At 32.3% G+C, this 72,089-nt stretch overlaps 3 protein-coding genes across 3 annotated transcripts; all 3 read right to left on the bottom strand.

The window, feature by feature from the left end:
* Positions 1-15,211: 15,211 nt before the first annotated feature.
* LOC124913103 (protein MNN4-like) lies at positions 15,212-16,010 on the bottom strand. The gene is made up of 2 exons (XM_047453723.1): positions 15,948-16,010; positions 15,212-15,808 (listed from the first exon to the last, which is right to left on the bottom strand). The coding sequence occupies exons 1-2, from the start codon at positions 16,008-16,010 to the stop codon at positions 15,212-15,214; spliced, it is 660 nt and encodes a 219-aa protein (XP_047309679.1).
* Positions 16,011-33,160: 17,150 nt separating this feature from the next.
* LOC124911122 (kirola-like) lies at positions 33,161-33,760 on the bottom strand. The gene is made up of 2 exons (XM_047451566.1): positions 33,547-33,760; positions 33,161-33,457 (listed from the first exon to the last, which is right to left on the bottom strand). The coding sequence occupies exons 1-2, from the start codon at positions 33,737-33,739 to the stop codon at positions 33,186-33,188; spliced, it is 465 nt and encodes a 154-aa protein (XP_047307522.1). The 5' UTR covers positions 33,740-33,760; the 3' UTR covers positions 33,161-33,185.
* Positions 33,761-46,526: 12,766 nt separating this feature from the next.
* On the bottom strand, positions 46,527-47,178 carry LOC124913101 (kirola-like). The gene is made up of 2 exons (XM_047453722.1): positions 46,986-47,178; positions 46,527-46,892 (listed from the first exon to the last, which is right to left on the bottom strand). Exons 1-2 carry the CDS (start codon positions 47,176-47,178, stop codon positions 46,627-46,629), a joined length of 459 nt encoding a protein of 152 aa, XP_047309678.1. The 3' UTR covers positions 46,527-46,626.
* Between the last annotated feature and the right edge of the window lie 24,911 nt (positions 47,179-72,089).

The raw sequence follows: 72,089 nt of genomic DNA, 5'->3' as shown, positions 1-72,089 counted from the left end.
TACCTCATAGAATGGGTGAAAGATGTATGGACGATTCTTTCGGAACATCGCGAAGATGCTCTCAAAGATCGCCATGATAGCTACGAAAAGGTAAGAAGAGAGGGTGTCCCCTTCCTTACCCCGTTTTCACCCTTGAAATAGCTTTCGTGGACTCCATTGACACTAACAACAAAGCATGATGATGAAACGCACTGCATAATCCAATCAATAAAAATCATAGGAAAAGAAAATACAACCAGAAAGTCTAGAATGGCTGCACATCTAACAGAGTCGAAAGCTTTCTTGATATCTATTTAGAAAGCCACTCTCAGGGATATTTTCTTATTCACGTACCCTTTTAAAAGGCTCTGCATGAGAAGAATATTATGAGAGATTGTCCTACCGGGGATGAATGCAGGTTGGTTAAAATTTATAAATTGTACTATGACATTTTTAAATCGTTTAGAAATGATTTTTGAAATTATTTTATAAATCACATTGCAACAGGAAATTGGTCTAAAATCTTGTACTTTATTGGGTACCGCAGTTTTGAGAATCAAGGTTAAGACCGCTGTATTCCATTGCTTTAACATCTTCCTGTTCTTGAAAAACTCCAGAGCCCCATCAATAACGTCTTTACCCACAACCGACCAATTGTCTTTGAAGAACTGTGCATTAAACGCATCAGGACCCGAGATTTTATTTCCATCAATACTAAACAGAGCTTCTTTAACCTCAACCCTCGTGACCACCCTTATCAACTCGCGACTATCTTCTGTAGAAATTTTCCTATCAATAATCTAATACAAGGTATTCAGGTGATTTTGATGCTGCTTTCTTGTACCAATAAGCTGCTTATAGAAATCGATAGTCAAATCTTGTACACCCTTTTGACCCTGAACATATTCACCATCATCATTCTTCAGCCTGTATACATTGTTTCTCATGTTTCTAGCCTTGCATTTTCTGTAGAAGAAAGTTGTGTTCTTGTCACCCAACGAGAGCCAGCTCTATCTTGAATTCAGTCTAATAAAATTCTCTTCAAGAAGACTCAGCTTCCTGAAATTTTCAAGCGCATCCCTTTCTGTTTTATTGAGTTGTTCATCATTATCATCCCTTAATAACCTTTTCTAAACTTCTTCCAATTCTTCTTTAGCAGCCAAAACTCTATTGGAGATATTGCTGAACTTCTTCTTGTCAAAGCTTTAGAAATGATTCTTCAAGAGTTTAAGCTTCTCAGAAACCCTGTACATGTTGGATCCCCTGACACCTGTAGACCATACACTTTCGAAAATACCCTTGAATTTGTCGTTTTCCATCCAGAAATTGAAAATTTTAAAGGGCCTTTTGAACCTTTCTTCCTTTTCCCAAAACAATTTAATCGGGCAGTGATAAGATATACCCGGATTCAGAACATGAAGTTGACTTCTCGGAAATTAGTTAATCCAGGTCTCATTTACCAGACATCTGTTAATTCTACTTCTTCTAATTCGCTCATTCCCTCTCGTAGAAGACCAAGTGAAGAAATTCCCAGAATTAATAGGCTCGATGCAACCCATATCTCTGATACATTCATTAAAGTCAATCATATCCCGAGTTATTTCAGATTCTAGGCTACGATCAGATTCGTTTCTGATTACGTTGTAATCACCAAGGACAGCCCAAGATTTATCTCTACCGATCAAGTTTCTAAGACAATTCCAGAGGAGTCTTCTGTCAGTGATTGAGTTGCTAGCATAAACAATAGCAAGATTAAAAAAGATTCATGTGATTCTGTCTTTAACCTCCACCAGGATTGCTTGATCATTCAAAAAGAGAGCCCTGACCTCAGCAACTTTGTTATCCCAGTTAACTCAGATTCTGCCCGTTTTGTCATTTGAGTTGTGAATAATTTCCCAACTGCTATCAGTACACAACTTGCTAACCTTCTCAACGTTCCGGCTTTTGAATTTTGTCTCAAGAATACCAATAATAGTGATCTTCTATTCTCAATGATCCTCCTGATTTCTTTGCATTTCAGAGGGTCATTGAGTCCCCTTATGTTCCATGTCACTATATTCATGAATGAATATAAGTGTTGGGTTCCTGACTTTCTAGACTGTCCTTGACCTCTTAATCAGAGAAATCGTAAGCATCACTTGTCTCGCTATCCTCAATGGCTACAGCTTGATTACATGGAATACTATTCACATTGAGTGGGGGTTGTCTCACATAGATCTCATCTTCTCTCGTTATAGAGTTTGTGGCTTTTGGATCCAGGATCTTTCTGCTCTGTCTTCGCTTTTCAACTTGTTCTTCTTTAGTAGGTCTTTTCTGACTTTGAACCTCTTCACTACTGGATCATGTCTGTTATTGATTTTAATTTGCCCTACTTCAAAACCAAGGCTCACTGCCTTATTCAAGAACAAATTGTCTTCTTCTGCACTTGAACTTTTAATTTCACAAAACCCAAGATTTTCCAGTTTATTCTCAAGAGCTTCTTTATTGCTTGTTGGTTTTTCAGTATTTTTTTGTTCAGGATTTTTTTATTCATTATCTTGAAAGGTGGCTCTGAGAAGTACCCAGAATTTTGACATGCCTAAGACAGAGCTTTTAGGATCACCAACACAGAGATGTTGATTAGTGTCTTTATATGGATGACTTGATTATGGAGAGTTTATTTTATAATTTTACTCTTAAATTTAAAGTAAGAGTAATTAGGTATTTTTATTAATGATTAGAATAATTTGATTCATGATCATAGGATAAGAAAACCAATATAAACCAAGGCCCAAGCCACTTTCAATCTGAGGTATTCTTCTATTGATCTGCGAAGCTTATGATGATCAAACTTCATGTAACCCAGACATTGCAGCAATTACTAGCAGCTAGAATTACAAGAGTTAAACCAGCAAGATTGTTAAACACTAGTTCAACAACATTTAGCTAGAAATTTTACTATTATCGAGAAGCGGGAAGCGAAAAGCAATGACGGTGTCACGATAATCTCTTTATTTTAAAAAATACTATTCTCGACCGATTTACCATTGATAATAGTGTTTTTTACTAGTGAAACCTCAACTCCATGTCACCAAGACACCACTCATGTAATAGTGATTTGATTTTCGAACTATTCACATCAAAACTTGTTAAGGATAATAAATATTATAAATTTTGGTTCAGGAAAACGGGAAAAGATACCCTGTTACGAAAATTCCATCTTCTCAATGTTCACTCTCACATGGAAGGGTAAAATATACATTTTATAAAAAATATTATAATTACATTTTTGCCCCCTTTCTTGTGAGAGAGAACATAGGGATCAAATGATTTTGGTAGCAGTCAATCCTGCTGCAGGAAAACATGATATTATGATGCTCTTGTCTAGAGGGAATCACATTCACGAGGAATTGTGACAATAAATCTGATTCCAAGTGTTGAAACTGTTGTTATTTCCCTTATTTTTAGCATTTCAGTTTAGTTTGTAGTGTAGTTGGTGGTTTATAGAAGAGTTTCTAGTAGATCATTTCCAAATATTTTGCTATATTTTAACTCCATTATCTAGTTATTTGGTAGTATTTAAATGATTCCAGTTTAATAATAATTACAATGTTTTTTCTTCCATCTCTTTTCTACTTTAAAAAATCATTATTAGTTTAAAATAATAAACAAAATCGTATCATAGTTATCTTGTTGAGGACCTCTGAGTGAGGGAAACCCACGACGACATCTATCTTTTTCCATAGATTCAGATATACCATTTACATCATTAGCACCACCTGTGTTCAATGGTAACCATTATCATGTTTGGGTTGCTCGAATGTGGCTCATCTGGAGGTAAATAATCTATGGAAAGCTGTTGAGGAGGAGTATGTAGTGTTGGAATTACAAGTTAATCCAACACTATCACATATAAAGAATCACGATGAGAAGAAGATAAGGAAGTAGAAGGGAAGGGCTACATTGTTTGTTGATGTTTCATATGAAATTTTCATCAGAATAATGACCATAAAGTCATCATTTAAGGTATGGAATTTTCTCAAAGAAGAGTATGAAGGAAATAAAAAGATTAAAAGGATGCAGGTCCTCAATTTAATTAAAAAATTTGAGACGATGAAGATGAAGAATTCAAAGACCGTTAAGGAGTACTCTAACATATTACTCACAATTGTCAACAAGGTAAGATTACTTGAGACTGAATTTCCTGATTCTAGATTGGTTCAAAAGATGTTTGTAACTGTTTTTGAAAAGTTTGAGGCTACCATTTTTTCATTAGAGAACATTACAGACCTGTCAAAAGTTAGTCTTGCAAAAAATTTGAGAAGATTGATGAGGAATGAAGGATTTATAAAAAAAGAGCATTTCTAGCATAAGTGCAATCAAGCCAAAGTGAAAAATGGAAGAAGAACTGAAAAAGTAAGAAGGAATGTGCAGGTTCAAATTCTCCAAGCATGAATAGAGGTTCTAAACTAGATTTTCCTCCTTGTAATTATTGTGAGAAGAAAAGTCATGCATCTTTTAGATGTTGGATAAGTCCATATGTATAATGTGAAAAGTGTCATGTGATGGGGAATTACAAAAGATTTATAAAAATAATCTACAGTAGAGGGATGTGACTCAAGTGAACCTTCAACAAAGAAATATGGCTCAAGTTGTAGATTAGGAAGAGCAACCCTTTATGGAAACTTGTTTGCAATAAATAACTCAAGTAATAACTAGCTTATGGATATGGATGCACCTACTAAATGATATTTGATCAATGCCTCTTCAAGGAACTGGACACATCATTCAACTCTTAAGTCAAAATTGGCAATAGGGAGTTCATTGCAGTCAAAGGAAAAGGGATTATGGCGGTAAATAGTTCCTCAAGTACTAAGTTGATTAAAGATGTTTTATTTATGTCCGACATCAATCAAAATTTATTAAGTGCTGGTTAGCTACTCGAAAGAGGTTTAAAGGTGATCTTTGAGGGCAAGGAGTGCCTAATCAAAGATGCAAATGGAGTGAATGTGTTCAAAGTCAGCATGAAAGGAAAAAGTTATGAGCTAGATTCACTAAAGGAGGTGCAATCAACATATTCATCTACAATATCTCAAGCTAAGATTTGGCATAAATGGTTGGGCAATTTCCATCATAATACAGTGTTGAATTTGGGAATTTGTAGAAGAAATAGTTTATAAAGGGATTACCTGAATTAGAAGCTAACTTTCTAGAATGTATGACTTGTCAATTAGGGAAGGAATCGATACTTATTTTCAAGCAAGCAACCTAAAGATCAACTGAGAGGCTAAAATGATCCACATAGACTTTGATGGGCCTCACATAACTCCTTCACTGAATGTGAGTAAGAATTACTTAGTTTTTCATTAATGACTATACAATGATGTGTTTGATCTATTTTCTCAAGTTCAAGTATGAAATTTCTGGTGTGTTTTTGAGATTCAAATAGTGGATAAAAGCGCAAAGTGGCTACAAGATTCAGGCCATGAGGTCTGATAATAGAAATGAGTACACCTTGGAACAATTCAATCAATTTTGTGAAAAAGCTATGATTCAACACCATCTGATAGCCCCATACACTCCTCAGCAGACTGGAATGAGTGAGAGGAAGAATCGCACAATCATGGAGATGGAAAGGTGTATGCTTCATAAAAAAAAATGCCAAAGGAGTAATTGGTAGAGGCTGCAAACACTATAGTCTTTCTACTCAATAGGCTACTAACTAAGGCGGTGGAAGGAAGGACATCCTTTGAGGCATTATAAGTACTAGTAAAAAAGGGTCTATACCGGTCAGTAAACCAATCGGTAGTACATTGGTTACCAATTGGTATAGGAAAATATCGATTTGATTTAATCCGATCATCACCGGTCACTAGAAGCTCTCTCGGTATTACAAATTCAAGGCATGTCAGTTGGACTTTAACCAATCGGTATATGGTAACACCGATTGTTATTTTAACCGATGAGTATAGGATAATAACGATCGGTGAAAATAGCAGAAGAAAGAAAACAAATGACCTATATCACCTCAGACAATGACCTTTTTTCCAAAGAAAACAAATCAATGAATCATCTTATCTAATGTGACTTTACGTGTAAAAAAATATACCATTGCTTTCAGACCAATACCAAATCCAACAATATTCTAAAAATTGCAATATTGGGATAAGAAAATGACATGTAAAAAAGCTATTAAAGATGGAATGGCTTTTTTTTTTTGAAAATCAAGTAGAAACTGGCTACCTTTGTGTTTTGGAAAATGAAAAAATAATAAAATTGAAGTAAATGCTATTATGAGAAATAATTGAATTTCATATGTAATGAAATTGCCTAGTGGTCATCTATATCTAGTATTTTGAGTACTGCCTAGAAACTAGTAATCTTTGAAATCGTGATTTTATAAGAAGTTAATGGAAGTTGACTCACATTTAATAACCATTAATCTACAACTGGATCCTCACACATATGCCTGACCTTCCAATCAACACTTAGTTGTTTCTAAGCTTGCAAGAAGTACATCCCATCAATCCACAACTGTGCTTCACTCTTTGTTATGACAGTGAAACCTGAAAAACAAGTCAAATAATTGTATATGCTATTTGTTTTGGGGAAAGTTGATTGTGATTACAATCTAAAATTATTTATAAAACCCACCTACTTTACTCTACCAGAACTTCTATCATGAATTATATGCTAGAAGTTAAATTGATAATCAGAAGTAAATATCAAATTCGAATAAAAAAGTGAACTACTTAAATCGCTCTTGCTATATGTGATGTTGCTGTAAATAGACGAATATGTTAGTGTAGAAATTTGAATAGATAGGGTAAACTAGAAGAAAGACTAATTAAATGAAAGTATAACTTCCGAGATAAGCATAAAGAAAGACACCTTTTAGGAAGATACAACTCCAACCATTTGGAAGTAATGTCTCATCGAAATGATAAATGTGACTTTTGGAATATGAGTAATAGTTCGATATTCAACAGTTAGAAAAAAAATTAAAAATCATGCTATTGTAATTTCAGGTTGCTACCATACTATTAGGCATTTGAAGAAGTGGATTGATTCATCATTTTTTGTGCAAATTGAGATGAAAAAGTATCAAGTGTTGTTGGTAATCTGCCTACAAAGTTTCCTTTCATTTTATCATTGTTTTAAATTGATGAAACACGCTTTAGTCATACATAGGAGTAGAACTGAAATGAAACTAGCAAGTCGCTGTTTAGGAATTTCAAGGTTCTCTAATAAAAACCTTACTCGATTCAAGGTTCCCAAGAATGTATGTACATGACAAATAAAGAAAAATAAATGTCAAATTTTACCGTAATGAGAGAATAATTTTTCCATAGGATGATAACTCCATATTAAAACTAATGTTTCATATGTATTTTGTTTATGGCTACAGAAATATTGAGATAAGTAATAAAGATGACCCCATGGTTTGTTTTTTTTGGACGGTAGTGGATCGGAAAAAGAGAAGAAAGAATAGATCAAGAAGCTATATATGCTAATTAAATGGGAAATACTTTTGGTATTAAAAAGTCATCCGTACTATGGCTTAAGAAATACCGATTAGTGAAAAAACCAATCGGTAATATGACTAAAAAAATCGGGAAAATTGTATCCCTTTTTTCTTAGGGTTTTTTAGGGACATACCGATTGGTTTTTCTCCCAATCAGTACTATTAACGGGACTTTACAGATTCTTTGTAACACCAATAGGTATTAACATAATAATATCGATGGTTTTTTCTACCAATCAGTATTATACTTTTAATACCGATTGGTGTTACGGTGGAGACGGTGGCTATTTCCCTTTTTTACTAGAGATGGTTATAAGGCTTCTGTGAAAAGTTTTATGGTATTTGGGTGTTTATTTTTTTCTTATGCACCACAAATTAAGAGTGATAAGCTAGACAAAAAGGCTAAAGCTATAATCTTTGTGGGGTACAACACATTTTCAAAGGCTTATCGATTTTTTTAGCCTCAAACCAAAAAGTTTATGATAAGTCGAGATGTGCACTTCATGGAGAATGACAAATGGAATTGGGCAGAAGTAGAACCAACATCCATATCCTCAGTTAAATAAAGAAGAGTTAGTGGATGATGAACTAGTGAGGGGCACAAGATTGCTCTCTAATATCTACTAGAATTGCAATGTTGCAGTCCTTGATGTTGCAGATTATTGGGAAGTTGAAAGAAATCCAAATAGGAGAGCTATAATGAAAGAGGAGATCACTATGACCGAGAAGAATCACACTTGGAAGCGTGTAAAGAGGCCAACGAACAGAAATGTGATAGGAGCGAAGTGGGTGATCAGAACCAAGCTAAATGCAAATGGTTCCATTAACAAGCACAAAGAAAGGCTTGTTGTTAAAGGGTATGCTTAGTTATTTGGTGTTGATTTTTTTGAGACATTTACTCTTGTAGATAGATTAGATATCATTAGATTGCTACTTGTTTTGGCTGCTCAAAAGGGCTGGAAAGTGTATCAGCTAGATGTTAAATCTGAATTTTTGACTGGATTCTTTGAAGAGGAGATTTATGTTGAGAAACCTGAAGGGTTTGTTTTAAAAGGACATGAAGATGAAGTCTAATTGCTCAAGAAAGCCTTGTATGGACCACAACAGTTTCTAAGAGCCTGGTACAGTAGAATTGATAATTATTTATGTAGTTGGGCTTCATCAAAAGCCTAAGTGAAGCAACTCTTTATGGCAAAAGTGATGAAATAAATTTTGTTATCATTTCTTTAAATGTTGATGACTTGTTAGAAACATGAAGCAATACTAAGCTTGTTGAAGAGTTTAAAAGGAATATAAACATTTATTTTGAGATGAAAAATTTAGGAGAGATGACCTATTTCTTAGGGATAGGAATCATGTAAAAAATTGATGAGATCTTCATTTACTAGAAAAGTATACGAGGGAAATATTAAGAAACTTTAAAATGGAGGATTGCAATATGGCTACTCCTATGTGTTAGAAGGAGAAACTGAGCAATAATGATGAAGATAATAATGTTCATGAGGCTCTGTATAGAAGGTTGATTGACTATCTCATGTACTTGATAACAACTAGACATGATATGTTAGCATGTTGTAAGTATTTTATTAAGATTTACTAAATGTGCAATTGAAAATCATCTTAGAGCATCTAAGAGAGTACTTAAATATGTTAGGGGAACACCCGACTTTATCATTAAGTTCAATATAGGTTTGATATTTTCTTTGCAAGGGTATTCATGTAGTCATTGGGCTGGATCTATTGATTATATGAGAAGTACTTCGGACTATTATTTTAGTTTTGGTTCATGAGTGTTCTCACGGTTCTGTAAGAAGAATGAGATAATTGCACAATCCACTACAGAAATAGAGTTCATTGCTGCTACTACTTCTGCAAATCAAACTTTATAGTTACAGCTACTAGTTTATGGCTGAGGAAAGTGTGAATTGATTTGAACTTGGGATAAGAAGATTTTACAGAGGTGATTGTTGACAACTAAGCTGGAACTTTTTTTAAACAATTCTATTTTTCATGGGAATACCAAATATTTCAACATCAAGTTATTATTTCATAAGAAAGTGCAAAAAGAGGGGTATGTTCAGCTGAAGTACTGTAAGACTGAACTTCAATTAGCACACATGTTCACCAAGGCCATACTGAGAAAAAGGTTCGAGTTCATAAGGGAGAAACTTGGAATCAATAACAACTCAAGCAAGGAGGAGTGTTGAAGTTTGCTTGAAACTATTGTTATTTCCCCTATTTTTTAGCATTTCAGTTTTAGTTTTAGTTTGTGGTGTAGTGGGTGATTTCTAGGAGAGTTTCTAGTAGATAATGTCCGGGTATTTCCCTATTTTCTTAGCTTTATTATCTAGTCATTTGGTAGTATTTATATGATTTAAACTTAATGAAAATTACTATGTTTTTCATTTCATCTTTTCTACTTTAAGAAAGCATTCTTAGTTTAAAATAACCAGCACTAAGTTTCCACAACGAAAATATTTACTAATACGTTACCTGGACTAAACTAATTTGTGCTTATTCGATTTGAGTTCATTAAATAACCCAACTTAATCAAACAAAAATTCACTCTCTCTCATTAATCAAAATATTAAATTTATTTATACTTAAAATTACTATTTTTTATTTTATCATTATATATTAATATCCTTTAAAACGTTTACCAAAAAAATTTTCACCTTTTCAAAATCATCATCAATCTTAATTTTTTAAATAACACAATTATTTAAAACCGAACCTGAAAAAAACCTAAACACTTCTTAAAAACACAAAATCCACCTAATTCTTTGCAAACAAGGATTGCACTAATGGAAATGATCTTATATATTAAGGATATACGAATCTATGTTACATATTTTTCTTTTTATTTATTCAACGGACACCACCATGAGCACGATGAGCAAGAGCGCTTTGGAAACTAGTACTCTCAATCTGTTTGTTGTTTTTATTGTTTATCTAAATGCATGGAAATGAGTTCATCTTGTCGATGATGTTGTTTGCAGATAATGATGCCCTGATTCGGTTCCGTTTCAAGGAAGATTCATTTGATTCTCACGACTGGGCTTCTCGCAAAGGGCCTTCCCTTTTCGTGACGAGTCACAAAGGGACATCCCTTCGTGAAGGGCCTTCCCATTTCACAAATGGCTGAACATATTTAATGAATAATTGCATGACTTTAATTGTATTATTTATCCATTCATGTTTTCTATTACAATTGAAGTTTTTATTTTTTATAATGCAGAGTTAAAATTTGTTGCTGATGGTATAATGTATTTTCATGCAACTTCAATATAAATTTTGGATTTACCCTCAAAATACTACATTTGTCTAATTAGTTGATATCCTCTATGATAGACTTAACGTGCAAAAATCTACATATAATGTAGTGCTTAAAGTCATGTATGATGTGCCGTGTATCACAAATCCTCCTCCTCTTGTTATTGATCAAGATGAGGATGTGAGCACATATTTATCACGGTTGATTTCGGTTTGCACTGTGTCACCACTGTGTGTCTCTGTAGTAGAGGAGTCACCACATACTTAAGAAAATATACCACTACTTATATACCAAACTCAAGATAGTATACTACCTCTATCACATACTTAAAAAAGTCTATCACTTACTCAGAAAAGTATACGAGGAGTTGCACCCTCGTAGGATATCTTCGAAAGTCAAAATGAAGCAGCAAAAGAAACTCTTTGGCTCATTATGGGATACTTACTCAGGACTTGCATGCTACTACTAGTTCCGCACCAGCAACTACACCTACGCCTCAGCGAACATCAATACCCACACCATATACTCCAAGAGCTTCATTTCAATCGACATAACGATCATCAATACCAACACCATATAGTGCAATAGAATCAATGGCTACACCATTTAGTGCTCTACACCATTTAGTGCAAGAGCATCAATGGCTACACCATCGACAGACCCATCACCAACAGACCCCTCATTTGCGATGACATTAAGTAGTGAAACCGTATTGGAAGATAGTGCGTTGTTTGATAATAAAAATATAAATTCAACTGAGGTTATATAAATATGAGATGACTAATCATTTTGAATTCAAAGTGGAGAAGTCATGAAAGGTAAAAATATAACCGTATTTGAAATGTTTGGATGTGACATGCAAGTGGTGATTGTGTGCTATGAAAGGTAAATTATCTAAGATGTTTGAGATTCAGAAATTTGACCAACAACACTCATGCTCAGTTTTGTTGAGGCCAGAGAAAATAATGCAAACACTAGCATCGGTTATTGGGCAGTACATGAAGAGTAAGTACATGGACCATCACCATGACCACTTGCCTAAGAAAATAATTGAAGACATGCATACAACTTATGGGATATATTTGAGTTATAATAAGGCTTAAAGGTCAAGGGAAAGGCTGTAATGGAGGTGTGAGGAACGGTAGAGGATTACTATAGAAAATTGTCATCATACCTTTACATGTTGGAGAAGAATAATCTGGGTACCATAACAGACATCCAGACAAACGAGCTCGGCCACTTCAGGTGTATGTTCATGTCCATAGGCCTCTCAATTAGGGGTTTCAAAGCCTATTACCATCTTGTATTGTGCGTTGATGCCAGTTTTCTTAAGCACAAGGTGGGAGGTCAACTATTGATGGCTATTGCATTGGATGCGATTGAGCAGCTATATCCTATTGCATTCGTTGTTGTTGATTTAGAGAATAATAACTCCTGGACTTATTTCATGCAAAAACTAAGAGAAGCAATTGGATTAGTTGATGATCTCGTATTCGTATCCGATAGACACCCAAGCATCGCCAATGTCTTGTGTGTTGTTTTTCCAGAAGCAGACCACGGTGCGTGCACATATCACATAAAGATGAATATTATGAAAAAATTCAAAACTGATAAATGTCATCTAGAGTTTGATTTGGCTTCTCATGCGTACACAGTCTCCAACTTTAATAAGTTTTTTGACAAGATCAGGGTTAAAGATCAAAGGATTACTGCCTATTTGGAAGAAATTGGGTTCTAAAGATGGAGTAGAGTACTTTTCTCCGGTAAGCGATACAATCAACTCACAAGTAATTATGCTAAGAGTTTTAATAGTCAGAGCAGGGAAGCCAGAAAGTATCCCATTTCAAAATGGCTGAGTATTTAAGATTCACAATACAATATTGATTTAATGATAGAAAAGAAAAAGCGCCCAACCATCAAGAACTTTTATCTCCAACTTATGAAAAGTTATTACGTGAGGAATTCGAGAAGGCCAGATTCTATACCGTATCCTCGCTTAACCTATTCGAGTTTATATGCATGACAATGATTCCTATTTTAAAGTCAATTTGAATTACATGAATTGAACTTGTAGGGTATTTGAAGTATCCAATCTTCCTTGTACGCATGCACTAGTTGTTGCCCGTTACCAGAATTTGGTTTCTTATGACTTCTGCTCAAGGTATTATTTAACTCACATATTCAATCTATTTAATGAATTGTTTAATCGTTTTATTTTCCTTTCTCATAGGTATTACACAACTAAATCTTGGTTGAATGCGTATGCGAAGACATGTTATCCTGTTGGTGATGAAAACAATTGGGATGTTCCCGAAATTATCAAACAACCGTGTGTCTAAATGCACCTATTAAGGTTAAGAAAGGGAGACCACAAACAAAGCGTAGGTCATCCCAATGTGAGGTCCCTAAGGTACCAAGACGATGCAGCTCATTTGTTGGACTAAAAAATAATAGGGCAACATGCAAAGAAGTGATGCATGCACCATCTACTACAAGAGCATCATCATCTCAGCAGCATGAGTCATCATCTCAGCAGTATAATCTTTTAGCTTGAACCATTTATTGTAACTCATCTAGTGTACTATATATTTAATATTGTGGTGGTTTGGAATAAGTTGTAGTGTTCCTTATGTTGGTGTTCTTAAGTTGTTAATTGAATAGACTAAAGAGATCAAACTAGTGCATTTCTTAAACGCCAATCTTCCAACTAAAGATAAAGTATATAAAGTTAGAGTTAAAGTTAAAGTAAAAGTTAAAGTTTAAATTTAAAGTTTAAAATTAAAGTTACACATATTTTTATGTTTCTTTTCTTTATAAATAGAGGTAAAATTTCTATTACACATACACGCAATAGTTTTACATTGAAGGTTATCTTCAAGTCTGAAAAGCAGGCAAGGAAGGATACTCAATTTAGTATCCTTCCTTACTGCAATTCAGACTTGAAGTTTCTTTACACGCAATGATTTTACATTAAAGATTATCTAAAAGTCTAAAGTGCAGGAATAGAAGGATACTCAATTTATAATCCTTTCATACTGCATTTCAGCCTTGAAGTTTCACTTGAAAGTATCTTCAAATTCTTTGGTATGTTTTAGATGTAAAGTTCATGTTCATTTCTTTGGCATGTTATCATGTCTGAATCTTGGTATGTTTTATATCTAGAGAAAACATAGGCTATCAATTTGAGAAGGGACTTCCCATCGCGAGACGTGAAGTCCCTTCGCGAGACGTGAAGTCCCTTTGCGAGACGTTAATTCCCTTTACAAGATGTGAATTCCCTTGAAGTACAAATTAACCTATGTAATGAATATAAAATAAGCTAGAATACAAAATAATATACAAAATTCACTTCAAGTTCTCTCCGATATTAACTTCAAATTTACTTCAAGTACAAAATATTAACATTACATCAACTTTATAAAATACAACAACTATGGTTCTATAATTTGATGGAATAACCTGATCGTCAACTTCTTTTTTCCAAAAATCTAATTCATATGAGGTCACATTCTATACACCTTGGTTAACAGTCAAGTATTCCATAGACAACAGTATGAAGACACCATAGTCCCCGCTCTGAGTTTCTTTGGGGACTTCCCCTCTCTTAGCTACATATTTTGCTTTGGGCTGTGAAAGCCTTTTGTATGTCATAGGCTTCACGCTGATCTTAGGATACCTTCTTTTTTCAGGAGGAGAGGCTACATTTACAAGTAAATATGGAATCATTTCACACAACAGTCTCAAGTATGAATCAAGATTCTTAAGAAGATAAGAATTGCAGTCATAAACGTCAATGCGCCACTATTGTAGAAGAGCAACGCACAATATCTAGTGCTTGTTAATAATGTTCATAGGCACATATATATCATCTATTGATGTTAATTCAGACATATATCTATGTTCAGCACCCTAGTAATATTCAACAAATTCTTCGTTTTTATACGTTTCAGGATCATTACGAAAAGTGTTGTACTCTCGCCTAAGACTATCTCCTAGTAAGCAATCCCCTATTGTTACTTTAGATTTCTTATAAGTCTTGGGATATGTTGTAATCCTTTTTCTCAACAAGTGACATCATGCGTCGATTCCTGCACAATGGGAAAACATGTAGTATTTATATCAAATAACATTGTTAGAATAAATTAATGATGAATTGCACGACTTACCATATCTTGAAGTCATGTTAACCTTGTTAGAATTCTATCAAACACATCATTCCCTACTTCACAAATATGTAGATGCTTTTTTTCATGTTTGGTATTTGGATCATTCATCCATTTTTTATTTCATCCAGCAGATGATCTTCAAATTTTTGAAGGGGATTGACTGTTATTGGATCATTTGTCTTTGCCAGTTTTCCCGAAGGGTTGGTGTACGATTTATCTATCTTCAACTTCCTCATCCTCTTAGTTCGCCCAAATGTTACTTTAGGAGGAGTATTGTATACTCTTGAACTACATCCTTCCTTTTCTTCTTATTCTCAATCTCTCATCGCACAATTTCACTAAGATCAATTCATCTTCCTTATTCTTCTCCACATTCTCCTCATATTCCATATTCTCCACATCCTCCTCATCCTCCTTATTCTTCTCCATATTCTCCTCATCTTCCTTCTTCTCCTCCACCTTCTCCTCATCCTCCATCTTCTCCACATCCTCCTCATCCTCCTTCTTCTTCTCCACACTCCCCTCATCTTTCTTCTTCTTCTCCACCTTCTCCTCATCCTCCATCTTTTCCACATCCTCCATCTTTTCCACATCCTCCTTATCCTCCTTCTTCATTTCCACCATCTTCTCATCCTCCATCTTCTCCACATCCTCCTCATCCTCCTTCATCATCTCCACATTCTCCTCATCCTCCTTCTTCATCTCCACATTCTCCTCATCCTCCTTCTTCATCTCCACATTCTCCTCATCTTCCTTCTTCTTCTCCACATATTCTTCATCCTCCTTCTTCCCCACATTCTCCTCATATTCCTTCTTCTTCTCCTCATACTCCACCTTCACCTCATCCTTCTTCTCCATAACCTCACCTTTATCCGTCTTCATCTTCTGCAAAATAGAAAAACATTCTGGTCATTTATATTACTTCATCGTGAGACATGAAATCCCTTCGCGATACATGAAGTCCTTTCGCGAAGGTACTTCATGTCTGGCGAAGGGACTCCCTTGTCAAATTTCATTATCTAACGTCATCCTTCACCTCCTTCTTCTCCTTCTTCCTCTTCTTCTTCTTCTTCTTCTTATCCTCCATATTATCTAATTTTGCTAATAATATGTCCATATTTTGGTTGAATTTGGCTAATAACTATTTAGACATACTAATAATCAACTTTATCATATAAGCACGATGAGTTTCTTGAGCTTATTAGATGGTGATTTTCAGCTCTTTGAGCTCCTCCTTTAGCTCTATTTTCAACTCTTTTAGCCCCTCCTTCAGCTCTTTTAGCTCCTCTTTCAGCTCATCACATTTACATCCAACAGAAGGTGCTGGAGGTGATGAAGGACTTGACGTCGCGGTGGGGGGACTAAGAGTGTTGGCATGTTTGGAATAATGTTCGAGGGGACTAGATTCTACATCATAAGCAAGCTTTCTCTTCAATTTGGCTTCTTTGAGAGTAGCTTCAGCCTTTCTCTTCCTAGTGGCAAGTTTTGGAGTAGGTTCTTTAGATTCTTCATCTGCATCTTCATCTTCACCTTTGGATCTCTTCCCATTTGTAAATCCCTTAAACAAATCATCAGTTGACTCATCTATTTATTCAAAGTCCACCCCACTATATAACCACTTATCCATGGAGGACTTTTCCATCTTAGTCAGATTTGTGTCCTGAAGGATAAACTTTATCTCCCGCAAGGTGTTCTTCTTATTGGAGTGATAAACTAACAACCTTGGGCATAGAGGCTAATTAAGCTCATTATTCCTACTAGCGAATTTAGGGAAAAAGATTTTAATGACCTCATATGTCCACACTTGAAATGCTAGTGCAAAACCATAAACGTTATAAGCAAAAGGACCAACAGGATTAGTACTCAATTTCTCCTCCTTCTTGTTAAAATCAAAGGAACTGAGACGTTTCATTTTCTTGTTCAGACCCTTCAGGGTGGCTCTAAAGGAGACCTTCTCCCATGGAAATTGGAGGAAATTTTCCACGTCTTCCACCATGTGGAGGATTTTGATAAATACAATCCTCCTTGGGTCATATGCAAATAGGTACTGGCATATTAGGCATACCATCCCCATCTTTCATGCATCTTCCTTGTCAGTGCATGACATAAAATGAGACTCAAACTCGTTCATTCGTACATTCATTTTCCCTTTAAAATATTTCATCAAGATAGGTGGACAACCTTGACATTCATCTTCTTCTTCGTTCACCACAAGAAATCTGTCAAACTTTAGACCTGTAACCAAGGCATACTCCTTCATACCAAATACAAGTTCCTGCCCATTGAACATGAATGTAATCTCCTTCGAGTTTGAGTTTACCCTCCTAAGAAACATATGATGGACTATTGTTCCTGAGAACTGCAAGCCTGAGGCTGTGAATAAATATTTGAATTGGGTATTATAAACCCTCTCCAAAAGATCTATTGTATCGAACTAGTTAACTATCTTCTGGAGGCAGTGGTCTCTTTTCTAAGAAATCCTACTAGAAAACTCAGTAACGGTGATTTCTACCATCTACAAAAGGAACAACAATAAAAATGTAAGAACAAATACAAATACCATCGTAAAACCCTAAACATAAACCCTAAACTCATATCGAGAGGCCCATCGCGAAACCATAAACATAAAACCTTATCAAAAACCCTAAACGGTTAAAACCAAAAACTAAACTAACATGATTAATGACGACGATAAAGGAATGAGAAGACGAGTAGGAAGAATGGTCGAGGCAGGGAGTAGTGAAGTTAAGCGAAGGCTAGAGAGAGACGAGGTCCTCGCAAAGTGAATAAATGAAATGTTTATCGCGCGCAGAACAAAATTATAAACAGAGTATAGTGCATGTAGAAACGCGCACCTCTTCGACTTCCTTCGCGAAACGTGAAGTCACATCGCGAAATACAATTTTTTTTTTAATTATTTATAGATAATCTCTCTCGTTTAACAAGGTATCAACAGAAAAGTCATGGGTTTGAAGAGAATCCGTGTTAGCAAAATAAATCTTATTAATCTTACATGGAAACATTTAGATTCTTTAGAAAAGTCTTTTGAATAAGCGATCATTGAGCTTCATGTAAAAGAAGATTGTTTGAAATCGATTCCTAAGTCCATTGAAGAAAGTAAAGAAGAAGTTGAATTGTTAATATTATGTTTAACAACTCAACTTCGTCTTTACTTTCTTCAATGGACTTACGAATCGATTTCAAACCATCTTCTTTTACCTGAAACTCAATGATGGATTCTTCAAAGGTCTTTTCTGAAGAATATAAATGTTCTTCAAGATCCTTCCATGTAAAATTATTAAGGTTTATTTTGCTAAGACATATTCTCTTTAAACCCATGAGCGATGTTGATACCTTCCCAAATGAAAAACAAGAAATCTTGGCCCATCGTGAGACGTGAAGTCCCATCGCGAAACGTGAAGTCCCATAACGAACATGAATCTTCCTTGAAACGAAACCGATTCATAATATCAACAAATCTTGTCCCATCGCGAAGGGACATCCCATCGTGAACATGAATCTTCCCTGAAACGGAACCGATTTAGAGAATCATCTACAAATATCATCATCGACAAGATGAACAACCAATATGAACAAGATGAACAAAATATAAACAACATGAACAATAAGAACAACCTCATGGTTTAGGGTTTGAAGATTAACATAATGGAAATAAAAAATATAAATCGATATGTATGATGAACAATAAGATGAACATATGATATTAGAACGAATTTTGTCCGTCGACGTGGCCGTCGCGAGAGAGAGAGAGAGAACGCAAATTAGAGGGAGAAGTGGGATAAAGGAAATAAAAAAATGTTTTTTTTGAGTATTTATATAAAGAACATTTTCCCATCGCATTACGTTCCTTCCCATCGCGTTATGTGATGGGAGTATTTTCGTCAATAAAATATAAAGTGGTCACCAGCGCAATTAAAATTAGGAATTGACTACGGGCGCATTCAAGACATTTGGATTAGTATAATATTTTTTATAATTAAAATTTATGCCTAAATTCAGGGATAGGGATAGGGATAGTACTAAGACAAGTTTTAAAAGACTTATGAGGTGTGGGACCGAATCGAAGCTTTCATGTGCCTGACCTGACACCCTTACACAGGTCACCCTTACACTTCAAGATAATGTTTTGAGATTGTACTAACTCGCACCAATTATGGTGGCTAATCATGATATGATTGGTCCTAACATCTATGTGGGATGATAATCTCACTTTTATACACACTTTTATTAATACTAATCCGTGAAACTTGAAAGATTCTCATGGACATAGGGATGATATGCAAATGGTGGGATGTTAAAAGAAATATCTTATGAAATTTTTTTACCAAATATAATCTATGGGTAAAAATCGACTTAATAAATCAAAAATTCACCAATATAGTACAATGAAAACGTTTTGAATTTAAGCAGAGGCGGTGGTGTGTCATGCTATTTCTTAGTTCTCCTTAATTCAAAAAAATATATTAAAAAAAATAAAAAAATAAAAATTAATATATATATATATATATATATATATATATATATATATATATATATATATATATATATATATATATATTACGAAAAATGTTGAGACCATTTCAGAAGTTAAAGCTACATAATTAACTGTTCTCCTTAGAGTGGGCGAGCTTAATTCACATCGATTCGGGATGAAACAATTGGAACATTATGGGCTTTTAACATTTAGGTTATTATTTCAAGAATTTTAAGGGATTTTATTAAAAAAAACTTTCTTTGATAGAAAAGTGGGTTATTTGTATTTTTATTTGTTAAATTAATTTAATGTCCTTTTATATTTAAAAATTGATGTTTTTAAAAATAAAATAAGGGTATTTTAATATTTTAGTTGATAAATGAGTAATTTAATTGTTAGAATATTTAATTGAGAGAATTTATAAAAAGTTGAATAAAAATGAGAGCTCATGTGGTTGAGAAAAGAGAGATGATAATAAGTATGACGATACTCCACCTCTTAGAATGAGAATTTCGGTGCGAATTAGACTAGGTTAAAAAAAATTTGAAAAAGTTATTAAAAAGTTTAACAACAAGAACGAAAACATGAAGTAAAAAAAGACAAATTTAAATAGGATAGAAAATACATTATTTTCAATGTAATGTGAAGTCTGAAACTCTTAATTAGAGGAGAAAATAAATAAATGAATATATGCTTTAAGAGGACATGTTCAATATCAATTTTAATCCTTATCTAATTATGTTTCTTCAAGTTTTTCTGACCTTAAGTTTATTGTGACCTTAAGTTTATTGTTTCATTTTTATATAGTTTCATTAAGTTGAACTAACATTTATCTTGTGTATTTGCACGAATAATAATATAAAAAACCATTTAAAAATATTACAGTAAAAATATGATAACATTTTTAATTTTATTTTTAATCGTTTTAAATTTATGGGCGGGTCAACTAACAATCCGACTCAAATATTCATTTATTCTCACATTGCAGAACGATCTCTAAAACAATTGATACAATTTGATTCATTAACTCAATTAGTTTGACCTTTAGAGTCCACTTCTTCCCATACTACGAATGAAAATGAAAATATAAATACTATCATTAAAGTAGCATATGCGAGACTTACAATATCTATATAAAATATGTCTCTATCTCTATAAATATGACATAATTCTTCCATTATTGTTCACTAATAATAGTAAAATCACCGTGTTCATCAAATTTGGTGTTGAATCTAAAATATGAAGTGTTGTTACCATAGTTGGTTAAAAGGTTGTTCTTGTTTTGTTAGGTTGCATGTTCGAAACATACAAATAACATTTTTAATTTTATTTTTAACCTTTTTGAGTTTATGGGCGGGTCAACCCACAATCCGACCCAAGAATCCATTTACTCTAACATAAATATCCAAATTAAGCACAACTATCAACCCGACAATCCAGACACTTTAAAAATTAAGCATCATTAATTATATATATATATATATATATATTATTTAGTTATAAAGTTGAACTTTTATTTTTAAAATGTTTCGCGTTCTTCAAATTTAGTGTTGAATCTTAAATATAAAGTTTTGTTAGTCGAGTTGGTTAAAGGGTTGTATTTATTTTGTTAGATTGCAAGTTCGAAACATAAAAATAACATTTTTAATTTTATTTTTAATCGTTTTAAGTTTATGGACGGGTCAACCCACAATCCAACCCAAGTATTCATTTACTCTTACATAAATATCCAAATTAATTACAATTCTCGACACGACAATCCAGACATTTTAAAAATTAAGCATTATTATATATATAGATTTGTGATATATAATATCACTTTTAAACTTAATTTATAATGATTGTTAATTATTCTCAATACAGTGTTATATTCAGTGAAAAAATAGTTTACTTTTTATATAAAATTTAATTATAGTAAAAATATTTTTATCAATAAATTAAGTGATTATATAATTATATATATATATATATATTATAATAGGATTAGTTTTTACCCATAAACATATAAAACAAGCCAAGTAAAGGAAAAAATAATATTTTGATTTGAGAAATTCCATAATTGTAACTTGTAACTTGAAAAAATAATATTTTGATTTGAGAAATTCCATAATTGTAACTTGTAAGATAGTCTTTCCACCGCCATATAATCCAATAGGGTTGGTGTTATACTAGTTCTTCTTTAATTTTATGAAAAAAACAAATAATATTTGAATTTTTTATTTTATTATTATACTTCTCCACTATCATAAATTTATTTTTTTTTAAAATATTTTCAAAACAGATATTTTTTTTTCTTAATTTTGACATGACATTTTTTTCTTTTTATAAAAGAATATTTAGATTAAAAAAAATTTAATATCCAATAAGCCCTGCAGTGATACCAATACAAATTCGATTTTTTTTTTTTTGGAAAAATGACTTAATGTCATTCCATTAAAAATTCTCAAAAACGGAAAAAAACTTACGAGTTTAAGAGATTATTCTTGACATGCTAGAATTATTTTGAAGTCGTACAAATCAAGAAATTAAAATAAATTAATATAGTAATCATAAATTTTATCAAAAACAAAATATATATACTTAAATTAAATCTATAACAACTTAGTATATAAAACATTTCATCATATCTAATATGGGAATAGATAAAAATTTGTAAATTAAAGTAAAAAAGTTCAAAAGTTTATATAAAAAGATAAATAATTTGGAAAACAAATTTATAACAAAAAAAAAAAAAAAAAAACAAAGACACAAATCCCTACATGGCTTATTATATGTACAGAAGAAAGAAAATAAAAAAATAAAAAAATAATTATAATTATAATTTTTATTTTTATCTTTTTAATCTACACTCTTCTTATTCCCCCACCTCTTCTTCAGTCTCTTCATTTTTTATTTCTTTGTTTCCATCTTTAGCAACTTCTTCCTCCTTCCCGACATCGACAATTTCTTCATTCTTCTGCATTTTTTCTTCTGCAAATTCAAAAATGGTAAGTCATTAATGATGGAAAACAATGTTCCCAAACAACATGATTTTATTAACCCTAAAATGACACTAACCCTATGTCATTTTCACTAACCCTATGTCATTTTACTTTTAGTTTTCAAGAGAAATAGATTTCTAAAACACTCAAACAGACCATGTCCCCAAACATGACCATGTCCCCAAACATGACCATGTCCGAGATCTTGATTTGGAAATTTGATTTATTTATGTTTCTATATATATATATATATATATATTTACAAATTTTAGTCGAGGGGATATTGAAATTTCTCTTAGTCACAAATTTAGAAACAAAAACCTAAATATTATAATAGACCTAATAATACTAATAATACTAATGATATTGTGCTACACATTTAGATTAATGATAATAACTCTTAATACTAAACAATCTGAGTTAATGGGAAAATCTTAAACTAATTTGCAAATTTGGCCAAAGTTATATAGATTTGCAAATCTAGCTAAAGTTATCTTAAACTAATTTGTTGTATTTTCATATGAATTCCCCAAATCCTTTTTTTATATTATATTTTTATCTAAGTCTTTTTGGGATTTACCATTGTAGGTAATTTATGTCAATACTTTAATTCAGTAGTTTATTCAAATGTAAATTTAGTTGTTCAAACATATTGATTATTGTTTAAGTTGTGCTATATGGATAGGATTATGGACCCTGAACTCCAACTCCAACATCCTTACGAGCGACGTAGCTCGAAAAAACCCTTTGGTTTCTATGGAAAACTCTAGATTCGAGAATTTTAACATCGGTTTGCGTGTTAGGAATAATTTTAAATTAAAATATTATTTTAAAAGATTTTTGATAATTCTTGGCAACTTTTGAAATTAATTATAAAAAATAATTAATTTTGATTCAAATTCAAATAATCTGAGAATCTGCTTGATTTTTTTAGAAATTTGTTGTTTGAATTAATTAAAAATATTATTTCTTTGAAACATAGTTACCAATTAATTTTTGAAAATCAATAAAAATGACATACGTGTACAAACGTACTAGCTAGAGTTACTTTTTAGTTCTTAGTTTTATCGATCAAGGTCTAAGAGCTCTTGGTCCTCGGTTTAAATCCTCTCGGTCGGGGGTTAAGATCCTCAGTCAGACTTCTCAGTAATAATTGAAAAGTCTCGATCTAAGTGAAGTACTCTTGATCCTCGGGAAAGGGCTTCCGCGCTTTATCCTACTTATCCGTTTAAAAAATGGTCTCTACTTATAAATTTGACTTTTGAAAATTGGTTGTACAATATTTTATTTTAAACAATTATTCTTCCGATCCTAGGAATGCATAAGGTTTGTGCGTTATTTAAAAAATTATAACAACAATTATTTAATTGCTAATACATGTTGCTGAAGATAACTTAGGGAGGAAAGTATCTTAAGAAAATCAGTTTAAAAAGCATTAGGGTTTAAATATAGATCATAAATAAGCCTTTGTCAAAATATTTTTGTGGAAATATCCCAAAAATATTTTAAAGTCATTTTCTAATTTTTGGGATTTCTAAAAAATAATTTGAAGTTCTAAAATTACAACAATAATTTTAGAATTTTAAAATGTGAACAAAACAAACCTTAAAACCGGTGTCTTAGGTTTGTTTTATCGATCAAGGTCTAAGTGCTCTCGGTCCTCAGTTCAAATCCTCTCGGTCGAGGGTTAAGATCCTCAGTCAGACTTCTCAGTAATAATTGAAAAGTCTCGATCTAAGTGAAGTACTCTTGATCCTAGGATAGAATTCTCGATCGAATGCTAGAATTCTCGGTCAGACCACTCAGTCATAGGTGAAAGTCATCGATCATGGGTTTGGGAGTTCTTAGTCGGGTTCGAGACTCCTCGGTCCTAAGTGTGACTTAATGGTCAGATCATAAAATTCTCTATCGTACCTCTCATTCCTAGATGAAGTACATCGTTCGTACATCTAGATCCTAGCTGAAAAGCCTCGGTCAGACCTCACAGTCCTAGCTAAGTTCTATCGGTCTGACCTCTTGGTCTTGACCTATGATCCTTGGTCGGATCACTCGGTCCTCAGACGAATTTGTCGATCCTCAAGAACCTCAAAATTTCAGGTTTACAAAGGTATCAATCGACCTAGATGATGATCAAATTGTTCAAAACAGTGTGTTGCCAAAATTTGAGGTTTTGGTTTTGAACTTGTTTTGAAGTGTAAGGAGCTAGATAATAGCTTCCTTATACTTCATATACTTGATTGATACCTAAACAGAATACTAATTGTTCATTTGAACCAATTCAAGATGTATTTTTTTTTATTTTGAATATTTTGATTTTTATCAAACATGATCGAGATGGATCAATTAGCCCAAGAATAGCAAACCCGATTTTTAAAATTTTAAATTCAAATTTATGTTTTTCTGCTTATGCTTGATTGATTGATTATAACCTAAACAGAAAGTTGGAAATAATCATAGGATCGATTTCCAATCATAAAATTCAACAACCAGAAAATATCCAAATTTATGAAATTTGAAATATAAAAATTTCCGTTTGAATTTCAAACTGAAAGTATAAATTAAATGATGATTAGAAGCATATAAAATATTGGAGAACACTCCTTAGACCTTAAGTAAACTATTGGGATGCATAGATCCAAGTTTTAGAGCCTTATACAAAAATTTTGAAATAGACATTAATGGTGTTTTGTTTATTCTTGGATCAACTTGTCGGAATAGACATAATTAATGCTTAAATACACAAAATATTAAAATAAATATGACAAATAATTTGTCAATTTATTTTATTTTATTTTTATATATTCATATGTATAAATAAATAATTTTCGTACATTCAATTTGAAAGACCAACCAATGTGGTGGTGGTTGGCATAGATCCTCAACCCATAGAGGTTCGAGTTGAAACACCACCCGAAGTGGTGACGACTTTTGTCATAAAACCTCAACCCTTAGAGGTTAAAGTGGCAAAAATAAGCTCCATTCCCACTTAGAACACAATCTAGGAGGAAGTTTAAGATTAAGAAACTTCGGGTTTCAATTCGAGTTGAAACACCACCCGAAGTGGTGGTGGTTGGCATAGATCCTCAACTAAAAAATGTTTGAATAGAAACACCTGAAGTAGTGACGACTGTTGTCATAGATCCTCAACCCGCGGAGGTTGGAGTAGCAAAAGAATCTCCAATCAGAACACAGCCTAATAGAAATAAATAAAAATGTGTGACAACTCTTTGCTCTCTATACATTGCAAAAACTTTGAAAAAATATGCCAAAATGTTAGAATCGGTCAAAATGTCTAACAAAGAGAAATTCGTTGTAAAGTTAATTTTAACAGATTTGGAGTTAATGTAACTCTTTATAACTCTTCATAGTCATTATAATGTTTTATTAAATCTTGTCAGGATGTGTTTTATTCATTTGTGTTTATAGAGAAGTTTTATTTCAGAGCGAGCGAGTCACATTGACTAGAGTCCATATGCTTTCAATGAAAATTGAAAGCTCTATGGACTATGGAATAATTGATGTGGGGAATTTTCTTCTCTACATTAACATATGTAAGATTTTTTATTTGATTATTATCTTTGTTTTTTAATGTGATGTTCATTTGTAGAGTACACATCCCTATGAAGATTATTTTCTCATTTCAATTCAAGACGAAATGAAATTATTTCATATATATCTTGAAGACTTAAAGATGGATGAAATTATAAGTAACCTCTTCAATATTTTAGAATATTCTTATTTTTCGACTACCTAACCATATGACATCTTAAATAAAATAGTCCGTTTTGCATATATTCTTTCCTATTTGAAAACATTCTCATTTTTATGCATCAACATAAAAAAAAGAAATCCAAATAATTGACATCATTCCATTGCTAGAAGGTTTATATTAGGAGGAAAAATATGACACATCTTAGGCCTTGGTAATAATTTGAACTTCTCTATCTAAAAGTGTCACATCTATGTTTATATTTTATTGCCTTGATAAAACAGAAACGTGCCCTTTTGGTTTTCATGAAGAGTGTTGACTCACGTATCCGCTTTAATAGCTGAATTCCCGTTCAACATTTTCAAATTTCCTTGGCAAGACCCGTATAATAATACATATTGTGAAATCTACTGTATGTGGCGACTGGAGACATATACAATAGATGAAGCAAGATAGAATATCTTATGAACAAAGAAAATGTAAGTTATACAGTTTTAACAGGTTTATTGTTTGAAATTATTTGTTCTAACCTGCTGAAACTTATTTTTTTGAAGTCCAAGGGAGTAATTGAGGCATTGAGGATAAAATATGGTGCGGCGATCCTGATATGAAATGTGAAAATTATTAGGAAATAATTTTCTAAAAAATTTAAATTTTATTGACTAAAAATTTAGAGAATGAAAATAGATGAACACAATTTGTAAATTAATACCATTTGTTAATATTAAAAATTACATTGTTTGGTTGCTACTGTATATATCAAATGTATTTAAAAATTAATACCATTTGTTTGTATTGAAAATTACATTGTTTGGTTGCTACATTATACATGAAATGAATTAGAAATTAAAACAATTTATTTATATTGGTAATTACATTGTTTGGTTGCTACATTATATATGAAATGAATTGGAATTAATACTATTTTAGTCTTGAACTTGACCATGTTTGGGACATTTTAGTTTTGAACATGTCCATATTTGGGATATTATGGTCCCAAACATGACCATATTCGGGACATGTTGGTCCTAAACATAATATTTTTATTCCAAATATAGTCCTGAACATGATATTTTTATCCCAACCATATTGAAATGGATGTAACTCTTTTGAGTAAACCAATATAAATTTGTCTTATTGTGTTCTTACTTTATTGCATTTTTACAGATCATTTGAATTAGGTTGGATTTCAACACCCATGTCGTAACACCATGTTCAACCATAATTGAACTGAACTTCCGATACCGTTGTCGTGGCGGTTGTTTTAAACTATAAAGACTCTTTACTAATTTGCAAACATATCATTCTTTCATTTATCTTGAAAACCTTCTAGTTCCTACTTGTATATCTTTTCTTCTAAATCTCCATGAAAAAAGTTGTTTTCATATACATTTTTTCAACCTATAGGTTAAGACTAGCGGCTAAATTAAGAATCACGGGAACATATTACATTTTTACCACAAGAGAAAAGTTTTTCCAAAAACAATACATTTTCTTTACAAGAAGCCTTTTACAACGAATCGAGCAGTATATCTAGGTTGTGAAGTATGCTCATCTTGTTTCAACCGATAAAAGTCATTGATTTTTCAAAGCGTTTTTGCCCTTATGTAGCTTTGTTTGCTCAAAAGTGTTATTTATACAAAGAGATTACATCTCATGCTACATGACATCCATCGTTTTTTTTCACTTTTCAATACTTTTTGAAATCTCTTAGGTTCTTTAACATCAGTGAAAAATGCATACTCATTTGTTGGGTATTTAACTGTAGGACGTCTCTTTCAAGTAGACAGTCCTGGTTAATTAGAAAAAATACTCATCAATATTTTCATTCCCGTACTAATTGTCATTTCTAACATTACCTTCAATATTAAAGTCAACATCATCAAAATCATTAGTATTTAAAGGATTACTAGCATGTAAATGCATACATTGATTTTTAGTTAGATTGTTGTTGATGCTTATCGAGTTAGGAGCAATTTGAATTGGAATCATTTCAACCATCTCCTCAATTACTTGAGTGAGAACAACCTCGTCTACCTTGTCAATATTTTCAACGGTATAATTCTTCATAAATACAATATTGGGACTAGAAATAATCTTCTTATTAATCGGATCAAAGAATTGATATCCTAACTCATCCAGTCCATAGCTGACAAATACACACTTTTTAGTCTTGTCTTCCAACTTTGACCTCTCATCTTTAGGAACATGCACATAAGTTATACAGCCAAATATTCTAATATGATCATAAGAGATATTTGTACCACTTTAAACATTGTTCAACACATCAAAGTTCAAAGAAATCATTGTACTAAATGTTTCACTCCAAAAGTATCTTGGCAAATTTGCTTGTAAAAGCACGAATCTCGTCATTTCCACCAATATGTCATATTAATTCTTTCAGTCAACCCATTTGAACTATGGTATTTTTGGAGGAATTTTTGGTGACGAATACCTTGATATCAATAATACTCATTAAATCCAATGTACTCTCCCTCGTTATCCGTTTAAATACACTTCACCTTTTTTAGTTTCCCTCTCAACTAAGACTTGAAATAATTTGTATGTGTCTAGCACTTGATCTTTTGTCTTCAATGTATAGACCCAAACCTTTCGAGAATAGTCATCAATGAATGTTACAAAATAGTACACATCACCAAATGATCTTGACTTCATTGGCTCACATACATCAGAATGCACGAAATATAGTACTTTTGATTTTATTTTCGATTTAGGTGATCTAAATCACACTCGTCTTTTTATCAAGTCAAATAATTTGAACATCTCTTCAAATACACATTTGAAACCCCACATAGCACATTTTTCATAGCCAACATAACTAAGATTTTTTCACTAATATGAACCACATTTGTGCCATAACTTAGAAGAAGAATCAATTTCACATGTGTTGATGTAATATTTAGATATTTTAAAACGATTGTATACAAATTCAAAAGCCTCTTGCCTTTAGCAATAACCATGGATCCATTTTAAGGTTTCTTTCACCACCCGAGAATTACAAAACCTTCATGATCCAATCTTTCAACCGATATAAGATCGAAGCGAATATCAAAAATACCTATTACCCCTTTTAGAACAAGAGTAGTGTCATTGGTCATCTCAAAATAAACATTACAAATTCTGGCAACTTTAGCTGTACAAGTATTTCTCGTATGGTACAAAATCATTAGCCTCATTTGTTGAGAAAAAATCTCGTTGTATTGTAAAGTTAGTAGAAGCACCACTATCCACAATTTAATATATCTTATCACAAGACAAATTAACATTCTCAGCATTATTGTAACAACAAACAAAAGGAAAAATCATCAACAATATCAACATCATCATGATCTTTACCTTCTATGTGTTTGAAAGTAGTGGATGTGTTATGATTTTTCTTCTTATTCTCCTTTTTCAATTTAAAACATGTTTTTTCTTGATATAGTCCTTCAGGCCACAATGATGACACTCAACATTTACCCACTTATGAGAAGCCCAACAAGATTTGCTACGATTACTTAAATCTTGATATTTATTTCTATCCATATTCTATAACTAAGACCCTATATTTAAAAAAACATTCTAAAAGTATCTTAAGATATGTCATTCGTCTTATCTTTTCATTCAACACACTACTATTTATTAAATCCATTGAGAGAATACCATCTGGAGCAGATTTGGACAAAGTTATTCTAAAAGTCTCCCATGAGTTAGGCAATGTTCGAAGAAGACATAAACCTTGTATCTCGTCATTAAAATTGAGTTTCATTGCTTTCAATTAATTAATAATTCCCACAAAAGTATTAAAGTAGTCAGTCTCGAAGAACCAACTTGATACCTTAAGGACATCAATTGTTTGATAAAAAATAACTTATTATTACTAGTCTTTTTATACAATTATTCAATTTTAGTCCAAAGACTACGAGCATCAGAAATAGAGATCACATGGTTCAAAATATTGTCATCAACACATTGATGAATATAACCGCATACTTGTCTATGAAAAAAAATTCAATCATTCACATTTTTTTCTACAGACCTAAGAGAAAAGAATACTTGCATGTGAAAACTTTTCACATAAATCAAATCTTCCCTTCTAGTTTTTTAGATATTATAGTTAGAGTCATTTAAACTCACCATTTTAGATGTGTTAATCTTCATCCTTATATTCAAATAGAAAACCAAACTCTTAAACCACTTTGATGGGAAACTGTATTTATCAAAGCATAAATTTTCCTAATTAATTGAATATAAAAATGAGAAAAATATATGAGGAAATGCATATATGAGCATAAATTTTTAGACTGTATCAGCAAATATATGAACATCTCGGACGCGAGCTGTCTTCTATGTAGAGGAAATAAAGAAACCATAGATCACCTATACGGGAGCTGTTGTATTGCTTCGGATCTTTAGGATAGATTCTATAAAAGCCTGAAGCTGATCAGTTTCTCGAGCAAATAGAATGAAATCAACGAAGCAGCACTACTCAAAGCCAAGAGAAATATATTTGCAACAAGCATGTTCAAGTGCGGATTTGGAGCAGTGGTGTACAACATTTTGCAAGAACGGAATATAAGGGTATATGGAAGAACCTGCAGGAGCGTTGAAAAGTTATGGAAAGATATTGTATCGGATTGCAGCGCCCTCGCGGGAACATGGAGAAGAATTCCAAGTACGGAGCATAACAGAAATATCTACAGGAATTGGAATTTACCGTTTTTTGAACTCACTAGAATTGAAAATATTGTAATTAGATAATTCATTTCATTTTTAGCTTTTTAGCTTTTATTCAGAATATTACGACTTCAAAATCATTCTAGGCCTATCTAGAATGATCTCTTAAACTCGTGGTTTTTTTCCTGTTTTAAGAATTTTTAATGAAATAACGCTAAGTCGTTTCCCCCTCCCCAAAATGAGAAAAATATAATGAAATTTTGGTAACAATGCAAGAAAAATTTTAACGTGGAAAATCATTTTTCAAATCAAGAGTAAAACCACAGGACTAATACATGTCACTTAATAATCCACTATCATCAACAATGTTACAAGTAAGGGTTTACTCTAGTTATAATCAAACTAGAGTCACTAATCAATTACATCAAGATCACACATCAATCTTGGCAAATAACAATAAAGAATAAGAAAGAGCAATATCAACTAACCATACCAATTTTGCAATTATAGTTTTCTGTTTGACGGACTTAGAAACCTCATAAAACATATTTTTACTGTTTAAAACGTAGCCCCATAAATAATGAAGAAACTAACAAAGTTTGAGGTCGATCAAATTGTCCAAACTCCAACAAATGCATATCTTTTCCAACTATTACCCAAACCCATAATCTGTTTTTTTTTCTTCTCTATGTTGTTGTCGTCCACAAAATCCAAAACTTCATGTACCTACGGATTATATTATGTGGGCCTAAATAAAGTCTATACATACATATTATGTCTCTCCAACTAAAAGGAAAAATCAACATCTACAAGGTTCATTGAAGACTCTACATTAAGTTTCGTGCACCAATTTTTTTTTTTACTTTTTATCGTCTTAATTTGAGCTAACCCAAGTAAATATCCAACTTAAACTCGTTAGCCTAAATAATGGTGCATGTGTTAGTTAATTCTTGTTTGAAATAACTATAATATTATTTTGTCATATTTTTTTTGTTTCAAATTCGATTATAATGAGTATATGATCGTTAGGTTCATAACATATCTTTCATATTTATCTAGACATTTAAGAAATCGTTGGGAATTTCTTTTATCCTCAAAATTATTTTTAAACCAATTAAAATGTAAACTCAATAATAATAATAATAATAATAATAATAAGAATAAATTAAGTAAAATAGTGCCCAAAAGCATTATTTTGATTTAAGTTTAAAGTTAATTATATAATATATACATGAGATAGTAGTGATATATATTTAGGTTATAAAAGTTTTTTGATGCCATCTAAAATGAATATATAAACACTTTCTTCTTAATAGGTCTAATTCTTATATGAATATTATTACCGGTTTTGAAGTTTATAAGAATTTTATGTTAGAAATATTTTTTTTAGTTGTTAAATTTTAAATTATACTGAAAATATTATAATAATTGTTTTGTATTATAAATAATAAAAAAATATTTTTATTTAATTTAATTGATTAAACATTAGTTTAATTTATTCCAATTATTTTAAAATAAAAGCATATACACGTTAACAAAAGATAAGGAACGGTGTGACTTATGCATGTTACAATGTCAACTAAAAACAACTTCTCCACTCTTCCATTGCATCACATTATAAACTTGTTTAATAGCAACGTTTATTATCAGTCGCTATTTCCCAATAACCATTGCTGAAACAATAGCGACGGATGTTGCGCCGTCGCTAATACATCATAAAAAAGAAACATTGCCTATTTTCATTTTTTACATGGTAAATTTATTTGAAATATGAGGTTATGTTAATTTGTCTTTTCCTTTGGGGTGCATATGAATTAGTCAATATTGTGAGCAAACAATTTGAACAGTTGTTCTATATTTTTCATTATTTAAGTTTCTTCATTATCAGAATTCAACTATTCTTTCTACTTGACACTAGAAACAACCAAAACTTTGTCAGCTAGTAAAATAGAAAAAATATTTTAAAAATTAACTGTTGTGAAGATTTAGGACCATCAAAACATATTCAAACGAAAAAAACATGGAAAAATAAGGTTTCACCTTTGATATTCTAGACTTATCGAGATTAAAGGTAGAAGCTATATTTTTCTTATTGCTGAGGATTATTTTTTATTGTTTTCAACAATTTGAATATTTGATGTTTAAAACTTATTACTTATTTAAATTCAATTTATTGTATAATTTACAATTTTCATAAAAATATGAATCAATAAATGATTGAAATAATAATGAGAATAAAATTGATAACATGTAGATTACATAGGTAAAAACACACACAAATATTATTCTTAATATTCCAAACTCTTTTTATTTATGGTACAAAACATTATAGAGTGTTGGATTATGATATAAAACATTAGAGAATATTAAAATGAACACTACAAACTTAGTTTTACTTATTTAAGTTGATTTAAGTTGATGGTCCTCGATATCCTTGGTCATGGTAATGAAGAAATCCATGAGTGTGTGTGGATCCTCTACATCTTCCTCGAGTTTCTCATATTCAAGTGTCCATGTTACCAAGTTGCTCTCTCCATGGGAGTTCACCTGGATGGTAACGATGAAAGTCTTATATAGCTCTGTTAGGTCACCTCCTATGACCTTGAAGGCCACCAATTTCTTCTCCTCATCTATTGCTATTGTTTCACGTTTAACAACTTTATCTTTTCCATCTGTAAATCAGATTTAGTAAATTTATTTGTAATCAAGTATGAAAAGATAGAACCAAGAAGTTGGAGAATATATGATGAGTAATTAGTACCATGATTGTAGTTAAGCAAGACAATAGAGCCTACAGTTCCCCATTCACCGTCGAGATGTTCAAAATTCTGAACGCAAGCTGGCGACATTTCGGAAAGATGGTGAGGCCTTGACTTAAATATTTCATGGAAAACATCTCCATCACTCTTAATCTCAACTTGCCTCACCATTTTCTGTAATTGTCCCTCTTCCATATTCAATATCCAATTTGAGAAAGTGAGTGTTGATTTGTTTGGTGAAACTCTATTAAATCTATACTATTTATAGAATGACATGGTCAAAATATTCAATCTGATACCTAAATTAACTAAGATATTCAATTTAATCCCAAACATAAATTTATAGCAGTTATTTCAATCAATTTATTTTTTTGGAATGAAAGAAGAACTAGCATGACAACCTTACAGTTATGGTACCCCGCTTAAACTCAAGTACTTTCAGATGAAATCGAACCCGTGACTTATTTTATTTCTTAAGCCGACTTTTACCACTGGGTTACATTGGAAATTAAAAACTCCAACTTTTTAATATATTTCAGTTGACCTTTTTGATATACTTGTCTCCCTTGTGTTACAAATCTGCGAGACGTTATTGTGCAACTCGTACTAAATGAGTTATATATACTCGATTCGATCATTCGGTTGAATAGATGCTTGGTAAGGAAATTTGAATTAACAAAAAATACTTTCAACCATAGTTGTTTTCTTGTACACTATCTGGATAAAAATGAATGTGAGACCTTTTGATAATAAAGCATTTCATGCATTTATGATATTGAGCTATATATAAGAATTTAGATACGTTGTTGACCAAAATTCTTTATTACTTTTTTTTTTTTGGAAAAACGACTTAACATTATTTCATTAAAAATTCTCAAAAATGAAAAAAAAAACACAAGCTTAAGAGATCATTTTAGACAAGTCTAGAATAATTTTGAATTCGTAACATTCTGAATAAAGCTTAAAAGCTAAAAACGTAAATGAATTATCTGATTACAATGCTTTCAATTCTAGTGAGTTTAAAAACGGTAAATTCCAGTTCCTACACATATTCCAGTTCTCCTCCATGCTTGGATTTGTTGTCCACGTTCCCGCGAGGGCGCGGCAATCCGATACAATATATTTCAATAACTCTTCAACGCTCTTGCGGGTTCTGTCATATACCCTTACATTTCGTTCTTGCCAAATGTTATACACCACTGCTCCACAGCCGCACTTGAACATGCTTGTTGCAAATCTATTTCCTTTGACTTTGAGTAGTGCTGCATCTTTGATTTTATTCCATTCGCTCGGGAAACTAATCAGCTCCAAGATTTTATAGAATTTGTCCTAAAACCCTAAAGCAATACAGCAGTTCCCAAATAGGCTATCTATGGTTTCTTCATTTCCTCTACATAGAAGACATTTCGTGTTCGGGATGCTCATATACTTGCTGATACGATCACGAGTGTTGAGTCTTTCCCAAAAGGCGATCCATAGGATGAACTGTGGTGTCTAGGAATAATCTTCGTTGACCATACAAGAGGAGCCCATTCTACTTTGTGTGTTTTTTCCCGGGTTACCTCCCATATTTTCTTCGATACCAACTTCCCATTGTCCTCAGCTTTCCATTCATGAATATCCGGTCTGTCGTGTAGTTGTATGTTACTTATATGATCAAGTATCCTCTGGATTTCTTATCATGAGTGAGTCCCAATTCCCGTCTCTGATTTTCGCTTTTGTGCAGTCCCTTCTGATGCGGGTATTTTGAAACTCCTCCTTGTGGATGATAGGCTGGTTTTCGAATCAAGGGTCGTGCCAGAATAGAGTGCCTTTCCCGTCTCCTAGCCGGATGTCATAAAGATCTGCAATATTGCTTCTTAGTTTAAGAATCTTTTTAGAGACCAGCTCATACCTTCATGAATTTTGCAGGTCCAGATGCTGGTTACGTATTTCATAAACCTCGTATGCACCTATTTGATCCATAGTGACTCTTGATTGCGCTCTAAATCCTACAGATGCTTGAAGGTGAGAGCCTTGTTCCACTCGATACAGTTATTCAAGTCGATGTCTCCCTCGTCCTTCGGTTTGCAGAGAGGGGTCCATTTGACTTTTTTTCCTCCTCTTCCGCTACTTCCCCAGATAAAGTTCCTCATCAGTGTATCGAGCTCTTTCATTACCTTTTTCAAAATTACCATTTTCTGCGCCCAGTAACCAACTATGCCCATGACCACGGTTTTGATAAATCCGATCTTCCCTGCATAAGAAAGTTTTTTCGCTGCCTAGCCAGATATCGTGTTTTTTACCTTTTCAATTAACGGCTTGTAGTGTGAGATCTTGATCTGCTTCGCGGTTAACGGAATTCCTAAGTACCTTACGAGAAAACGGTCTTCCTTGATGCCCATGATGTTGAAGATGTCCTGCTTCGTTTCGTCATTCATGCCTCCATAAAATGCCACACTTTTTCTTTCATTAATAGTTAAACCTGTAACCTCAGAAAAGAACGTTAGTGCAGCCCTAATAGTTTTAATAGAATCAATGTCTGCGTGCGCCAGAATGAACAAATCGTCAGCAACGCATAAATGAGTTACCTCCTCTACCTCACAGAATGGGTGAAAGATGTATGGACGATTCTTTCGGAACATCGCGAAGATGCTCTCAAAGATTGCCATGATAACTACGAAAAGGTAAGAAGAGAGGGGGTCCCCTTGCCTTACCCCGTTTTCACCCTTGAAATAGCCTCCGTGGACTCCATTGACACTAACAACAAAGCAGGATGATGAAACGCACTGCATAATCCAATCAATAAAAATCACAGGCAAAGCAAAAACAACTAGAAAGTCTCGAATGGCTTCCCATCTAACAGAGTCGAAAGCTTTCTTGATATCTATTTTAAAAGTCATTCTCGGGGATATTTTCTTATTCCCGTAGCCTTTTAAAAGGCTCTACATGAGAAGAATATTATGAGAGATTGTCCTACTGAGGATGAATGCAGATTGGTTAAGATTTATAATTTTTCCTATGACATTTTAAAATCGTTTAGAAATGATTTTTGAAATTATTTTATTTATATTGCAGTAGGAAATTGGTCTGAAATTTTGTATTTCCCGGGTACCGCAGTTTTTGGGATCAAGGTTAGGAGCATTGTATTCTATTGCTTTAACATCTTCCTGTTCTTGAAAAACTTCAGAACCTCATCAATAACGTCTTTACCAACAACTGACCAATTGTCTTTGAAGAACTGTGCATTAAACCCACCAGGACCCGGGCTTTTATTCCCATCAATACTAAATAGAGCTTCTTTAACCTCAATCCTTGTGACGACCCTTATCAACTCGGGACTATCTTCTGCAGAAATCTTCCTATCAATAATCTGATACAAGGTATTCAGGTGACTTTGATGCTGCTTTCTTGTGCCCATAAGCTGCTTATAGAAATCGATAGTCAAATCTTGTACACCCTTTTGACCCTGAACTTATTCACCATCATCATTCTTCAGCCTGTATACATTGTTTCTCATGTTTCTAGCCTTGCATTTTCTGTAGAAGAAAGTTGTGTTTTTGTCACCCAACAAGAGCCAACTCTGTCTTGATTTCTGTCTAAAAAAATTCTCTTCAAGAAGACTCAGCTTCCTGAAATTTTCAAACGCATCCCTTCCTATTTCATTGAGTTGTTCATCTTTATCATCCCTTAATAACCTTTTCTGAACTTCTTCCATTTCTTCTCTAGAAGCCAGAACTCTATTGGAGATATTGCTAAACTTCTTCTTGTCAAAGCTTTGGAGATGATTCTTCAAGAGTTTAAGCTTCTCAGAAACCTTGTACATGTTGGATCCTCTGACATCTGTAGACCATACTCTTTTGAGAATACCCTTGAATTTGTCGTTTTCCATCCAGAAATTGAAAATTTTATAAGGCCTTTTGAACCTTTCTTCCTTTTCCTAGAACAATTTAATCGGGAAGTGATCAAATATACCCGGATTCAGAACATGAAGTTGACTTCTCGGAAATTGGTTAATCCAGTTCTCATTTACCAGACATCTATCAATTCTACTTCTTCTAATTTGCTCATTCCCTCTCGTAGAAGACTAAGTGAAGAAATTCCCAGAATTGGTAGGCTCGATACAACTCATATCTCTGATACAGTCATTAAAGTCAATCATATCCCGAGTTATTTCAGATTCTGGATACGATTAGATTCGTTTCTGGTTACGTTGTAATCACCAAGGACAACCCAATATTTATCACTACCGATCCAGTTTCTAAGACAATTCCAGAGGAGTCTTCTATTAGTGCTTGAGTTGCTAGCATAGACAATAGCAAGATTAAACAAGATTTTTGTGATTCTGTCCTTAACCTCCACCAGGATTGCTTGATCATTCAAAAAGAGAGTCCTGACCTCAGCAACTTTGTTATCCCAGATAACTCAGATTCTGTCTGTTTTGTCATTTGAGTTGTGAATGATTTCTCAGTTGCTATCAATACACAGCTTGCTAACCTTCTCAACGTTCTGGCTTTTGACTTTTGTCTCAAAAATACCCATAATAATGATCTTCTGGTTCTCAATGATCCTCCTGATTTCTTTGTATTTCAGAGGGTCATTGAGTTCCCTTATGTTCCATGTTACTATATTCATGAATGGATATAAGTGTTGGGTTCCCCACTTTCTAGACTGTCCTGGACCTCTTCATCAGAGAAATCGTAAGCATCACTTGTCTCGCTATCCTCAATGGCTACGACTTGATTACATGGAATACTATTCACATTGAGTGGGGGTTGTCTCACATAAATCTCATCTTCTCCCATTATAGATTCGGTGGCTTCTGCATCTAGGATCTTTCTGCTCTGTCTTCGCTTTTCAGCTTGTTCTTCTTTAGTAGGTCTTTTCTGACTTTGAACTTCTTCACTACTTGATTCATGTCTGTTATCGATTTTAATTCACCCTACTTCAGAACCAAGGCTCACTACCTTATTCAAGACCAAATTGTCTTCTTCTACACTTGATCTTTTAATTTCACAAAACCCAAGATTTTCCAGTTCATTCTCAAGAGCTTCTTTATTGCATGTTGGTTTTTCAATATTTTTTTGTCCAGGATTTTCTTGTTCATTATCTCGAAAGGTGACTCTAAGCCCATGGATCGGGTATTTCGAATTCTGATGACATTGTTTTTTATTTAGTTAGGGCCAATTTTGAATCTATTGAAGGAGATGGGCATCTGTATCTAAGATTTGTTTTTTGTCTTGGTGTTTTTAATTGATCTTTGAATTTTTATTCTCTAATAAGGTTGCATACTTTGAATGGAATGTGATCCCATTTTGTTTTCCTCCTGCTCTTTTCCCGTTCGTCGACCAAAAAATTGAGTGCTTGTTGAATATGTCGTTAAGGGTTTAAGAAAAGTTTTATCCCAAATTATTTTCAATGAAGAGTTGAAGGGCACATAAGTTCATTTTAATTCGTTTATAGAGCCGCCATTGATTTCTATTTTTAAACCTAAAATCAAGAACATGAAGAGAATCTGAGTAAGTATACATAGGAACTCATCCCAAAAAAATTAATAATTATTTTTTTTTAATGATACTACCTTCTATTTAAAAAAAAAATTAATATAATCTATTGACATTGCAATGAACTATGCAAAATTTTATCTTTATTTATTTAAGTTAGATCTAAATTTGTTCAAGCCACCTCACCTCTCTCTCTATATATATATTCTTATCACTAACAAAATATTGAAAATATTAGAGAATTAAAAAGCCTATTCAAAGGGTTACTTAATATGTTATATGCACGCTACCCAAACATTAGAAACGCATTTGCATATTTGCTTGTTACAAACGCTTATATATATATATGCATGGTGCATGTTACAAAGTCAACTTCATACATACATGCTTCACAAAGTCAACTTCACACACGTGTTCACAAAGTCAACGCCTATATTTATGAATAAACTTCTCCACCGTTTCACTTCCATAAAATATTGATAATCATTGTTTAAATTTCTGCATGCTCTTTTATATATTATATGCATTTTTACTTAATATTTATTTATTTTTTATCTGAATTTATTACTAGACGTATAATACATCACCTTGACTTCAAACATTTTCTTATTTAAAACCCTTGTCATTTAACTACCCTAATATGTTAGTTTGCTTTATAAATGTTTATAAACCATATAAACGGATTAATTGTAAAAACTATTATAAAACAGTTTGGTTTTTGCAAATGTGTGTTTCCTATGTACGTAGTAATAGAGAAAATAATGAAGGCTATTATTTTTCCAAACTAAAGTTATAAGGTAATAAATAATGTTTGAAATATGTGGTTATGTAAACATGTCTCTACATGCATTCCGATCGCCAATGAATTATTCAAAGTTTTGAGCAAAGCTTGAGAGTTCTTGGATGTTGTGAGCCAATTATCTACTATAAAGACAAACATGGTAAGAAAATTTGTTAAAGAGTAGAAATGTCTAGTTATAAATTTGGGTTATAATTCAGTTAGAAAATGTTTAAGAAATCGTTGTGAAGATTGGGGAACACCAAAACGGAGCCTAATGAAAATAGAAGAAGTTTAGGTTAAAAAATCAAGGAGACTACAATCTCATAGTTTAGGTTTACCTTGACATGTTCCCAATGATTATTGAGAATGAATGCATTATGAAGTTGTTTACAATTTGTTTCTTATTTCTTAGGATTCTTTTTTCTTCTTTTTGAATTATTTTGTGTTCATACTCTGATATTTAATTGTGGGTTTTTATCAAAAATTTATAATCTATCTTAAAATTAAAAGGAAAGTTATGGAAATAGTAATGAGAATAAAATTTATAAGATGTAACATTACATCGTCGAAAAAACATTATGAAATACCGTCGTTATTTATGTAGTCAACACTGATTAAACCAAACGCTGTCGGTATTAGTTCAACACCGTCGGTATTGAAAATTCTATGCTGACATAGTCTTCGTTTGGATCAATGCTCGTTGGTATTCAAGGGATATTAATTATTTATTGGTTGATTAAAAGGATAAAATCGATAAAAGAAACTAACAATAAAACGATGGACATTATATTATTTTGTTTGTGGGAGGAAGAAGGTATTCCTTTGTACTCTGTTCGAGTTTGAATATGGATAAAGAATATCAAAATAGTCATATATTAAGTTTTTCAATAATCTTTTGCTCTTATTAATTTATTAATTGCAATGGTCTTTTTTGTTCCTGCACTCTCTATGTCTTTCTCACTATGTAGAATACACACCCAAATAATCTTTATAGCTATTTCTAAACACATTTTATAGGTATAAACATTTGGAATTAAACTAATTTCATTAATTAACACCATATTCAAATGTAAATTAAGGTAAATTTAATACAAATAAAATTTAAACTAAATTCAAATATGAATTAAAGTGAAATTTATTCTAAATAAAATTCACACAAAATTCAAATATGAATTAAGGTGGAATAACTACAACAAAAAAGACCTTCGACGACGCTTAAAAAAACTTATACCAGCCCTAAAAAGGTTAAAAGCAGGGTCGGCGGTAGTTATAGCAACGTTTATTTAAGCGTCGGTAACATTAATTTAAACGTTAAAAGTTTATTTTGTTTTAACAAATTTTTATATTTTATTTTTATGAATTAAATAATTAATAAAAATAACATTAGGAAGAACATTTCTTAGTCACATTTAAATAATAACACAAAAGAATCATAAATATTATCAAATAAAATTATATAATAGTTAAAAAAAAAACATTTATTAAATATTACAAATTTTTAATAATTTTCTAATTATTTAAAAGGCAACTAAATTAAAATACAAATTTGTATATTAAAATACTAAGAGTTTTTAGAGATGTTATACCGACGTTATTGATGAATTGTTCTTATGTAGAAGTACCGAATAACCTCCTATCCAAATCTGTTCACCAAATCATTTGGTTTAATTTATTGCGCATTGATTTCTCCATCTTAATGTCATTCTATCATGATTGAAACCAATCTTAAAAAAATAATAATAACAGTAATTAAATTTTAGGAATTAATAATGAAAAGAACTGCGTAAACAATTCATGGCCAAACACTCTTTTAGGGAGGCGTAATTCATTTGACATTATAATTGTAGCTAGTAAACAACAAACGCAATATAATATATATAAACATCTAAAAAATAAATGGTTAAAATACACTATTCTTACAAGATAAAATTTCATATCATTTGTGGGTAGATTATATGGCACAAAATAAATTTCTTCACATTGTTTTTGTCCTTGGAAAGGACCCTAAACAGAAAAAATACCAACCAAAAATTTAAGCATGAGATATCATTATACATTATCTATTAAGTGTAGTTAAGCAGGCCAACGTGAAGAAACATCTTCTAAACAAGATTGCTCGCCCTCCAAGAATGCGAAAATATAACTGTTTATATTTGATATTTCTAAACTGGATTGTTTGTCTTCCAAGAAAGCAGAAATGTCTGAATTGTTCTAGAAATATAATTATTTATATTTGATGTTAAACGAAAATAAAAGTGAAATTTCTAACATCTCCTAGAAAAATAGTATAAAAGTAAAATATTTTTCTTCTAGTTAAAATTAAAAAATATTTGTGAAGTAAACATTAATCCAAACATTAAAGGAGTTAATCTAACAAAAATATGATAGAAATCAATAGAATAAATTTATATAAATAGAAATTTCATGTTGGCATCAAATTATGAAATTTATGTTTGCTGTCATTGGGAACCCAAGTAAAGCATCAAATTATGTTTGCTGTCATTGGGAACCCTGATCCTTAATCAACTGATGTTCGGAAATGGAAAATTTTATAGACAACTTTTGTTCCAACTTTGTACCTATAAAATTTAAATAACAATCATTGGCAATTCTTCTTTATATGAAAACTCTAAATAAAGGAGTTTCATACTAATTTTTTGCATTGAACATAAAATATAGAAATAGTTCTCTTCTAGAAATCTTCATAATCGTACCTCATTTAAATAATAATGTGACTGCAAAAACTCTTAATTTTCTACTAGAGTATCTTCTAACTTCTCCTGTTACCTTGAAAGGAAAAAAGAAAAGTAATTGTCCTCTTTTCGTGATATACATGACTTAAGGTGCATAGAAAAACCTTTTTTTTATCTAGTAATAGATTCAACAACTTATCCATCATGTTGTATAATTGAAGAACGTGCATCAGTAATAGAAGTTATTAACAATGTTCTGTAATCACATGTTTATCAAACATCCTATCAAGTTATTGTTGTTACGGTACCAATATGCACAATAAAAATCTCAATCAACAATAGTGTTTATAATCATTCGTGTAACATAGGGTTGACTAGTTACTACCAAAACATTGGTAGGTTGCTGTCAATTTTGCGACTTAATAGCAATTTGCTCGGTTGTATCAGAGTTAGTGTCTTTAAACCTTACGAATTTGGAATTAAAGAGTTTGAGTTAATTTTAATTTACTTCTAGAAATTAAAAAATAAAATAAATTGCATCATGAAATAGAGATAAAAGAAACTGACTAAGTTTGCAAGAAAATTATCTCCGTATACCTGATAGATGACGCCCTATAAATTTTGGCAATTCAGCCGATATATCCATTACAGCTTCTCCATCTTACTCGACTCAAAATAATTTAATATCAAATCTTGTAGTGGTTGCACTTCTCAAGAAGTCATAATTTTTTTTTTTGAGAAATGGCTTACACCATTAATTAAAAAGACCCAAAAAGGATAAAAGAAGTACAAGAGCTGAAATTGAGCTTACAATAGTTTGCTCAAAATCAACACACGATAGTCATAAGGAATCCACAGTTCGCTTAAGAAATGCACACGAACATGAAATCATAGTACAAAAGTTAAAAATAATGAAACTAACAATCAATCAACTAAAACAAGACGATAAGGTTAACTTCCTCGGACTTGTCTCTTTTGTCTTTGCCCTTGTTCTTTCTTTCCTTATTTCTTGTCACCCTTAAGTCTTTTGGGATATATTTCTGGATAGAGTTTAGGCTTCTTCGTCTTCCCTAGCTTCTCTTGTCATTTTTTTTCTTTTGGGCTTGAGTTTGGAGTTGAGCGTATGAGTTGTTTCCCTTAAGGTGGTTTCTTTAACAACATTGTGGCTTTCTTTGCTTTCGGGGCTCATGGTTTTTGAGATGTTTTGGCTTTCTCTATCATCCACGTCGATGTCGGGCTGTTCGAACCTAATTAGTGGGAAAAGGGCCTCGGTTTCAAGCTCGGTGGGATCGGGATCAGTTTGGTTCTCATTCACGTGTTCGTTGTGGTTTTCATTTTCTTTGAGGATTTCGATATAGGATTTCTTAACCACCTTGAGATTCTCTTGTTTGGGGTGGCCACGGGTTTCTTTTTCTTTTCTCCGTCCTCTTTTTCGGCTAGTCGTACATGACCTCAATGACAGCCATGTTTCCATTCCGGTATCTTAACTCAAATTTTTCCGGTTTTGTACTCGTTGTATCGATCTCAATCCAAACATGAGCAAATGTGACTCGTTCAAACAAGACAAAATTGGGATCGAGCTTAAGTGACTTTCCAATGAGTCTGGTGAGGTAGGTAAGTGCTTTGACATTACAAAGGTGCGGTGGAATGTTTCTTAGTCTCATCCACACTTGTTCAGATTATGGCGGTTTGTTTATTATGTCCATTTCTTCATTCCATTTGGCAAGCTTGAAACATAAGCTGGACATGAAGGTGAAATCTAAGTCTGCAATGGCTTGGACTTCGGTCTCCGTGCCAAAAGTGAGGAAAAAATAGCCAAAGTCGTTGACTTTGACTTTTTTAAGTCTCTTTTCGCTCCATTGTCAAAAAAGGGCGGCCTTGATTGCTCAGAATGTGGCCTTGTGGGTGCCCATGAAGTGACCGACGACAACTCGCTTCCAATCGTTGGTGCATTCCTCTTCAATTTCTAGGGGGAGTTCGATTTGGAGCGGGTGTTCGAGCGTTTTAATTTTTAGGCTAGGATCCACATTGAGCTTGCCTCCATTAGCTGTCCCATTTTTTTCCCAATCCTTATTGGTTTTCCATGTTTGGTTTACATTTATTTTTGTAGTGTAGGCATAGGTTTTGGGGCACTTGTAGAACTTCCTCATGATATTAACCGACCACAGAACGATTTCCACGTATTCGGTTTTTTCGAATGAGTTCCAATCTTGCTTGAATCGGATTTTGAATTGGAAACTGATTTGCTCGCTCCTTTCATTGGTCATGACAAGTTCATGCCCTTGGAACTGGGCGAGGAATTTGAGAATTTGTTTTCTAATGCCCTCCAGATTTGTAATTTCATTTCGTCCCATGGTCCACGACTTATCGGGGATTTGAGCAGTCGGGGTGGGGATGTCGTGACATGCTGTAGTGGCTGAGGTGAGCCCGATTGGAAAAACAGCATCGTAACCAGTCAGGGTGGCAGCGACATGGCCTGTCGAAGGAGTAGCGCTACTAGTTTGTCTAGGGTTCGATTCTCGTTAAGAAAAAAAAATATCGGTTCGGCGTATTAACTCTCTAGATTAGAAATATAATAACGACATTTTAACTTTTAAATTAAAAAAATAAAATATCGGTTCGACATTTAACTTTCTAAATTCCAAAAATATACCTCGGTTCAAAATGTTAAACTTAATTATATATATATATAATTTAAAAAATTTAATATTTTAACTTTCTAAATAAAAAAAATTATCGGTTGAAGACGTTAATCGAGCGGTAAATGATAAAATAAAAAAATATTTTGTTTAAATAAATATAAAAAAAGTAAATATTGGAATTACAATATCGAACTAAAAACAGTATAATTGAGAATTATAAAATCATATTTATTCTAATTTTATTTTAATTCTAATATTAATTCTTAATCTTAAATTATTTACCAAATCTAAGAATCTGAATTAGAGTACCCCAATTTCAATTTCAATTCTATGGTTAACAAACAAACTCAAATAGGTCACGTGACAACTATTTTACTTAAAATAATTAAAATTTTAAAATTCTATTCTTACTTAAAAAAATAAAAAAAATTAAACTCTAATCTAAAGTTGGTAATGATAACCACCCTTCAAAATCTGAGAAAAAAAATTGTAATTTTTATTAATGTGAAGTAGAAGATATGGTGGGATCTGAAAGATCTCAATATTTGCTCACAAACTAATTCATTTCCATTCCAAATGCAGTGACAAAAACATTATTTATTGCTACATTATTTAGAAAAACAAAAAAGAATAACCTACATTAATATATTATTTTCACTATTACTAATTTACTACATAGAAACACACATTTACACAATCTAAACTATATGTATATATTCTATAATAGTTGTTTACAATTAATAAATTTATAATCATATATGAAACTTAATTCTTGAGCATACACAAACTTAAATAATGATTAATCAGTCTATATGAAAGTGAAGCGTTGGAGAAACTTTGCTTCTTTTTTTTCTTTGACATTTCTTGAATATTACATGAAGATATCTTAAAGTGTGTTTATTTTGTAACCTGCATCTTTTATTAGTGCTATCACAATATTACGTAACATTTTCAATAGGATTTTTTCCTATTAATTTTAATAGAATATTAGTGATGAGTATTAGACTTGCTAAAATGAAATAGTTTGTTTAATCATAGTATTACCTTCTACCCATAATTCCTATACATAATGGACAATTTTTTTTATAAGTTTTTCATCTATTTAACTAGTTGTTTATTCATATATATTTCTTAACTTGATTATTTTTTTCTTTATGAATTATTTGATTTTTTTGAAACTTATGACCAATTTAAATCCAAACTTGTACGATGTTTTATCATAATTTACAATCTTCATAGATATATGAATCATCAAATTGTACTATAATTTTTTAATGAAAAATGATAGAAATATTACTGATTGCGAATAAAATTGATAAAATTAAGATTACATTATAAGTAAAAACATATAAAAATACTCTTAATTAATGATTGTTTATATTCTCCAAACTCTTTTATTTATGATATTAAACATTAGAGAGTATTGGATTATGATATAAAACATTAGAGCATATAGAAATAAACAGCACAAACATAGTTATAATTATTTAAGATGATGGTTCTCAATGTCCTTAGTCATGGCAACAAGCAAATCCATGACTGAGTTTGGATCTTCTACATCTTCTTTCAGCTTCTCATAATCAAATGTCCATGTCACCAAGTTGTTCTCTCCATCAGTGTCCACGTGGATGGTAATGATGAAAGTCTTGTATAGCTCCCTTAGATCACCTTCAATGGCCTTGTAGGACACCGATTTCTTCTCCTCATCGATTGCTAATATTTCATGTTTTACAACTTTTTCTTTTCCATCTGTAAATCAGATTTAGTAAATTTATTTGTAATAAAGAATGAAAATGTTGAACAAATTAAGAAGTTGGAGAAAATTTGACGAGTAATTAGTACCTTGATTGTAGTTAAACATGACAATGGAGCCGACGGTTCCAAATTCACCTTCGAGAAGTTCCACGTTCTGAACAACAGTAGGCGACATATCGGAAAGATGGTGAGGCCTAGACTTCAATATTTCATGAAAAACATCACCATCACTTTTGATCTCCACTTGCCTCACCATTTTCTGTAAATGTTTCTCTGCCATTTTCAATATCCAATTTTAGAAAGTGTTATAAATTGTGTTGTTTGTTTGATGAACCTATAACTATTTATAGAATGGCATAGTCAAATTATTCAATTTGATCACCTAACTTACTCAAGATATTCAATGTAGTCCCCAAACTAAAATTTACAGTAGTTATTTTCTATCAAATGAAGCTATGAAAATTTAAAACTCCAAGTTATACTTAAATGGATCTTTAGACAACACATCACATTCTAATATAGTTAGTATTAAAAATCTGGGAGCTTTCGATAATAGCTTGTTGGAATGCTTGGTTCAGTCTTTCTTAGGAAATTTTTGATAAACAAAAAATCTTTAAATCCTATTTGTTTGTTTTTTTATGACGAGCTTCATAGGACCTGTTTTATTATTTTCATCATATATTATACCTTTCATATTCTACATTCATATCCTTCGAGTTAATTCAAATTGCTTCTTGGTGGGAATCGAGTCTGTGACCTTATGTTCTCTTAAGTCGACTCTTTACACCTGGCTAGTCTAGTGGATTCATAACAGATATAGAAAAATATTGAATAGAGAGAAAAACATGTCATTTGATAGACACTTATTCATGAATAGAAATAAGGGTTAACCCTTTCTTCTCGAGATTTTATGTTACAACGTGATCTAAATAACTTCATTGTGGGACATTGTTAGAGTTTATTCATTAAGTGCATCTGATTGAGCTTTGTTGGGAAAATTTTGTGAGCTTAAGACTCATATAAAGATATCATTTTTTTTGTTAGAGTAAGGTGGAGAAGGATATGATTATTGTGAGTTGTGTGTTATAAAGAGGTGAAGACGGTTTTTTATATTGTCACGTTGTTGCAAGTATTTGGATTTTTTTTATTTGACTAGAATTCAATGAGTTATGTCAAAACCGTTGGTGACTATTGAGAGTAACGATCGAGTCTGCTAAAAAAGCGAGACTTACAATATGGATCTATGTTCTTATAATTTTCTGGTTAAAAAGAAACCAAATAATATTTGACAACTAAAATAGACCATTAAGAATCGTTCACAATGTCAATAAATATCACGACGATGTAAGAGATCAGATCCGAAAAACGAAAAACATGTTTATTAGTTTGGGGCATCATCCTTATTCTTTATGTTTTTGAGCCAATTAATTTTATTTTTTAATTTTTCACTTTTATTTTGAACTATTTTTTATGTTATAATTTTTTCGTTGTGTTTAAATGATTTTATTTTAATTGTATGGATGATTTAAAGTAGAAAAAAATGTAAGTTATGATAATATAAATTATATCTTCTAACCATAACATATGAGAATCACGTGTTATGATTAGACAAACTATTTTTATTTTTTAAAATATCACTCATTACAAATGATTGAAAATCTCATGTAATATGATATGAAATACACACCCTAAGAAATGATAAGAAAATCTGAGATAGGAATGCTTACAAAGTCAATATAAGAAAAATAATAATGGTGAACAGCAAACCAACTGCACCAACACATAATAGAAAATAAAAAAATAAAAATTCAAGAACAAATTTGCAAGCACCTTCTTTCTTCCATTAAGATTGATTATTAATTATTTAAGTTTTTGTATTCTCAAAAGCTTCATATGTTTATAAACTGATTAACTGTAACAACTATTAGAAAATAGTCTGGGTTTGTGCAAATATGTGTTTTTTATGTAGTAATAGAAAATTCTCAGTTAAATCATTTATATATTAGGGTTTGATTTTCTATTAGAACACTTTAAATGAAAGTTAAAATCATGGTTGTAAAGTCATACTAGTTTTTTACATTTAAATAATAAAATATATAAAATAATGTAGGTTATTTTAAAAAAAAAAGTATATGTATATGATAATATTGTTTCTACTAATTAAGGAGTGAGAAGATAAAGAACACTAGCTAGACAATAAATAATTCACACAAACACAAACTTCATAAAATATTGATTTGACCTAGTTGAAGAAATTATTCAAACAATAAAAAAAGGTGATTTAACTATGACATATATTTTCATTGTGAAGATAGATTCAACTAAATAAACAAATTGTTAGAAGCAAAAGTGTATAAGAAGAAATTGACAGTAAAAACATTTTCTGACTCAAGATGAAATAAATGATATCGTTTCTTTCTCTAACATGTTATTATCTCATAAAAATTGGTTGTTTTTATTTCTTGTGTTTGTTATTTTCTAATTATTGTCTGTTTCTGTTTAGATTAAAATAAAATTTTGTTTTGCTTTAATTTTTAAACTCATCATAAAGTTTTTTTTTCTTGTTGGGTTTTTTTTAAGTGACACTATGTCGTATTAAAAAAAAACAATGTTATAAAAGTTTAATTAATTAAATACAAGTCTCAAATCTCAATCATCTACTAACTAAAAAATTAAAATCATCCTTTTTTTTTATAATGAGAAATTTTATAATATTATTTTAAATCCATAAGAATATTATGATCCAATTCCTCCTAGATCAAAACTATAATGGATTATTTCTCAAAAAATGTAATGAAGGGAAGAAAAAGATGGTTTCACCTCTCTCACTCTCTCAAATGAAAACATTATATGGATGATCTAAATATTGTTTCCCACTCATGATTCATCACAACCAACAAAAAGTTCTTCCACATTTACACATGTTTTATTGCTATAAATAGAATTGAAACATTTTATTTAGTTTTTACATAAATGGATTGGGTGTAGATCATATTGTCATGTTGGTGGTCAATACAATGGATTTTACTCTATACCTTCTTCATTCTATAAGTAAATTTAAGTCTAAATTGTATGATATTTGTTAAGAAAAAGCAAATAAAAACTCAATCGAAAAGTTTGTAGAGATCTTGCGGTTTGGCCCACAAATATCTTCTCCCCTCTTATGTGGTGATAGACCATGAAAGGGGACATTGCCACCGTCCATAAATAAGGACATACTTATCCCCAAGTGATACCACAATGAAAACAAATATTGTTTTATATATATTTGTGTGTCTGGAAATCGCTATAAATTATTTGTTCCTTATAGTGAGAACGATCCAGAAAGACCTTTGCAATTAATAGTAATATATAATTATAATAATAATAATTTTATTATCATCAATCCATTATCCATCTACTCCCAGACCTGCCAACTAGAAGCAATAAATATTTTTAATTGATTAATTAATAATGCATGCAGGATGGGATATTATAATTTATTTAACCTTCCCCATGTCCGATTAAAATATGTTCAAAATGCTGATAACAGTCCAATTTAAATAAATAAATAAATAAATAAATATGATGTTAGATGGAAACTAATATTTGGTCACTATTAATATTTTAATTATGATCATCTTTTTTAAGTTGTCAAAGTAAAAGGTGATGTTATTTGAATTTTATTTGATATAAAAAAATGAACTTCTTATAAATTTTTTATATCAAGCTACTCAAAATTGTGTTGATCTAACTTTAATTTTTTAAATAAATATTATTGGTTTTTATTTTAATAAATAAAAAAATCTTAACAAATAAACTATTAGATTCATTTTGATATGGTGTTATATCTTGATGTGAGTGATCGACATTTTGTCAAACCACAAACACGTGATTCATATGTAATTTGTTCACTTTATTGGTTTTCCTTCATCCATTTATCTTTTCAATTTCTAAGATTTATTTTATTTAAAATGGATTCATTTTGATTTAGTGCTATATCTTAATGTGAGGGGTCATTTTCTCAAACCAACTTGATTCTATATGTAATTCTTCAATTTCTTCGTTTTTTTTATCTATTTCTCTTTTCAATTTATAAGATTAGTTTATTTGAGAGGACGTGAGTATGAATGATAATGGGACGGTACGGGGTGGGGAATACATTTAACATCCCCGCCTCGTTTTTATTATGAGCATTTTTTAAATACTATCTACTCGTCGTTCGATTCTGTTTCAAGGAATCCCTGCGGGGCACCGTTAATAAATTATTTTAAAAAAATAAAAAAATCATAAATAAAATTATATAAACGAATTTTTTAATATAATATATATTTTAATATATTGAAATTTTATATTATTATGAAGAAATAAATGTAATACTCTTATAAAATATAATAAATAAATATATATATATTTAAGATTTAATATATTTAATTATGTTTATAGTTTTCGGTGTAGGATCGAGATGAGTCGGGGTAGGGGACACAAATACCATCCCGCCCCATCTCAGTTCGATTTCGGAAAAAATTCGTCCCAAACGGGATAATTCAGTTCGATTTTTGCGGGACGTTTTCAAATTATCATCCTTAGTTGTGACGTGCAATAGTTCTAATTATATATATATATATATATATATATATATATATATATTCTAAATTTATTATACTTAATTGTTTTGTTTTTATAATCCATAAAAAAATATCTTGTTAGGGCTCAAAGTTGTAGTACAGTAAAAACTCTATAAAATAATACACTTGGGACGACCAAATTTTTTTAATTAAAAGAGTTATTAATTAATGGATAAATTAATAATTATTAATTTATATATTAATTAATATTTTATTAATTTATAGTAAAATACTTAGTTTACAAACACCTTTAAGCTTCCACTTAATTATTGTATACAATGCATGTACTTTATATCAAATGAATGACCCAATTTGAAAAAAACCTTCAATCTCCCACCTTATTATGCTTCTTGTGTTCAATGTATCACGTTATGTACATTCAAAATATTTTCTATATAAACAAGATCAAAATACTGTAGGTTAATACAAACAAATCATACACACAACATGATTTTCCATCTTAAAGGTGTGAAAAAAACAACAATGACAGACGAGATTCGAAGAGCATTATGCAAGCACAACAAGGATAAGAAACGAAGTTATTAAAGCGGAAATCACATTGAACAATTTCTTGTTGAGCTATGAGAAAACTGTTGGGTTTTGCAACAGCAAAACTATGGATCTTCTTAGAAATCAAAACCTGTAGCAAATCAGATTCTAAATCGTCTATGACGATAAACAGATTACCAAGAACTGAAATAGCACAAAGCAATAAACGACAACACAATATACGTGGTTCGGTCAAAATCGACCTACGTCCACGGGAGGGATAAGTTTCACTAAATCAAACAAATGTCAATAGTAGAAACTTACATGCCCTTCTCTTAAATGAAAGAAGTGATTACACTAGGAATGATTGGACTACTCCACAATCAAAAGCTCCCCCAATCTCTCACTCTGGATCAGCCAAAGAACAACAAGAAGAAGAAAACCAGAAAACCCTAGATCTGTAATTCACTCTCTCTCTCTATTTGCTCTGTTATGAGAAAAATACCAAAAAAAAGTATTTATACTCTAACCCGTTTTCATAAGGGAAAACCCTGACTCGTTTACCCGGAATTTAAAACCCGCCCGCAATGGCAAGGAACACCAACAATTCTCCCCCTTCCGAGCCATGGGAGAAGGTTGCTATAAACATTCATCATTGTGACGCTTCTGCCAGAACCATTCCGGCTTTGGCACAACATATCTCATGCTTTCCTCTTGGCAAGCCCTTTGTCATCATATCTGACCCGTTCTTATCTGTGTGCACTTTCTCCAAGTATTACTCCTTCTTCTCGAGCACTTCACGGATCCAATGGTACCTTCTTTGGATGTGTTTTGAACGTGAATGGAAACTTGGATTCTTGCTCACATGTATAGCACTCTGTGAGTCACTAAACACCACAAACCTTTCTTGTGCAATGTCAATTTCTTTCAACAATTCTTTCATCCATCTCATTTCTTTACAACATTCAGTAATGGTAATATATTCAGCTTCTGTAGTAGACAAAGCAACACATTTCTGTAGACGAGACTGCCATGATACAGCTCCTCCTCCAAAAGTAAACAAATACCCTGAAGTTGATCTCATTGTGTCAATATCACCACTCATATCTGAATCAGAAAAATCTTCAACATGTGACTTTCCAGTACCATAACACAAAGCGTATTTGGAGGTCCCTCGAAGATATCTCATTAGCCACTTAACCGCTTCCCAGTGTGTCTTACCAGGATTTGAAAGAAAACGACTAAGTACTCCAACCGCATGAGCTATATCCGGTCTTGTACAGACCATTGCATACATCAGACTGCCTATTGCTGAAGCATATGGAACACTGCACATTTTTTGTCTTTCCTCTTCATCCTTGGGAGACATTGTCTTGTTTATTTTCAAGTGTGTAGCCAATGGACAAGCAACTGGCTTTGCCTTGTCCATACAGAATCGTTTTAGAATCTTCTCAATATATCTCTCTTGAGATAACCATAGCCTTTTCTTCACCCGATCACGAATGACCTGCATTCCAAGAATTTGTCTTGCTTGACCCAAGTCTTTCATCTCAAAAGACTTAGCCAAATCCTTTTTCAACTTGACAATCTTGAGCTTGTCTCTCCCAACAATCAGCATGTCATCAATATATAGGAGAAGTATAATAAAATCATTAGAAGCAAACTTTTTCACAAAGACACAGTGATCTGTAGACGTCTTCATGTACCCATGGATGGTCATGAACGACTCAAACTTAAGATACCACTGCCTTGGTGTTTGCTTCAAACCGTACAGACTTTTGACAAGTTTGCACACCTTGCTTTCCTCACCTTTCTTATTATAACCTTCAGGTTGCTCCATATAAACATCTTCATCCAAATCACCATGGAGAAATGCAGTCTTGACATCAAGTTGTTCAACCTCAAGATCCATACAAGCAGCTAGACTTAACACCACCCGGATAGAAGCCATCTTCACTACCGGTGAGAAAATCTCATCATAATCGATTCCATGCCTCTGGCCAAAACCTTTGACAACCAGCCTAGCCTTGTATCTTGTCTTGCTATCATCACCTTCTTGCTTGATCTTGTACACCCATTTATTTTGTAATACTTTTCTGTTCTCTGGTCTTTCAACTAGATCATATGTTCCATTTTTCAGCAATGACTTCATCTCTTCATCCATGGCAGCTAGCCATTCTTTCTTATGAGCATCCTCAAAAGCCTCCTTATAGCATATAGGTTCCCCACAATCAGTTAGAAGAACATACTATGTAGCAGGATACTTAGAACTTAATCTTTTCTCCCTAGTAGACCTCTGAAGTACCTCTGTTTGTTGATTCTGTTGATTTCCATCTTCTTGTTGAACTTCAAAATCAACCTCAACATTATCACCAAGATCAGTTTCAGTATTAGTATCATTTCCATGGCCTACAGCTTAACCCTAAGGAACATCATCATCACTATCTGAGTCTGAAGCTACATGTGGCCTTGTCTCCTCAACATCATGAGACAACTCAAGACCAGAAAGGTCACGTATGTATGCATCAAGCTTTTCACCATCTTCAAAATTCTCAATAGTCTGATCTTCAAGGAATACCACATCCCGACTTCTCAAAACCTTCTTATCAACTGGGTCATAACACCTGTATCCCCACTTTTCATCACCATACCCCAAAAATATGCATTGTCTGGTTTTTGCATCTAGCTTAGACCTCTCATCTTTTGGAACATGCACAAAAGCTCTGCAACCAAAAACACGTAAATAATCATAATTAACATTTTTACCTAACCAGACGCTTTCTGCACACTTATTATTCAATGGCTTGGAGGGAGAACGGTTGATCACATACACTGCAGTGCTCATGGCTACAGCCCAGAAATGCTTAGCCAACCTGGCATGGGAGAGCATACTTCTCATCCGTTCCAACATTGTTCTGTTCATCTTCTCTGCCACACCATTTTGTTGTGGAGTCTTGGGCACAGTCTATTCATGTTGAATACCCCGCTCTTTGCAATAATCATCAAATGAGCCTATGTACTCTCCCCCATTATCTGACCGCACCCTCATCAGTTTTCTTCCTGTCTCTCTTTCAACCATCTTGTGAAAGACCTCAAACCTTGCTGCAACCTCATCATTGGACTTTATAGCATAAGCCCAAACCTTCCTAGATGCATCGTCTATGAAGGTTACAAAATAGGAAGCACCGCCTATGGATTTAATCTTCATAGGACCACAAACATCTGTATAGACCAATTCAAGGACATTATTTTTCAGTTCAACTTTTGACTTACTGAAGGAGACTCTGTTCTGCTTACCCTTCAAGAAATGCTCACAATTTTCAAGATGAGCATCCTTGAGATTCAGCAACTCATTCCTCTTGATCAAAACATTCAGCCCTTTTTCACTAATGTGACCTAATCTCTTGTGCCACAACTTAGAGGATGACTCCATTAAAACAGAATATGCCGCATCATAGACAATTTTCAAATTTGTCTTGTATAAGGAACAACATTTCTTACCTCGTGCAATAACCAATGAACCCTTGCTTAGCTTCCATGCTCCACCACTGAAAATATTATGGTATCCTCCATCATCGAGCTTACCTGCTGAAATCAAATTCATTCTCAAATCAGGAACATGTCTTACATCTCTCAATGTCAGGAAGCAGACCATGTTTGTCTCAATTCTAACATCACCCAGACCAACTATCTTGGACACACCATTGTTACCCATGCGAACCTCACCATAATCACCAGCTTTGTAAGACTGGAAGTAACCTTTGTGTGGAGTTATATGGAATGAGGCACCTGTGTCAACAATCCATGCTGTTTCATTTGAAGATGTGCTAAGACAGGAGTCTTGACAGTTAGAAGCATATGTCAGTTCACCATCTGAAGTATAAACAGATGTATCTGCACTCTATTCTTTCTTTTCTCTAGGCTTCACTGTACCCTTCGCTTTATCATTTTTAAATTTCCAGCACTCATTTTTCCAGTGACCCATTTTGACATAGTAATGGCAAGAACCATCCTTCTTTGGAGCTCTAGACTTGCTTCTAGACTTTCCCCTGCTCGAACCACTTCTATTATCTTTTGATCTTCCTCTATCAGCCACCAACATATCAGACTTAGAGGGTTTATCCCCCTTTCGATTCTCCTCATCAAGTAAGGAACTGGTGACAAATGCCATGTTGACTTTACCATTTAGTGTTGAGTTGCTGAGAGTGATAATAAGTGTCTCCCAACTTGCAGGCAAAGATCCAAGGACTAAAAGTGCTTGCACCTCATCATCAAAGTTTATCTTCATACTACTCAGCTGATTCAAAATATTTTGAAATTCATTCAAGTGCTCAGCAATTGATTTATTATCAATGTACTTCAGATTCACCATCCTTCGTATCAGTGCTACTTTATTCCCTGCTGACCTCCCAGCATAGAGAGCTTCAAGTTTGCTCCACACATCATACGCTGTAGTCTCATTCTCAACATGGTGCACAACATTTACACCAACCCAGGAACGAATAAAGCTTCAGGCCTTTCTATCTATCTTTTTCCAATCAGCCTCTTTTGTAGTTTCAGGTCTAACACCCTCATTTTCAATTGCTTCATTCAAATCATCTAAAATTAACAGATCACTGATCATCAGTTTCCATTGCCTATAGTTTGTACCATTCAGACTCACCATATCAGGTCTAGATTTCCCCATTATTATTGCCTTAACAACTGACAAAAACACCAGCAAAGAAACTAGTTGATCTCTTATATGAATTCTGCCAAATAACCAGCAGAGCACTCTGCTCTAATGTTAAAACAGATAACCAATTAATACTGCTCTGATACCACTGTTGGGTTTTGCAACAGCAAAACTATGGATCTTCTTAGAAATCAAAACCTGTAGCAAATTAGATTCCAAATCGTCTATGACGATAAACAGATTACCAAGAACTGAAATAGCACAAAGCAATAAACGACAACACAATATACGTGGTTCGGTCAAAATCGACCTACGTCCACGGGAGGGATAAGTTTCACTAAATCAAACAAATGTCAATAGTAGAAACTTACATGCCCTTCTCTCAAATGAAATAAGTGATTACACTAGGAATGATTGGACTACTCCACAATCAAAAGCTCCCCCAATCTCTCACTCTAGATCAGCCAAAGAACAAGAAGAAGAAGGAAACCAGAAAACCCTAGATCTGTAATTCACTCTCTCTATATTTGCTCTGTTATGAGAAAAATACCAAAAAAAAGTATTTATACTCTAACCCGTTTTCATAAGAGAAAACCCTAACTCGTTTACCCGGAATTTAAAACCCGCCCGCAATGGCAAGGAACACCAACAAAAACAACACCAGAAGTTCTTACCATGCTAAGGAAAATTAGAGACGATATTCAAGGGGAAATTGATTTCAACAAAAAACAAAAGACAATTGAGTCATTTTTCAAGAAACCTTCATAAATCATTCAAGTAATATGCTATATATAAGGAATTATTAATTTATATTTTATATGGGGTCTAAAAGATTATCAAAAATGTATTATCTTATAATTTTAGCGAATTATTAATTTAGCACCATATCCTCGAGTCGGAAGCGGCCAAAAATATTATCTTAGAGAGTTTATTAAATAATCGAGTATTAATTTATCGAGTTTCTACTATATTAGGCTTTATTCATTTAAAAAAATGTTTATCTATGAAAGGTTTTATCCTCGCCCATGAATTTGATTACTAAAGACCATCTTATTATACTAATATTTTCTATTAAATAATGTGTTCATCAAATAAGTTAAATTATTTTGACACTCATTTTATACCATTTTAGGACTACAAGACTTTTGTAATCCAATTTTATTATAATGACATAACCCTTACATTATGAAAGAATCTAATAGCGTCAATAAATCATGTTGCTATTGTTCATTTTACTTTGTTAAAATCCAATAGTGGTGTTATTTTAACCTGTTGCGAACTGTCAATATTTGTATTCAACGGAATGCATTACCATGGCTAAAACTCAAATTAGCGTCACTAAATTTTCTTTTTTTATCTTTTTGTACTTTTTTTTCCTAAATATCAGTACTTCTATTAAAAAATACTCACTCTAGTGAAAAAGTGATCTTTCCCGACAGATTATACCGAGAGATATATACATCTTTCGGTAATGCTCCCAACAAGGAAAAATCTTTCGGTAATAAAATTATTTACCGAGAAATGTATAAATCTTTCGTTATTAGAATATATTATCGTGAGTTATTTTATATATCTTTCGGCATTACCCACATCTCCCAAACACAAAAATAATTCTAAGTGTTAGGAAGAGACAATACCGAAAGATGTTTGAAAATCTTTCCGTATTTGAGTAGATTACCAAAGGATTTCCAAATATCTTTCGGTATTGGTTCTTCCCCAAAATATAGAAGATAATTCTAAGTGTTGTAATAGAGAATTAGCGAAAGATATACCCAAATCTTTCGGTATTGACTCTTCCCCAAAATACATGAAAATAATTCCATGTGTTGAAATGGGGAATTAATGAAAGATATAGCCAAATCTTTCGGTATTGGCTCTTCCCCAAAAAACATGAAAATAATTAATTAGCGAAAGATATATGCCAAACAGATATGGGATAGGTGACACTCCGATTTGAACATGAATTATATCCAAGTTCATCACAAAGACAAGGTAACGGTACTTGCCAATCCCCCACGAGACTACGATCCAACTAATTGGGAGTTCGTGTGTAGACACCATTACTTCACAGATAAATTTAAGATACAGTTTCATAATTGAAATAAAAATTATAACACTAGTTCTAACTTCATCTTTTATTTTAAATGCAGGTAGTGGTATCAATGTTGAGAACATGAATAAATTGAAATTTCCGCCGAAAAGTGAAGGAAAATTAGGTATGTACATTATTTCAAATAACTTAATATAAAGAATGTTACTAATTTTATAAATCATTTATTTCAACAGGCGGGTGAAATATGACGGGAAACCACTATCGTTGAAATTTCAGGAGGACCCGTACCTAAAAGCTACAAAAGAAAACCCTAACCCGATCCTAGACGAACGAGTGCAAGAGAAGATTGTAAGTTAAAAGATTTTAATTGAAAATTTAATAAAATTATATATATCATATATAAATGAAAATTAATTTCAAATATGAAAGTAGAGATGGAAGAAGTAAGAAGCAACGAACCAGATATCTTCGAATTTTTTTTTTTTTTGGGGGGGGGGGGAAACGACTTAACGTCATTTCATTAAAAATTCCCAAAAAATGAAAAAATAACCACGAGTTTTACGGGATCATTCTGGAAAGACCCAAAATAATTTTGAATTCGTAATAGTTTCTAAATAAACTTAAAAAGTGAAAAAAGTAAACGTATTATCTCATTACAATGCTTTCAATTTTAGTGAGTTTAGTAAAAGGTAGATTCCAACTTCTGCATTTGTTCCAATTCTGCTCCATTTTTGGAATTCTCCACCATGTTCCCGCAAAGGCGCCACAATCCGAGACAATATCATTCCATAGCTCTCTGACACTCCTACGGGTTCTTTCATAAATTCTTGCATTCCGCTCCTGCCAGATGTTGTAAGTTACTACTCCAAATCCGCATTTGAATACGTTTGTTGCAAACCTGTTTCCTTTGGCCTTGAGCACTGCTACCTCTTTGATTTCGCTCCATTCATTTGGTAAATTGAGCAGTTAGAGGCTCTTTGCAAATCTATCTCCGAGTTTGACTTGACAGAGAAAGTGTTCGGACATCAACTACATGGGACAGTGATCAGTATGGGATCCGACGTCCGACCCACACACTTTTGAGGGAATCGACGGAGTGGCAACAATTCTTAACGAGCCACTGATCAGTTTTTGTTGGAGGAGAATGAAAATCTTACGGCAAAAATGAGAGAAATGGCGTCGATAGTGAAGGAAATTCAAAGGAGGCATGTGGAATGGGCGGAATGGGCACAAAGGGAGGCAAAAAGAAATGCACAAATGGAGGAATATAAACAAAAAATTGCATTCCTAATGAGGCAGTTTCAACCCCTAGCTAATTAGTACATTGTAGTTGTTTTTGAACATTTATAAATGTTTTGGTTTGGCTAATAATAGGGTTTAGTTTAGAATTTTGGAATTATAATGATATTTTTTTCTATGAATGATATTGTATTTTATTTGGCTGATAACAGGTTTTGATTGCGTAAAAAATGGATGGCCTATTTGAGCACTTTTTAAGGACAATACCGAGAGTTAATAGATCATCTCTTAGGTTTTCAAACAAGAGAAATATCGAAAGCTTTTCTAATAACTTTCAGTATTTTCCTCGTATGAAAACCGAGTGATGATCTATTATCTCTTAGTTTTTCATACAAAGGAAAAACCGAAAGTTATAAGAAAATTTTTCGATATTGTCCCAAGAGAAAATAACGAGAGATTATCTCAAAAAACTTTCGGTATTTCCCTCGAGTGAAAAAACGAGAGATATCATAAATCTCTCGGGAAAGACCCAAACAGATTTACCAAAAGTCGGTATACCGACAATGTCAAAAGTTCCCCAAACTTTCGGTATTAATGTTATACTAATAGATATAGGGTTATTACTAGGAGATTATACTCTCGGTAATGATCGTTTTTTTCACTAGTGTCAAATACTTAATCAAAATAAGCATAAAGTTAACTTTAGTGCACAATATTCATAACAAATACACATGTTTTTATGTCAAAATTCTATTTAGAAAAACATATTGTTTTTTTACCTAATTATGTTTATTTTTTTTTGGAAAACGACTTATCGTCATTTCATTAAAAATTCCAAAAACGGGAAAAAAAACCCACGAGTTTAAGAGATCATTCTAGACAGACCTAGAATGATTTTGAAATCGTAATATTCTGAATAAAAACTAAAAAACTAAAAACGTAAATGAATTATCTAATTACAATACTTTCAATTATATTGATTTCAAAAAACAGTAAATTCCAGTTCTGCTCCATGCTTGGAATTCTTCTCCACGTTCCTGCGAGGGTGCTGCAATCCGATATAATATCATTCCATAACTCTTCAACGCTCCTGCGGGTTCTGCCATATACCCTTGCATTTTGTTCTTGCCAAATGTTATACACCACTACTCCAAAGCCACACTTGAACACGCTTGTTGCAAATCTGTTTCCCTTGGCTTTGAGTGGTGTCTCTTCTTTGATTTCATTCCATTCGCTCGGGAAACTGATCAGCTCCAGGCTTTTATAGAATTTGTCCCAAAGCTCCGAAGCAATAAAACAGCTCCCGAATAGGTGATCTATAGTTTCTTCATTTCCTCTGCATAGAAGACAGCTCGCGTCTAGGATGCTCATATACTTGCTAATACGATCACGAGTGTTGAGTCTTTACCAGAAGGTGAGCCATGGGATGAACTGGTGTTGAGGGATAATCTTCGTTGACCATACTATAGGAGCCCATTCAACTTTCTGTGTTTTTTCCCGGGTTACCTCCCATAATTTCTTCGATACTAGCTTCCCATTATCCTCAGCTTTCCATTCATTAATATGCGGTCTGTCGTGTAGTTGTATGTTACTTATATGATCAAGTATCCTATGTCCTTCTGGATTTTTCTCATGAGTGTATTTTTTTTTTTTTTGGAAAAACGACTTACCGTCATTTCATTAAAAATTCCCAAAAACGGGAAAAAAAAATCACGAGTTTAAGAGATCATTCTAGACAGGCCTAGAATGATTTTGAAGTCGTAACATTCTGAATAAAAGCTAAAAAGCCAAAAACGTAAATAAATTATCTGATTACAATGCTTTCAATTTTAGAATTCCAGTTCCTACAGATATTCCAGTTCTGCTTTGTGCTTGGAATTCTTCTCCACGTTCCCGCGAGGGCGCTACAATCCGATACAATATCTTTTCATAACTCTTCAACGCTCATATGGGTTCTTCCATATACCCTATCATTCCGTTCTTTCCAAATGTTATACACCACTACTCCAAAGCCGCACTTGAACACGCTTGTTGCAAATCTATTTCCATTGGCTTTGAGTAGTGCCACTTTTTTTATTTCATTACATTCGCTCGGGAAACTGATCAGCTCCAGGCTTTTATAGAATCTGTCCCAAAGCTCCGAAGCAATACAACAGCTCCTGAATAGGTGATATATGGTTTCTTCACTTCCTTTGCATAGAAGACAGCTCGCGTCCGGGATGCTCATATACTTGTTGATACAATCACGAGTGTTGAGTCTTTTCCAAAAGGCGAGCCATAGGATGAACTGGTATCGAGGGATAATCTCCGTTGACCATACAAGAGGATCCTATTCTACTTTCTACGATTTTTCCCGGGTTACCTCCCATATTTTCTTCGATACTAGCTTCCCATTGTCCTCATTTTTTCATTCATGAATATCCGGTATGTCCTGTAGTTGTATGTTACTTATATGATCAAGTATTCTCTGTCCTTTTGGATTTCTTCTCAGTAGTGAGTCCAAATTCCCATCTTTAATGTCTTTAATTTTTTCTTCTACGCAGTCCCTTCTAATACGAGTATTTTGAAACTCCTCCTTGTGGATCATAAGCTGGTTTTCGAACTAGGGGTCTTGCCATAATATAGTGTCTTTCCCGTCCCCTAGCCGGATGTCATAAAGATATGCAATACGCTTCTTAGTTTAAGAATCTTTTTTAGAGACCAGCTCATACCTTCATGAATTTTGCAGGTCCAAATGTTGATTTCGTATTTCATAAACCCCGTATGCACTCATTTGATCCACAGTGACTCTTGATTGCGCTACAAAGCCCACATATACTTGAAGGTGAGAGCTTTGGATTTCTTCTAAGGAGTGTATTTTAACATATAACATTTGTAAAGAGGTATTTAATTTGAGAGACTTGTAAAAAATTTTAAACTTAAAAATGATAAATAATAAAATATACATGCACTGATATTTAAATATTGTGAATCTTGATTTTTGAATTTTTAATCTAGTTAATTAAAAAATTAAGATCCACAAAAAATAATTTTAAACCATAAGAATAAAAGTTAGTGTAAACATTTACATACCCAATTTATAAATTAAAAAATAATTATTTTGATTATTTTTGAATAAATAAAATCAAAATAATTAAAATTAAGGCCAAAACATATTTAAATAATTAATTATATTAATTATTGTAATAACTAAATCTTAATTAATTAAGGATAATGGTCAAGAAAAAATAAATAAAATAACTTGGAATAAATGTTTTATTCATTTTATCTCAAATTAATTTTTAAAATTTTTAAGTGAATTAAAATAAATAACTTAGAATAAATTGTGTATCAATTTTATCCCAAAATATATTAATTGACAAAATAGATGTCATATTTATTAAAAATATTTTGTATATTTTTATGAATAAAAACAAAGAAAAAAGAGTTAAAAGAAAAAATTATCTCAAACAAACTCTTAAGGCTGAAAATGGTCTGAGATCTAGTGTGGCCAAAACATAGAAGAACCGCTGCAGTAGAAGTCACAACTATCAGATAGGCGCTAGAAATCATCCAATGCACATAAATTTTCTGCTAAGCCCGCTGCAACGAAGCAAAGGCGCGCTCGTGAAGTATAGGATCAGCTAATGCGCGCCCCAACGTTGTTAGCTGAAATGCGACGGATAACCTATCGCGGACAGAACACCAATGGAGCTTCCCGCGTTCAATTTCACACCCAAAACAACGTTGTTTCACACTTCGTTCGTTGTCTTCCTCGCGATCATGAGCAGATAAGAACATCAGCCATCTTTGATTTTTTCAAAGATGGAACTCTACTATTTTTCCACATTTTGACCTCGTTCAAAAGGTGAAATGATCATCCCACTTCGGTGATCATTTCCCCTAGATCTAGGCATATCATTAATTCCTCTACCAACAACTGGCAAGAGAACGATCAAAAGACCATCAATGATCTTTTGACTAAATGGAAGCCAATTGCTTCACAAACCGACCTTGGGAGGTTATGAATAACATCCCTTGAGCAATCCGAAGGAAATATATCCACTCTCAAGCCCTCAATCAAAAATTTTAGAATCTGCCATTAAAACTTCAAGGTTTTGGATTTTTGAAATTTCGTGTAAAGTCTTAAAGATCGGATCTAGGCATTCACAAAGCTTCCACAAGATCTAAGAAGTGTTTTCCAACTATTAGTAAGCTTTCAACCATCCTTCAATTCAATCTTCTAGTTTGAAATTGAAATTTGTATATTTTAGTTTCCAAAGTTTCATATACTGTCTGGTTGTTGGATTTTTTATTGGAAAACGATCCTAGGATCATTTACAAGCTTTTTTATAAAGTTAAGACTAATCAATCAACCGAAATATAAAAAGAAACAAATTTAAATTTAAAAAATTCAAAATTGGGTTTTCTATTATTGAGTTATGGCTCAAGAACAGCGACCTAAAAAGCTTCCCAATATTTTTCTAATGATGTTGGGAATCTATTTGGACCAGTTCTAATTCATCCCGATCATGTTTGATCAAAATTATAATTTTCATAAAAAAAATGAATATTTCAAGTTCTTGAATTGGTCAAAGGGAATAAGTAGTGTTCAGGTTTTGATTTAAATGAATCATATGAAATATAATGACACTATTGACGAACTCTTTACGCTTCATTAAAGTATAAAATCGAAAACTCGATGTTTACAAGAAAATGGTTTTGGTTGAATGGAATATCATCTCGGTTGAATGACACCTCGGGATGATGTTCATCATGATCCTATGAGCTTTATGAAGTTTCCCACGCCCTCGGATCAAAGGATTCGGGCCTCAATCCAAACTGCAAAATCTGTAGTTTTGATGTTCTTGAGGACTGAGAAACCTATCCCAGGCTCGAGCGTTGATTGAGAGATCCGAACGAGAATCTTCGAGCCTACCGAGAGGTCCGGCCGAGAGACATCAACGCTTTAGACCAAGTAATGTTAGCCCATGGCTTACTCAGGATCGAGTGTTCTTCACACTTAAGATCGACAAAATTAGCCTAAGGCTAACCTAAGAACGAGAATTCTCACACCCGATTGAGAATTCTCAAACCACGACCGAGGACTTCAAAACCCTGATCGAGGATTTCAGGACCCCGACCGAGGACATCTACACCCATCGAGGATGTTAGAACCTTAACCGAGGGACATCTGCACCCAATCGAGGATGTTAGCACCCCGACCGAGGGAGTTATGACCTAGGACCAAGGGTTTTTGCCGCAACCGATAAAAATCACATCTATTACCGAGGACACTGGTTGGCCCCATTTGGTTCCATTTTCCAATTTCCAAAGTTTTTTTTTTGTAATTTTGGGATATCAAACCATTTTCTAAAAATTCCAAAAAAATAGAAAAAGATTTTAAAATATATTTAAAAAGTTTTCATAAAAAAGTATTTTGATAAGGGCTTGTTTGAGATTGACTTTTAAACCTTAATGCCTTTTAAACTGATGTTCTTCAAGTACATTACTCTTTAGTAGTCTTCATCCTTTACAAGTACCTGCATTTAAATATTGTTGTTACAATTTTAAATACACAAAAATATGTGCATGTCCAGAACTAGAAGAATAATTGTTTAAATAAAATGTTATATAATCAATTTTCAAAAGCCAGAATTTTATAAAGGAGATAACATTTATTAAAAGTGAGTATGGAGGATGAAGCGCGAAAAGCCTTTTCTCGAGTATCACCAAACTACGAATCAAAAAGAAACTCTAATTAAAATACGTTTGTATAAGTATGCATTTTTTTTATTGATTTTAAATTGAAAATCAATTGGGGACATTTTAGCAAAATAATAATCTTCTAAACATATTATTTTAATTAATTTAAACATGAATTTCTAAAAATAATTTTTTATTTGTTTATTTTAAATTTAAAAGATTATTTTAAATTTGATAAAAAAAATTAATTAGTATTAATTTTAAAGATGTCAGTATTTGTTTTAATTTTTTTAAATAATATTTTATTTAAAAAGATTTTTGACACGTAAATCGATGATGAAAATTGTCGAAGGTCAATGTTTTTGGAGAGCAGAATTTTTTAGGATTATAGTTATGTAAGGCCTTACTGAGTTATTGAATATTTATCTAATTGATTTTTTTTTTCAGAAAAGCAAATATGTGAAATATGTCTTTTTTTTAATTTGAAAAAGGAATATAAAAATGTGGATATTTCCTTGTTGTGTTGATATAAGATTAATTTTTCTTATATTAGCAATTTATTAACTCGATCACATCGTTTACATTTAAAATAATCTTGTTTAAACAAAAAAAAAAAAATAAACAAAGTAGTGGCTGAAAGATTGTGTCTCTACGGTCACTACATAGAAATTTCAGTTAAATACATTTCTTTTGGTTAGTAAATACTCATAAATGATAGATTTAGATCTGTTAGTTGAGTTAGTTTTTTATTTCTAAAAAATAATAAGCTAGTTTCTTATTGGGATAAATGACAAATTTAAGATTTTAGTGGAAAGATTTTGTTAAATTTAGTCCTCTCTTATTTTTTTTTTTGTCATTTTAAGAACTCTAGTTATAATATTTTGTTAAATATAATACTCCCGACAAACACCCCATTAACACCGTTAATCAATTTTTATTTTTTATTTTGTTTTGTCATCTTATTTTTTTTATTACTTATCATCCATTAATTTTTCACAACAGAACGCATTGTCTTCTATAGTTAGGGTTTTGTTATGTAAAAGTTTTAGATCTAATAATTACTCAAAGGAGACAACATTTGCAAAAACAACTTGGAACTAGAACCTTTTGTGGCTGGAATCGAAGATACAGAAAGATATACATATATGTGTGGCAGCAGAAATTGAAATTGCAGTGGTTCCGTATAAACGAAATGGATTAAAGAGAGGTCCGCACTTGGTATTTTGTATAGCAGCTCAACAGAAAGATTCTCGAATGATTCAAGAAATTATTTTTCTGTGTATGAGAGAAATATGGCCGAAAACGATTTATAATCGCGGTTCAAAGAGGAAGTTATTGGCGGAGATAGGTGGAAAGCCCCCGATGGTAGTGGTAGTGCTCGTGGAGGAAAGCGATAGGCGTGAGAGGGAGTTGTAAGAAAAAAAATAATTTGAGTTTATACTATTATTGATGACGTATATAAAAATAATAAATAAATTAAATAACAACTTCAATAATTTAACAGATATTATTAGATATGATAAATATCATAATCAAAGTTCTTAAAAACGAAAAAATAAAAATAGGAGAGACCTAAATTTGATAAAAAAATTCGAATACATCTTAAATTTATCCTTTATCCCGTTTTTTATTTAATGGAAGTCATATTTCATTAATCATCCTGGCAAATGCTTTCCGATGTATGAACGGTCTGTTGGGAAAAACGTATATTTTATTCCCTACTTGATTGAAAAACTTAGGAGCAAATAAAGCACAAGTAAAAGCGGAAATAAATAACACAATGCACACACGGAATTTTTACGTGGAAAACCTCCTTAAAACAAGGAGTAAAAACCACGGGACTTTACGTCCAGTTCAAGCTTCACTAAAATCAGAGTTGGGAATACAATCAAGGTATAACAACCTTTAATACCGCAAAAAGATAAAAGGGCATACCCAAAAAGATACAACTTTTTGGTCCCAAACAAATCAAATAAAAACTTAAATTAGGAAGAACCTTTAAGCCCCAGAAAGAACTCCGTTTGAATCTCCGACGTGAGTTTGATGAACCTGCGTGACTGTAGGTGAAAGTCTGCTACAAGAATTTCTCTTTCTTCCTCTCTTTTAATTTTTGACTCCTTCTTCTTAACGACGGCTGCCGCTCTTTTTATATTGGAGCAATTAGGTTATAACATAACCCTTTAAATATTATAATACCCTCAATGAATTAAAAGTGAACTTGAACCCTATTGGGCCTTTTTCATAGTTGGGAGCCCAAATAAAACCCAACAAACTCCCCCCTCACATGTCAACCCGGCGGTTGAACAACAAAACTTGAACTTGTTTAGTGGTAGTGCCTTAGTCATCATATCGGCGCCATTATCGTCTGTATGCACCTTTTCTAAAATCAACAACTTTTCATCTAACGCATCCCGTATCCAATGATACCTCACATTAATATGTTTAGATCTAGAATGAAATGTTGAATTTTTCGCTAGATAAATAGCGCTTTGACTATCGCAGAGAAGCACATACCTTTCTTGTACAATATCAAGTTCAAATAATAACTTCTTAACCCAAATCAGCTCCTTACAAGCTTCCGTAGCTGCAATAAGCTCAGCCTCCGCGGTTGACAATGCAACACACTTCTGTAGTCTCGATTGCCAAGAAATAGCTCCCCCTCCAAAATTAATCAAATAGCCTGAAGTGGATTTTCTTGAATCAGCATCACCTGCCATATCGGAGTCGGTATAACCAACTAAATTTGGATTCTCATTTCCAAGGCAAAGTTTCATACTTGATGTGCCTCTAAGATATCTCAATATCCATTTCACCGCTTCCCAATGTTCTTTACCCGGATTTGAAAGAAACCTGCTGACAGTACCAACAGCATAAGCTAAATCTGGTCTCGTGCTAACCATAACATACATAAGACTACCAACAGCTGAACTATAGGGAACATTCTTCATATATTCCTTCTCATCATCATTTGAAGGACTATATTCGGAGCTCAATTTAAAATGAGCCGCTAAAGGTGTGCCGACACTTTTAGCATTCTCCATATTGAATCTTTGTAACACTTTCTCAATATATTTTTCTTGAGACAACCGTAACCTTTTCATCTTTCTGTCACGACTGATTCTAATTCCAAGAATCTGCTTTGCTTGTCCAAGATCCTTCATTGCAAAGGATTTCCCTAGGTCTTGTTTCAACCTATCAATTCTCGTAGCACTTTGACCAACAATAAGCATATCATCAACATAAAGTAACAGAATAACAAAATCATAAAGAGAGAATTTTTGCACAAACACACAATGATCGAAAGTAGTCTTTTTATATCCGTGCTGCTTCATAAATAACTCAAACTTCTTGTACCATTGTCGTGGAGCTTGCTTCAATCCATACAAACTCTTATTCAACTTGCAAACACAATTCTCTTTACCCTTGACCTCAAAACCATCAGGTTGATCCATATAAATCTCTTCCTCTAAATCACCGTGAAGAAAGGCCGTCTTCACGTCCATCTGTTCAACTTCCAAATCATGACTAGCTGCCAAACTCAATATAGTTCTGATTGAAGTCATCTTAACAACAGGAGAGAAAATTTCGTCAAAGTCAATTCCCTTTCTTTGACTAAACCCTTTGACAACCAAACGAGCTTTGTATCGTGGAGCTGAAGTATGATCATCTTGCTTCAGTCTGTATACCCACCTGTTCTTCAAAGCTTTCTTTCCTTTTGGTAATTCTACCAACTCAAAAGTATGATTATCATGTAGAGATTGCATCTCATCTTTCATAGCATCAACCCATTTATGCTTGGATTCACTATCCATAGCTTCTTCATATGACTCTGGCTCTCCCCCATCGGTCACTAAAACATATTCATTAATAGAATATTTCGTAGAAGGTTGTCTATCTCTTGTTGATCTTCTAGATGGAATTGTAGATAATTCCTCCTGCTCGTTACTAATATTCTCCACTTGAACGTCATGTTCATCTTGAGAATCATCCTGTTGCAACTGATTTTCTGTTGAATTAGGTGATTCAGATAATTGAACTGGATCTGAATCTATCCAATCACCTTTTTCCTTCAACTCAATATTTTTAGCTTTATCAATGTTTTCAATAGTCTCATCTTCATAAAAGATGACATCACGACTTCTGACAAGCTTCTTTGCAACTGGATCGTATAATCTGTAACCAAATTCATCTTGGCCATAACCCAAGAAAATGCATTCTCGACTCTTTACATCCAACTTTGATCTTTCATCCTTTGGAATATGAACAGAGCACCTGCATCCAAATACTCATAAATGATCATACGAAATATTTTTACGAGTCCATACCTTATTTGGAACTTCACCGTCCAAAGAAACTGTAGGACTCAAATTAATAACATGTACTACAGTGAGTAATGTTTCACCCCAAAACGTTTGAGATAACTTTGCTTCTGAAAGCAAACATCTGATCCTCTCAACAATTGTTCTGTTCATCCTTTCTGCAAGACCATTCAACTGAGGAGTCTTTGGAGGTGTTTTCTGATGTCTGATCCCTTGTTGTCTGCAATAGGCATCAAATGGATCACAATATTCACCACCATTATCACTACGAATGCACTTGATCTTCTTCCCGGTCTCTCTTTCAACAAGAGCATGGAACTCTTTGAACTTGTCTAAAACCTCGTCTTTAGACTTTAAAACATATACCCAAAGCTTCCTGGAATGATCATCAATAAATGTTACAAAATAAAGAGCACCACTAATAGTTCGTACCTTTAAAGGACCACAAACGTCTGAATGCACCAGCTCTAAGACTTTTGACTTTCTTGAAGGAAGATTATGCTTGAACGATACTCTAGTTTGTTTTCTAGCAACACAATGAGAACATTTCTCCAAACTCCAAGTTCGACTCGGCTCGAAAAGTTTGAACAAAAATTAAATTTTCAAACTCCAAGTTCATACTCGAACTCGAGTTCGAACTCGAGCTCAAACTCATACTCGAACTCGAGCTCAAACTCATACTCGAACTCGAGCTTGAAACAAATTAATTTGTAAAATTAAAATATCAAACTTTCATACATATTAAACATTTAAAACACGATATTTCAAAATTAAAATATGAAACAATCATAACTATTCAAAATTTCAAAACAGGATAATCCAAAACATTAAATCACCATTACTAATCAAAATTCTAAAACATAAAATTAAAAAATTAAAGTACAAAACTATATAAAAACATTCAATATATTAATCTTTTTTAACTCATTTTCTTCAATCATAGAATATATACATACAACTACCTACATTCAATAATATGAAATATTTAATCTTTAAAATAATTAATATAAAAAATAAATTTAAAACAAATAACTAAAATTTAACTTACTTTAAGAGGTAAATACTGGCAACAAAAATTTTTGGTATGTCTTCTCTTTCTGAAAGTGAAAAATCAATTAAATAAATAATAAAATTAAGTATGTAACATAAAAATTTAATAATGAAAACTTTATTTAGTCTCTTTTTCATTCCATTTATATGTCGAAGTCAATCACCCCCACAAAGTAAAGTTTGCTCTGTATTCGTAGATAGTGATGAACAGTAAGAATTAATGACTCTTTTTTTTCTCCATATTATATATAATAAATATATTAACTTTTTCTTATCTCTTTAAATATTATATATATTATACTTTTATTATATAAAATATATTAACATTTTTTTATCCCTTTCAATATTATATATATGATAAATTTTTATTAAATATAATACATTGTTCATTTTTATCCGTAATATATTAATTATTATATCATAATATTTATTTTTATTATATATAATATATTAACTTTTTTTTTTATCTCTTTCAATATTATATATAATGTACTTTATAATAAATAATATATTAACTATTTTTCTTTCTTTCTTTACTAAGCTAATTATTATATCCTTAATATTACTTTTATTATATATAATATATTAACCATTTTTTTTTATCTTTTTCAATATTATATACAATATATTTTATCTCTTTCTTCTTTTTTTTATCATCAATTAGTGTTATTCTATATATTCATCCAACCTATGTATAGAATAAGTCGAAGCATAAGTTTCTCCTAATACATGAAAAAAATAATATATAAGCATAAATTTATTTTAATACATGAAAAGGGATAAACAAGACTTACCTTACCAATGAGTTAACCAATAAAATAGTTTTTTCTAGTTTTTTTCTTTCTTTGTTTCTGAATTTCTTAAAAAATATCAAAGTTATATAAAAACAAAAACAATAGTTATTGTAAAAGTGAAATTAAATTTTAATTACTTGTAAGCCTCTTCTGAATGAATGAGATCAATGTGAAGACTGAAAAAGAAGAAAATGAATAAATGAAGAGTGAAAAAATTGTGAAGACTAAAGAAGAAAAGATTAAGAGCTAAAGAAATGGTGTAGAATGAATGAAGAAAAGA

Source organism: Impatiens glandulifera, chromosome 8 (assembly GCF_907164915.1).
Source record: "Impatiens glandulifera chromosome 8, dImpGla2.1, whole genome shotgun sequence".
NCBI classification, from domain to species: domain Eukaryota; kingdom Viridiplantae; phylum Streptophyta; class Magnoliopsida; order Ericales; family Balsaminaceae; genus Impatiens; species Impatiens glandulifera.
Note: the sequence above shows the minus strand (reverse complement) of the source record. Positions and strands in the feature narration are given on the sequence as shown.

Excerpts from the sequence above, each read along its gene's own strand:
- LOC124913103 (XM_047453723.1), bottom strand. The coding sequence starts at position 16,010 with ATGGAGGATAAGAAGAAGAAGAAGAAGAAGAGGAAGAAGGAGAAGAAG. Across the intron at positions 15,809-15,947 it reads AGAAGGAGGTGAAGGATGAC|AAGATGAAGACGGATAAAGG; the intron begins GTTAGATAATGA and ends TCTATTTTGCAG.
- LOC124911122 (XM_047451566.1), bottom strand. The coding sequence starts at position 33,739 with ATGGAAGAGGGACAATTACAGAAAATGGTGAGGCAAGTTGAGATTAAG. Across the intron at positions 33,458-33,546 it reads CTTGCTTAACTACAATCATG|ATGGAAAAGATAAAGTTGTT; the intron begins GTACTAATTACT and ends TCTGATTTACAG.
- LOC124913101 (XM_047453722.1), bottom strand. The coding sequence starts at position 47,178 with ATGGCAGAGAAACATTTACAGAAAATGGTGAGGCAAGTGGAGATCAAA. Across the intron at positions 46,893-46,985 it reads CATGTTTAACTACAATCAAG|ATGGAAAAGAAAAAGTTGTA; the intron begins GTACTAATTACT and ends TCTGATTTACAG.